This window comes from Bufo gargarizans, chromosome 3 (genome assembly GCF_014858855.1).
Source record: "Bufo gargarizans isolate SCDJY-AF-19 chromosome 3, ASM1485885v1, whole genome shotgun sequence".
NCBI lineage: Eukaryota > Metazoa > Chordata > Amphibia > Anura > Bufonidae > Bufo > Bufo gargarizans.
In genome coordinates, this window is record NC_058082.1 from 451,711,131 (window position 1) to 451,783,219 (window position 72,089).

General features: G+C 45.0%; 1 pseudogene; it reads right to left on the minus strand.

The window, feature by feature from the left end:
- Window positions 1–2,323: 2,323 nt before the first annotated feature.
- On the minus strand, window positions 2,324–45,164 carry LOC122931664 (annotated as a pseudogene).
- Window positions 45,165–72,089: the final 26,925 nt, after the last annotated feature.

Consider the following 72,089-nt stretch of genomic DNA (forward strand, 5'->3'; position numbering starts at 1 on the left):
CTGGTGGTACCCTAGTATTCAACCTTTAATCTCTATACAGGGATGCTGCAGAGAACCAACCAGGCCGCTACCTCATGGAATAGTCCCAATTTAGTTGGCATCTGACCCAAGAGGGTCAGAGACATCAATTGGAATCACCAAGAGATCAGCAATACTCACATTAAAGATTAGGGCTGGTGGAGTTCAAATGTATATTTGAAACAGGTCCGAAGTCTGGTCAGATGGCAATGGGTCACAAAGGATACCATGCTGAGGGCAGGATAAGCAGCAGGGTATCATAGTTGGTGAGCAGATAGAGGTTCAGTACATGGGCAGACAAATTGAGAAGCACACCTTCACTGGTAAACTAGGAACTAGAAAACTTACCTCAAGCACCCTCCCACTGGGGAAGGTGCCTTAAATACTGTGGGACAGCCAGTCAATGACTGGGGAAAAATTTGGGTGGGTGCACTGGCCCTTTAAAAGGTCAGGCCAGGAGGCCTAGCAGCACAGCGCAGACTACTGCCTACAGAAGACGTCTCTGTTCTAGAGCTCTGCTGGCCATTTGAGGAAGGAGACCAGGAGCAGTGGGCAGGAGTGTGAGTAATGCGGAGCCTGTGCCTGCATGGAGAAGCGAGACAGTGGCACACAAGAGATGCCTGTGCAACAGTACCCCTCCCCTTACTCCCCCTCTTCTTAGGACTGGATCTTTACAGGAACTTCTTCAGAAGAACTGGAGCATCAACGTTTTCAAGAGGCTTTCAGGACCTATCTTCAAGGCCAAAACCTTTCCAGTCCGCCAGAAAGAATGTTTTGCCCCCACCTTCTTCATATGCAGGGTGTTCTTCACTTCATACACATTTTCAGAGATGACAGCTGGAAGAGGACATCTGGACTGAAGTTCTGATTAGGTACCAGTGGATTAAGAAGCGACACATGGAAGGCATTAGATATGCATAATGAAAGCGGAAGGCGTAATTTGTAAGATTCAATTCAATTGACTAAGCACCCTTAAAAGGTCCAGTGAAACGAGGTGTCAGCTTGGAAGTCCGATGTTCCTTGAAGAAAGCCAGACTCTCCAGGAGAGATTTAAGGATATATCCTGTGCCTGCGATTATCGGCAATCTGTCTCTAACAGTAAAGCCTTAGTTTCTCTCTAGATCTGAAAAAAATTACTCACAGTAGAGTCGACTGCAGGGACTCTGGAAGAAACAGGTATAGGAAGAAGGGTTCTTATCTGGTGACCATAGACAATAAAAAAAAAAAAGATTTTCCAGACGATTCACTGACATAATATTGTAAAGCAGAGTGGCCCAATCATCGTGTATGGATAAAAAATTATGCAGGTAGTTGACAAGTATTTGGTTCACACACTCCACCAGCCTGTTGGTTAGTGGGTAATAATAATAAGCTGAGAAATCCTGAACGATATCAAGGAGCTTACAGACAGCCCTCCAAAGCTTTGAGGTAAATTGTAACCCCTGCTCGGATACATGTAGGCTACTTTCACACCTGCGTTTAGGTGCGGATCCGTCTGGTATCTGCACAGACGGATCCGCACCTATAATGCAAACGCTTGTATCCATTCAGAACGGATCCGTTTGCATTACCAAGAACAAAAATTTTAAAAAAGTTTTTTTGTTTGTTCATGATAATGCTAACGGATCCGTTTTGACTTACATTGAAAGTCAATGGGAGGCGGATCCATTTTCAATTGCACCATATTGTGTCAGTAAAAACGGATTCGTCCCCATTGACTTACAATGTAAGTCGGGACGGATCCGTTTGGCTCAGTTTCAGCAGACGGACATCAAAACGCTGCAAGCAGTGTTTTGGTGTCCCCCTCCAGAGAGGAACGGAGACTGAATGGAGCCAAACTGATGCATTCTGAACGGATCCTTATCCATTCAGAATACATTGGGGCTAAACTGATCCGTTTTGGGCCGCTTGTGAGAGCCTTGAAACGGATCTCACAGACGGACCCAGAAATGGCAGTGTGAAAGTAGCCTGAGCAGGCAAACCATGTAGGTGGAATATCTGATCAATTAATAACTTAGCCAGAGTGTTAGCAGAGGGCAATCCAGGTAGAAGTATGAAGTGGGCCATTTTCGCCCACTTCCAAAAGGTATGAAGTGGGCCATAACTGCTCCACCACTACCCATTTTACAGTAAATACAGAGGAAGAAGGTAAAGTTGGTGAGGAAGTCCGTGGCTGAGTTTCCATGGTACCTCAATGGAAGAAGAAGGCCAGCAGGATTTTGTCTGGAAACCTTATTTTGGGCAGAAGTAAGATATACAGCAACAAAGTCCCCATATCTTGAGAAACAGATAGCCACCAGTAGTGTTAAAAAATCAATTCAGTAGTTTTAAATAAAGCAGGATGTCTGGCAAGGTTAGAGCGATCCCGCAGATAAGGATCTCTTCTCATGGCTAAACATTTAAGAGTTTTACCAGAAGGAACATTACTCAGCTGGAAAGAGGTAACTGCAACTATGTTAGTTGGATCAATAATGTGTTGTGGACCCTCCCCCTGGTCAGCCAGATCAAAGGACCAAGACAGGGCATTGGCTTTAACATTTGTCAACAGAACACAAATGTTACTAAAAATTTAAGTGGGCAAAAAAAAAAAAAAAAGATGAGATGAGATGACTGGAGATAGGTAATTTTTATGGTCAATGTGTTAGGTTCCATATCCAACACCCTCCCGCTAATCAGTGTGGGGGTGGACGCTGCAACACTTACCATGTCATCCAGCGTCCTAATCGCTGACGTCCTCTCCATGTTGCTGCCTGATGATCCCAAATCGTTCCCCAGCCATTAGCTGAGGGTCCCTGAGTATTCAAGGCACCATGAAGAGACTTCCCATCAACAGGTCTTTAGACGCCGAACAGGAATATGGTACTGGTCCACCAAGGCCTGATGCAGGAATCTACCTGCTGAACCAGGGTCAATGAGAGCCTGCACTGTGAACCAAATACCATCACAGGATAATTCCACAGAAATAGTCAATTTTGGAGCGGATGAGTGATCACCTAAGGTCGTTTCTCCTATGGACCCTAGGTTTGGGAGTTTAACAGATTATTAAGGCAAACACTGGCATGATGTCCCTTGTTTCCACAATATAGGCAAAGGTCATTAGTATGTCTATGCTGACATTCCTCAACAGAGAATCTAACTTCTTCCACCTGCATGGATTCAGGAGCTGATGTCGAGGAGGATGCAGAGGTTTCTGAAATGTAGGCGCCAGATGTGGGGATCTTCTCTCATGTGCCACTTCCATGGCACACTTTCACAAGTGAAGATCTATATGGGACATTAAAAAGACCAACTTAGACCAGTCGGTGGGGAATTGATAGGACAGCAATTAAAAATGCAAATAGACTGTTTATATAATTTGGTAGAGGTGACAGACTAGGACCAAGATTTCCAGCGGAAATGTGGCCTGTAGAGGTGGTACAGATGCGGTGGCTGCTGTTGGTGGCTGTGAAAAGAGAGTTTAGGCAGGCAGAGACATTATACAGATATGACAGTATTTGGTTCTGATGTTACCGCTGCTGGGCCATCTCTTGGAAGAGTTCTCGGAGACGCATAAAGGGTAGGACAGCGGGTTCCATGGCCTGAGCTGTTATGGACAGTGAGTGTGGACCCACTGTGCCAACTAACCAGTTTTGCTGTGGGCTAAACCTAAGGGCGCTGTCCTGGTGGTATCCTGGTAGTTACTGTCTAACTCCCAGGAAACAGGTCACGGTCAGGGCTGTCCGAGTTCGTGCTTATATGTGAAACAGGTCAAAGGGATGGGCAGCTGAGTATCAGAGTCAGTAGGCAGGCAGAGGTTTGGTACATGAGCAGAAAAACTGAGAAGCACACCTTTAAAGAAACACTCCCACAAATAATGTTATTCTCTCACCTGTTAGAAAGGTACATGATGCAAATTGTAGTGAAGGTATTTCTTACTAGTGACTGTATTTGTGAATTATCACTCACAAATACACTCACCAAAGGTAATGTGGTAAATTTCCAGTGGCAGTCCTTCATATTAAAATTCTGAGGGCATGTTCACACGGCAAAGATCCCACTTGAGTTCCGTTTTGGAAAACTGCTGTTTTCCACAGCGTAATCCAAGTTCAAAACATCAACAGCTTCCCATTGACTTCAGAGGGGAAAAAGCCACCATGTGTGTAATGGTCAGCGCGTGTGAACCCGCTGTCCCATGTGACAAACCTCCTCAGAGGGGGATAACTAAGTGTAATCCTCGTTCTTCACAATACCTCTCATGGTGAGGATAGACTTTCCTGAGGGTTACATCAGGCCCTACCTCTGAGGGGGGGGGGTTGTAATACGAGGAAACGAGAACCTGGGTATGGACCCACTGGACTGGCCTCCAGATGGCTGATCAGACGGAGGCAAGGCAAGATCTGGGTACAGGGTCCGAGATCAGGGCAGGCGGCAATATGGCAAAGTCCGTAAACGAGGTCTGAGGTCAGGGCAAACGGCAAGATAGCAAAATCTGTACGACAAGATACAAGGTCAGGGCAGGCGGCAGTAAGGCAATGTTCCTTAAACAAGATACAGGGTCCGGTACACAGTAATGGCATATCATAGTAACACCTTCGCTCACAGGAACTTGGACAAGGAGGTGCCTTTTAAATACATCCTGCAGACCAGCCATAGACTGGAAAAGGTAGAAGGCATGCGCATGCTGCCTCATATAAGGTGGAGAGACATGCCTGCACACACCCTATATGCACACAAGGAACTCTGAGCCAGAGCGCAAGCTCTGCTCAGAAACAGGAGAGGGATGCGGCAGGAGTGCAGACCACAGCAGAGAACCCCACTGCCTGTACCTGTCAGCACGGTGTGCAGCAGCGGGGATGAGTGAGGAAGGCTGGCACCCGTACCTGAGTTCAGGGACACAATCGCAGGCACAGAGAGACGGGTTAATAATTTGCACATGGTGGCTTTTTTTTTATTTCATCGCTGATTTCTGCTACCTCTTCCTAGGCTAGTGATATGTTCATCAGTCACATGGCCTATGTGCTGCTCAGCCCCATCCAAGTGAATGGTCCTGGGCTGCAATACCAAGCACAGCCACTATACAATGTACAGCACTGTTCTCGGTAACATATGAGGAAACTGCAGTGGTCACCAGAGTGCCACGGCCTAGTCAAACAGCTATTCGGCAGCGGTGCCGGGAGTCGTATCCCCCTGATCAGATATTAATGATCTATCCCTAGGATAGGTTAGCAATATTGTACTTCCAGAATGGTATATTAGATATTTAATGAAAATTAACTTGGTAAAATATATTGCATTATCAACATATCACTGTGTAATTCAAATTACACCATACTTCTCAGATGCAGAAATGTTCATGATGGGCTCAGTGCTGAATGGTTGCTTAAAATAAAGTTTATAACATTGGCAACCATGCTAAGGATCCAGAGTGTGCCATGTACTTGAATTTTATGTAAGGGGGTTTTGCAGTCCTAAAATAGCAGTCAAAAGTTGCAAAGCAATATACAAGTACAAGTACTTAGGTAACAGGGAAAACCATGTAGGAACAGAGGGGTAGGGGACCTACAGGGAATAAGGAAGCACAATGAGGATGGAGAGTGAAAAACTGCTACTTAACCACTTCAACCCCGCTAGCTAAAACCCCCTTAATTACCAGGCCACTTTTTACACTTCTGCACTACACTACTTTCACAGTTTATTGCTCGGTCATGCAACTTACCACCCAAATGAATTTTACCTCCTTTTCTTCTCACTAATAGAGCTTTCATTTGGTGGCATTTCATTGCTGCTGCCATTTTTTTATTTTTTGTTATTAATCAAAATGTAATGATTTGTTTGCAAAAAAATGAAATTTTTCACTTTAAGTTGTAAAATTTTGCAAAAAAAACGACATCCATATATACATTTTTCGCTAAATTTATTGTTCTACATGTCTTTGATTAAAAAAAAATGTTTGGGTAAAAAAAAGAAATGGTTTGGGTAAAAGTTATAGCATTTACAAACTATGGTAAAAAAATGTGAATGTCCGCTTTTTGTAACAGCTCTGACTTTCTGAGCACCTGTCATGTTTCCTGAGGTTCTACAATGCCCAGACAGTACAAACACCCCACAAATGACCCCATTTCGGAAAGTAGACACCCTAAGGTATTCACTGATGGGCATAGTGAGTTCATATAACTTTTTATTTTTTGTCACAAGTTAGCGGAAAATGATGATTTATTTTTTATTTTATTTTTTTCTTACAAAGTCTCATATTCCACTAACTTGTGACAAAAAATAAAAAATTCTAGGAACTCGCCATGCCCCTCACGGAATACCCTGAGGTGTCTTCTTTCCAAAATGGGGTCACTTGTGGGGTAGTTATACTGCCCTGGCATTCTAGGGGCCCTAATGTGTGCGAAGTAGTTTGAAATCAAAATCTGTAAAAAATGACCGGTGAAATCCGAAAGGTGCTCTTTGGAATGTGTGCCCCTTTGCCCACCTAGGCTGCAAAAAAGTGTCACACATCTGGTATCGCCGTACTCAGGAGAAGTTGGGGAATGTGTTTTGGGGTGTCATTTTACATATACCCATGCTGGGTGAGATAAATATCTTGGTCAAATGCCAACTTTGTATAAAAAAATTGGAAATGTTGTCTTTTGCCAATATATTTCTCTAACTTGTGACAAAAAATTAAAAATTCTAGGAACTCGCCATGCCCCTCACGGACTACCTTGGGGTGTCTTCTTTCCAAAATGGGGTCACTTGTGGGGTAGTTATACTGCCCTGGCATTCTAGGGGCCCTAATGTGTGGTAAGTAGTTTGAAATCAAAATGTGTAAAAAATTTATACCCATGCTGGGTGAGAGAAATATCTTGGCAAAACACAACTTTTCCCATTTTTTTTATACAAAGTTGGCATTTGACCAAGATATTTATCTCACCCTGCATGGGTATATGTAAAATGACACCCCAAAACACATTCCCCAACTTCTCCTGAGTACAGCGATACCACATGTGTGACACTTTTTTGCAGCCTAGATGCGCAAAGCGGCCCAAATTCCTTTTAGGAGGGCATTTTTAGACATTTGGATCCCAGACTTCTTCTCACGCTTTCGGGCCCCTAAAAATCCAGGGCAGTATAAATACCCCACATGTGACCTCATTTTGGAAAGAAGACACCCCAAGGTATTTAATGAGGGGAATGGCGAATTCATCAAATTTTTTGGCACAAGTTAGCGGAAATTGATATTTTTTTGTATTTTCTCACAAAGTCTCCCTTTCCGCTAACTTGGGACAAAAATTTCAATCTTTCATGGACTCAATATGCCCCTCACAGAATGCCTTGGGGTGTCTTCTTTCCGAAATGGGGTCACATGTGGGGTATTTATACTGCCCTGGCATTTTAGGGGCCCAAAAGCGTGAGAAGAAGTCTGGAATATAAATGTCTAAAAAATGTTATGCATTTGGATTCCGTGAGGGGTATGGTGAGTTCATGTGAGATTTTATTTTTTGACACAAGTTAGTAGAATATGAGACTTAGTAAGAAAAAACAAAAACAAAAAAAAAAACAATTTCCGCTAACTTGGGGCAAAAAAAATGTCTGAATGGAGCCTTACAGGGGGTGATCAATGACAGGGGGGTGATCAGGAAGTCTATATGGGTGATCACCCCCTTGTCATTGATCACCCCCCTGTAAGGCTCCATTCAGACGTCCGTATGTGTTTTGCAGATCCGATCCATGTATCTGTGGATCCGTAAAAATCATACGGACGTCTGAATGGAGCCTTACAGGGGGGTGATCAATGACAGGGGGGTGATCAGGGAATCTATATGGGTGATCACCCCCTTGTCATTGATCACCCCCCTGTAAGGCTCCATTCAGACGTCCGTATGTGTTTTGCGGATCCGATCCATGTATCTGTTGATCCGTAAAAATCATACGGACGTCTGAATGGAGCCTTACAGGGGGGTGATCAATGACAGGGGGGTGGTCAGGAAGTCTATATGGGTGATCACCCCCTTGTCATTGATCACCCCCCTGTAAGGCTCCATTCAGACGTCCGTATGTGTTTTGCGGATCCGATCCATGTATCTGTGGATGCGTAAAAATCATACGGACGTCTGAATGGAGCCTTACAGGGGGGTGATCAATGACAGGGGGGTGATCAATGACAGGGGGGTGATCAGGAAGTCTATATGGGTGATCACCCCCTTGTCATTGATCACCTTCCTGTAAGGCTCCATTCAGACGTCCGTATGTGTTTTGCGGATCCGATCCATGTATCTGTGGATGCGTAAAAATCATACGGACGTCTGAATGGAGCCTTACAGGGGGGTGATCAATGACAGGGGGGTGATCAGGAAGTCTATATGGGTGATCACCTGCCTGTCATTGATCGCCCCCCTGTAAGGCTCCATTCAGACGTCCGTATGTGTTTTGTGGATCCGATCCATGTATCTGTGGATCCGTAAAAATCATACGGACGTCTGAATGGAGCCTTACAGGGGGGTGATCAATGACAGGGGGGTGATCAATGACAGGGGGGTGATCAATGGCAGGGGGGTTATCAATGGCAGGGGGGTTATCAATGATGGGGGGGTGATCAGGGAGTCTATATGAAGTGATCAGGGGTTCATAAGGGGTTAATAAGTGACAGGGGGGGGGGGTGTAGTGTAGTGTAGGTGGTGTTTTGTGGTACTTTACACAGCTACCTGTGTCCTCTGGTGGTCGATCCAAATAAAAGGGACCACCAGAGGACCAGGTAGCAGGTATATTAGACGCTGTTATCAAAACAGCGTCTAAAATACCTGTTAGGGGTTAAAAAAAAATCACATCTCCAGCCTGCCAGCGAGCGATCGCCGCTGGCAGGCTGGAGATCCACTCACTTACCTTCAGTTCCTGTGAACGCGCGCGCCTGTGTGCGCGCGTTCACAGGAAATCTCGGGGACCGCAGATCTGCGTTAGGCGGGCCGGAGGCGGTTAAAGGTTATCCGAGGCTGGAAATGGCCCCCCAAACTGATTCTATTTACCTGGCCCCCCGCTTCCTGCGCTGCTCCTGGTCCCCGCTTTGCCGCAGCTTCTTCTCCCCGTGCGCAGATTAAAACATCCGTGTCCGGTTTCGGGGGGGACAGCCAATGGCAGGCGGTGACGGGCACAAGCCTCCCTAGCATCGCGGGTAACGCTAGGGAGCCTCGTCCCCGTCACCACCTGCCATTGGCTTTCCCCCTACCCCCGACACCGGATGTTTTCATCAGAGCACGTTTTCTGTGGAGGGAGTGTGGGGACCAGAAGAGGCGCAGGGAGTGAGAAGCCAGGTAAGTAGAATCAGTGTGAGGGGCCCAGGCATATGGGGGGGCCTTGGATAACCCTTTTAATGCAAAATAAAAAAGATTGTTAAAATACATGGATTTATGCTATAAAAGACAGATGTATGTTTTGTGATTTTAGCAGCTCTTTTGGGATCCACGTTATCCTCATTATTCATTATGCATACAGGTGCAATCAGCCATCTCTGGAGATGCTGATTAGGTTCTTTAATTGAAAAACAATGTAAAAGTTTGTTCTAAACAGTTACTTTTTTCCATCTAGGATCAAAATGAATGTATGAATTAGTCTCTAGAGGTTTTTTGAATACGTTTTTGATGTTTCAAAACTTTGATTCAAACTTGTGGTACAGTTACAGTCAAAAGGCCTGTTTAGTAGCTAATGGGAAATGCCTGTCAAGTTAGGCTAGGTTCACATCTATGATGGACAAAATACCGATGCATGCAGCTATATTTTTACCTTTTTTGTGCTGGACAGAACCTCAGCCGCAGATGTGAATCTAGCGTAACTAAAGTACATATCTTCATGTATATATATTAAAAGGAGAGCTATAGAACTATAGAGGCAGCATTATATTGTTTGGGCATGGCTATGTATTTTGAGGCACTATAGTGCTGCCCCTACTGTTTGTTTTGAAAAATTGTATGTACTCCTTAACATTAAATCATTTTCACCCGAGCGCTCATTCAACTGACAGCTGTTTCATTTCTCCCAACTACACCCATGCACATGCATGTTCCTCTGAGTCTGCTGCCAGACCCCTCTGGCAGTGGCTTATCTCCCATGGGTACAAAATTTCAGGCATGTTGGAATCATTCCCAATCCTTCTTCTCCCAGCATGTGCCACTGCGGGAGAGTTTGGAAGCTCCTATACACATTAGATCAATGGCTGATCAGTGCGGATAGAGACCTGGGGTGAGGTAATGGAAATGAGGGGGGAATTGAAGGGATGGAATAGAACAGGTCATAAGGAAAGGTGTACGGTAAAAAACATCCAAACTTTTCTAAATTGTATGTATACTAATTAGTGTTGGTCGAGCACCAAAGTGCCCGGGTGCTCGAGTAGAACAACTTGGGATGCACCCAAGCACAATGGAAGGCAATGGGAGAACCCGAGCATTAAACCAGGCATCCACTGCTCTGAAGAGTGGAGGGTGTCTGGTTCACATGAAAAGGTCAGAAATGGAATGAAATTCACATGAAAAGGTCAGAGATGGAAACACCACTGAAATGGTTCGGAAACAGCATGGGGAGGGTGTCTGGATGCATTGTCGACTCCCAGGTCACTGCTTAGAATGATGTAGTCCGAGTAGTACGGCAATTTTAGAGACTGACAATAATACGTACAAAACCGAAGATAAAATCGATTTTAGAGGAAAAATTGTTAGGAAATATTCTTTCCTGTATATTTACTTGTATATAAAGTGCAAGTGCTGCCAAAAATTAAGAGGAAGAGGCACTCCGATACAACCTGTATATCACATAAAGGAGGGCCTCATTCCCATTGTGGTACAATTGTTCAGGTAGTGGGACTCCTACACTCATAAAGCCTATGCACTAAGTGAAAGGGCTGCCAAAAATTACAAGGAACCGACACTACAATACACCCTTTATTACACATAAAGTAGGGCATCATACACAGCCTGCTGGTGACCCTCAAAAACGATTGGAGCAAGGGCCTGCTGATCTGACCATCTAAAACATTAGGGGCGAGGGCCTGCTGCTGATCTGACCATCTAAAACAGGCATCTTCAAACTGCGGCCCTCCCACAATGCCCTGCTGTAGGCTGATACCTGAAGGCTGTTCGGGCATGCTGGGAGTTGTAGTTTTGTAACAGCTGGAGGGCCGTAGTTTGAGGATGTCTGATCTAAAACATTAGGGGCGAGTGCTTGCTGCGGATCTGACCTTCTAAAACATTAGGGGCGAGAGCCTGCTGCTGATCTGACCTTTCAAAACATTAGGGGCGAACGCCTGCTGCTGAGCTGACATCTAAAACATTAGGGGTGAGGGCTTGCTGCTGATCTGACCATCTAAAATATCAGGGGTGAGGGCCTCCTGCTGAGCTGACCCCCTTAGACATTAGGGGTGAGTGCCTGCTGCTGATCTGGCCATCTAAAACATTAGGGGCTAGGGCCTGCTGCTGATCTGACCATCTTCAACATTAGGGGTAAGGGTCTGCTGCTGATGTGAAAATCTAAAACATTAGGGGTGAGGGCTTGCTGCTGATCTGACCATCTAAAATATCAGGGGTGAGGGCCTCCTGCTGAGCTGACCCCCTTAGACATTAGGGGTGAGTGCCTGCTGCTGATCTGGCCATCTAAAACATTAGGGGCTAGGGCCTGCTGCTGAGCTGACCATCTAAAACATTAGGGGTAAGGGTCTGCTGCTGATGTGAAAATCTAAAACATTAGGGGTGAGGGTCTGCTGCTGAGCTGACCCTCTAAAACATTAGGGGCGAGTGCCTGCTGCTGATCTGACCATCTAAAACATTATGGGCGAAGGCCTGCTGCTGACCCTCTAGAACATTAGGGGTGAAAGCCTGCTAGTGATCTGACCATCTAAAACATTAGGGGCGAGGGCCTCCTGCTGATGTGACCATCTAAAATATTAGGGGTGAGGGTCTGCTGCTGAGCTGACCCTCTAAAACATTAGGGGCGAGTGCCTGCTGCTGATCTGACCTTCCAAAACATTAGGGGCGAGGGACTGCTGCTGATGTGACCATCTAAAACATTAGGGGTGAGGGTCTGCTGCTGAGCTAACCCTCTAAAACATTAGGGGTGTGTGCCTGCTGCTGATCTGACCTTCTAAAACATTAGGGGCGAGAGCCTGCTGCTGATCTGACCCTCTAAAACATTAGGGGCGAGGGCATCCTGCTGATTTGACCATCTAAAATATTAGGGTTGAGGGTCTGCTGCTGAGCTGACATCTAAAACATTAGGGGTGAGGGCCTGCTGCTGATCTGGCCATCTAAAACATTAGGGGCTAGGGCCTGCTGCTGATCTGAACATCTTAAACATTAGGTGTGAGGTTCTGCTGCTGAGCTGACCATCTAAAACATTAGGGGTAAGGGTCTGCTGCTGATGTGAAAATCTAAAACATTAGGGGTGAGGGTCTGCTGCTGAGCTGACCCTCTAAAACATTAGGGGCGAGTGCCTGCTGCTGATCTGACCATCTAAAACATTATGGGCGAGGGCCTGATGGTGACTCTTAAAAACATTATGGTTGAGGGCCTGCTGGTGACCCTCAAAAACATTATGGGCGAGGGCCTGTTGGTGACCCTCTAACACATTATGGGTGAAGGCCTGCTTCTGAGCTGACCCTCTAAACATTAGCAGCGAGGACAGCCTAATAAGCATGTTGATAGGAGAGAAGGATGAGAAAAAGGGAGATTGAACCATATACCCTTTTTAGTGGGGGAAGGGGGGCATGGGAATACAGTCTACCCAATATACCATAAAAGACACATTTAGAGTGCCTTTATGTTCAGCCGCTTTCCTCTGGTGGAGTAGAGAAGTCAGGGGCAATCCAGGCCTTGTTTATTTTTATAAGAGTCAACATGGCACATAAAGGAGGGCCTCATTCACATTGTGGTACAAATGTTCAGGTAGTGGGACTCCTACACTCATAAAGCCTATGCACTAAGTGAAAGGGCTGCCAAAAATTACAAGGAACCGACACTACAATACACCCTTTATTACACATAAAGTAGGGCATCATACACACCCTGCTGGTGACCCTCAAAAACTATTGGAGCAAGGGTCTGCTGATCTGACCATCTAAAACATTAGGGGCGAGGGCCTGCTGCTGATCTGACCATCTAAAACAGACATCCTCAAACTGCGGCCCTCCCAGAGCAAGGCGACACATGCTGCACCCTGCACCCGGCAAGGTCTAGTTGGTTCATGATGCAGCAAGAGTACTCATAGGGATGGGGGGGCTCATAAAGGACAGTGTTCTTTCCTCCTACTCTGTAATTTATCTGCCTCCCCCATACTGAGTCCTCTATGAGCCTCTATGAGTCCCCCCCAACCCCTAATGCCCCCCAAAATACCAAGGGGGGGAGTAGGAGGAAAGCACACTGTCCTCTATGAATCCCCCCCGAGTCCTCAATGAGCCCCCCAACCCCTAATTTCCCCCAAAATGCCCAGGGGGGAGGAGTAGGAGGAAAGCACACTGTCCTGAGCATTTTGGGGGGCATTAGGGGTTGGAGGGGCTCATATAGGCTCATAGAGGACTCAGGGGAGGGAGGCTCATAGAGAACAGTGTGCTTTCCCCTACTCCCCCCCCCCCCTCCAGACATTTCGGGGGCATTAGGGGTTGGATAACCCCTCTAACTCTTTGCTGCTGATGCTGAGCGTACACATAGCCACCAATCATATTCCCCCAACCCACCCACCCCCCAAGTGGTCATCAGTCACCTTTGGGGAGGGGGGATATGATTGGTGACGTCTGGCTTTAGCACAGTGGACACAGACAGGAGGAGCAATGTGTATGCATGCTCCTGCCCTGCACTCATTCAACTGTGCTCACATATATATCGCGTCCTGTGTCCACTGTCCTGTGCCCACTCTGCTAAAACCTGACATAGCCCGGCTTCACCAAAGCAGACAGGCAGGAGCAGTGATGTGTGAAGTAATCATATTTATTGTATGTGTGTGTGTGTGTGTCTGTCCCTGTGTCTGTGTTTGTTTCACCATCACCAGGCCCACAGTGTTCCTATGTCTTGACGCAGCTGCATCAGGACGTTCTGTGTGGGGCAAGAGAAAGAAGAAAGAGGAGGCAGCACCGCCAGCATGGAGTCCATGGGAGAGGCACAGGGAAGCACACTAAGGACACAGGTAACACTACCACATGATCTACACTAGTGTTATCTGTGGTTTTACATAGGACTGCAGGTAACACTACCACATCAGCACTAGTGCTATCTGTGGTTTAATTCATAGGACTGCAGGTAACACTACCACATTATCAGCACTAGTGGTATCTGTGGTTTTACATAGGACTGCAGGTAATACTACTACATTTTCGGTAATCAGAGAGAGCCATCACTGTGTTATCTGTATTCAGAGAGCTATCACTGTGTTATTTGTGGTGTTACATAGGACTACAGGTGACATTTACTACATTATCTGTACTCAGAGAGTTATCACTGTGTTATTTGAAATGTTACATAGGACTGCAGATAAAACTTTTATGGAATATCCACAGGAGTCCCATAGATTCAGATACCACAGAGTTTTGTTCCTATGGCATTCCCTTTGCCACAAAACTGACCTGTGCCCTTCATTCTCTGGGTCAGTACGAATACGTACGAACGTACAGTATGTATACATTTCTTTATTGGCAAATGGGGATGTGGCAGGGGAGGAGCCAGGACAGGAGGTGGGATGGGCCAGGGCTGGGTAGTGGGTGAGGTTAGGGGCCCAATTCAGATTCTTGCTATGGGGCCCATTGATTTCTATGTACGCCCCTGCTGTTGACCAGACTCTTGGCTACTGAGACTAGTTTTTGTGGAAGACAGGGTGGTGCTTAATCGACTGGAAGCATTATCTGCTGTAATCCAACCGACCACCTGGTCGCACTGGTCTGACTTCGAGAGTGGTGTCCTGCACCACCCTGCAAACTGGGACATGAAGCTAGGTATCATAGGTAAGTGTGTTTCTTGTGCTCTGGCAGCAGGCACAGTTTCACCGCGCCCAGGGCTACGGCCTCTGCGTGTACCATCAGCAGCACGGCCACTTCCCCGTCCCTTAATGCTCGCCTTGCGCATATTGAATGGTATATATATGCTTGCAACAATGTCAAACGCACAGTAGCGCAGATTTTGTAAGTGTGTGCGCAAAAAAAGTACACAGAATGTCACAGATATTTTTAGGATGCGCACACGTTAAACAGGAGGTATAGCGCAAGTAATGTCGCTGTCACCAGCGGCTAATAAAAAATTACACTGCATTATTGTCACTGATACTTCGGATACGCAAAAGTTATACAGGTGATGTAGCGCAGGTAATGTAATTGTCCGCAGTGGACACTGTCTACGGAAAAAGTTACACAGGAGATGTTACACAGGAGATGTTACACAGGAGATGTAGCACAGATAATGTCGCTGTCTGCAGCGGCCAAACAATTGCAAGCTTTTTAGCGCAGGTTGCGCTAAAAATATATATTGCTGCCATATACAACTATAGTCCTTAAAAGGACTTTTGGGTCTCTAATAAGTTTTAGCAATTTGGCGCAGGTTGCGCTAAAAATATATATTGCTACCACACACAACAATAGTCCTTAAAAAGGACTTTGGAGTCTATAACAAGTATAAAAGCTAAAATATTCCTATTTCACTTCCTACACTATCTCTCCCTTCTGCTCTCTAGCTCTCCCTGACAAAGACTGAGCCGAACACGTGTCATCGGGTGCGATGACGCGTTTCGGCCAGTCAATCACTGTAATGTCAGTAGCCAACATGGCTACGGCATTAAAGTGAATGGCAGTACTTACTCGCACATTTATTGGCTGCGTAGCAGCCAACAAACGTGCGGAGAGGAGACTCTAGCATCGCGCTCGAGCACACGCGGTATTCGGCCGAACACCACAATGTGCCGAGCATCGCGATGCTCGAGTCAAATTAGTGTTCGGCCGAGCATGCTCGCCCAACACTAATACTAATGCCAGAAGCCTGACCAATAAAATTAGTGAACTGGAATCAGTAATGTCAGAGGAGGACTATGACAAAGTGGGATAACTGAGACATGGCTTGATGATTTTTATGACTGGGCAGTTGACTTACCGGGTTACAGGATCGCAAAAACTGGAAAGGAGGAGGGTTTGAATTTATATAAAGTCCTGACTAAACCACAAGTCCTGGGAAGATAAAAGTGAGGGAAATTAACATGTGGCGTCACTGTGGGTAGTCCACAGGAAATCTACTACTAAGGGAAATAGATAAGGTGGCAAATCATAATGAGGTTGTTATTATGGGAACTTCAACTACCCAGTCATGGGATGGGAACCTGAAACCATTGGATCTCATAAAGGAAACAGATCCTTGGCAATAACTAAGGACAACTACCTTTCCCAAATGGTTAAGGATCCTACTATACTGGACTTAGTGTTAGGCCTCATGCACACAACAGTATTTTTTAGCGGTCCGCAAAACGGGGTTCCGTTGTTCCGTGATGCATTTCAGTTTTTGTTTCCGTGTCTTCCTTTATTTTTGGAGGACCACCAGACATAAAGGAATGTAAAAAAAAAGTCTAAGACAGGTTTGCCATGCAAATGATAGGAAAAAAACGGATGCGGATGACAATCTTGTGTGCCTCCGCGTTTTTTAGTGGTCCCATTGACTTGAATGGGGCCGCAAACCGTTTTCCGCAAAAATAATAGGACAGGTTATATTTTTTTGACTGACTGAAACCATGGATCACGGACACGGATGGCATTAGCCGAGTTTTGAACGGACCCATTAAAAATCAACGGGTCCGCAGAAAATCACGAAAAATGGCGCAACGGACACAGAATAAAACAACGGTCGTGTGCATGAGGACCTAACCAATAGACTTGACAGAGCAACAGACACACACCTCCAATTGTCATTCAAATGAGTGTTTCTTCAGAGAGGCACAAAAACCTCAAACTTCCAAAAAGCTAAATTTGACCAGCGTAGAGTGACTAACTGGGACAATGTCCTCAAAAATAAACATACATCCACAAAATAGGATATTTTTAAAAGCAAATAAAAGGGTGAGGAAGAAGAAAAATGTAGATAAATAGAAATGTAAAGGGCGCAATAAATGACAAAAGGAAAGTATTTAAATCACTAAAACATGAAAGAAGCATTGAAAAACCACAATGAAGAAAATATAATATGTAGAAAACAGATAAAGGCAGCCAAGCTATAGACAGGGAGACTCATTGCCAAAGAGAGTAAAACTAACACCAAAATGTTCTTTAATTTATAATTTAAGGGTGAGTGAACCACTTTGGACCAAGCCAGGAGAGGAGTTAGGCTGTGCCTCCTAACAGAACTGCAGCTGCTCCAAACCTTAAAAGCAGCTACCTGCAAAGAAATACTTTTTTCCTCATTTTTATATAAATCTTTTTTTGGGGAGTAGGGGATGGAATAAGAGAAAACTGTACAACATGTGTTCTACCGTCAATCTAGCATATAGAATACTAGTGATAACTTTGTGTCAGGTCATCGCACATATTTAATTTAATTTTTTATTTTGGTTTTAGTTTGAAAAACCATATACACATCATTGATTGAGAATGAAACATTAGGGCTAAATCCATTTATTATCTCCACACACACAGTTGAGTTCCAATTTATTTTTATTTTTTTATTTTTTTTAGGGGGAGGATGTTATTGAATGTAATGAAACCAGCATATAGGTGATCATTACACCAACACACTAGGGTTACAATTTTACTGTGAGTGTTAACACAATATTAATAGTCAGGCCTCAATTGTACGGTTGGAATTATATACTGTATGTATTTTGGAACTTGTTCAATTTAATTAAACAAATTCAATTTAATTTACTAAAGCAAAACATAGGGTAGGGCAGCAATCTACCTGTGAGTGATAATGTGAAATTGAGCGTCAAGCCTCAATTGTCCGTTTATGTGAATTCCTTTTCCACATGGTTGGAATTTAATTTTTGGGGGAATTGTTCAGTTTATTTAAACCAGTATATATACATGATTACTACAGCGAAACACAGGGTAGGACAGCAATCTACCTGTGAGTGTTAACATGAAATTGAGCATCAAGCCTCAATTGTTCATTTCTGTGAATTCCATTTCCAAGCGGTTGGAGATTAATTTTATATGGGATTGTTCAATTTAATGAAACCAGCATATACAGTTGCAAGAAAAAGTATGTGAACCCTTTGGAATGATGTGGATTTCTGCACAAATTGGTCATATAATGTGATCTGATCTTTATCTAAGTCACAACAATAGACAATCACAGTCTGCTTAAACTAATAACAGACAAATAATTAAATCTTACCATGTTTATATTGAACACACCATGTAAACATTCACAGTGCAGGTGGTAAAAGTATGTGAACCCTTAGATTTAATAACTGGTTGAACCTCCTTTGGCAGCAATAACTTCAACTAAATGTTTCCTGTAGTCGCAGATAAGACGTGCACAACGGTCAGGAGAAATTCTTGACCACTCCTCTTTACAGAACTGTTTCAGTTCAGCAATATTCTTGGGATGTCTGGTGTGAATCGTTTTCTTGAGGTCATGCCACAGCATCTCAATCGGGTTGAGGTCAGGACTCTGACTGGGCCACTCCAGAAGGTGTATTTTCTTCAGTTTAAGCTATTCTGTTGTTGATTTACTTCTATGCTTTGGGTCGTTGTCCTGTTGCAACATCTATCTTCTGTTGAGCTTCAGCTAGTGGACAGATGGCCTTAAGTTCTCCTGCAAAATGTCTTGATAAACTTGGGAATTCATTTTTCCTTTGATGATAGCAATTCATCCATGCCCTGACGCAGCAAAGCAGCCCCAAACCATGATGCCCCTACCACCACACTTCAAAGTTGGGATGAGGTATTGATGTTGGTGTGCTGTGCCTCTTTTTCTCCACACACAGTGTTGTGTGTTTCTTCCCAACAACTCAACTTTAGTTTTATCTGTCCAGAGAATATTTTGCCAGTACTGCTTTGGAACGTCCAGGTGCTCTTGTGCAAACTGTAAGCGTGCTGCAATGTTTTTTTTTTTTTTTTACAGCAGTGGCTTCCTCTGTGGTATCCTCCCATTAAATCCATTCTTGTTTAGTGTTTTACGTATCGTAGATTCGCTAACAGGGATGTTAGCATATGCCAGACACTTTTGTAAGTCTTTAACTGACACTCTAGGATTCTTCTTCACCTCATTGAGCAGTCTGCGCTGTGCTCTTGCAGTCATCTTTACAGGACAGCCACTCCGAGGGAGCTTAGCAGCAGTGCTGAACTTTCTCCATTTATAGACAATTTGTCTTACCGTGGAATGATGAACAGCAAGGCTTTTGGAGATACTTTTATAACCCTTTCCAGCTTTATTTAAGTCAACAATTCTTAATTGTAGATCTTCTGAGAGCTCTTTTGTGCGAGACATCATTCACATCAGGCAATGCTTCTTGTGAAAAGCAAACCCAGAACTGGTGTGTGTTTTTTTATAGGGCAGGGCATCTGTAACCAACACCTCCAATCTCATCTCATTGATTGGACTCCAGTTGACTGACACCTCACTCCAATTAGCTCTTGGAGATGTCATTAGTCTAGGGATTCACATACTTTTTCCACCTGCACTGTGAATGCATACATGGTGTGTTCAATAAAAACATGGTAACATTTAATTCTTTGTGTTATTAGTTTAAGCAGACTATGATTGTCTATTGTTGTCACTTAGATGAAGATCAGATCACATTTTATGACCAATTTGTGTAGAAATCCATATCATTCCAAAGGGTTCACATACTTTTTCTTGGAACTGTATACATGATTACTACAGCAAAACACAGGGTTGGACAGCAATCTACCCATGAGTGATAACAAGAAATTGATCGTCCATTTCTGTGAATCATATTTCCAAACGGTTGGAATTTAATTATTTTTTGGGATTGTTCAATTCATTTAAACCAGAATATATACGTGATTACTACAACAATAAACAGGGTAATGCACAACATTATATGAGAGGCCCAAATGTCAGGGCTATGGAAGGGTTCCAAACAAAAGACTCAGAGCCAGAATGTGGGTAGTTGCAGCACCAGTTATCTGGCCAGAAGTAGTGGTAGTAGTAGGCCGCAGTTGTCTTTGTTGACTTCAGAAAGGCGTAACATTATGGTTGAGGAGAAAGAGGATGAGATTGTGAATTGGATGGCTCACTCTTCCTTTCAGACGCAGCAGGATAATGTGGAGGTGACATTGAAGTCCGATATCATTCCTTGGAGTCCGACATCATTCCTTGGAGTTAGGGGTCACAGCGTTCCTCCCGCACCTTCCTTTTTCCTAAGAAGTGGCAAGAAAAAAAAAAACATGCCCAATGGCACATTGTCAAGAGAGTCTCCCTGTTGACGACTTGTGCCAGAGCTGTCACCATTGGCTGCCCTTAGGAGGAGTTTGGGGAGGAGACCGGGGACCCTATGCATACCTTTGTTGATGGTGGTGGTAATAGTGGCACATGTAGCCACGGCATTTGCGATGGGGGCAGCGACAGTGGAAGTCGTGAAAATGCAGGCGGGGAGCTATGGAGCTGACCATGATATCTCAACATCTGATAAAAGCGGCAGGTAAGGGTAAGGACTCCGATGAAGACTGCTGGAAAGGACCTGGGGGCCGGATCGGGGTGCTGAGAAGGAGGCAACATCAGTGAAGGGCAGTGGCGGAAGCGATAAAGAGCAGAGCCTACGTACCTCCCAAAGAATAGCCAGGGTCACGGCTGCTTTGGGATCTGGTGATGCCACTGACACTGTAGGTGGTTTAGGCCCAATAAGACAAAGTCCTTTTGACACCATCCCACCATATGGCTCACAAAGCAGACACTTATCTGCCTCCTCCACCATAGACACGGTCCCGTCCCCAACAGCAGCAGGAAACAGCATTGCTCATACTACCCCTGCTTCCTATCAGATGTGGCAAGTAAAGCATTGCCATGCTGTGTTAAAGTTGATCGGCCTGGACAACAGTAGCTACACCGGTGAGCAGTTTCAGCTAAAGTACATCAAATAGCAAACATTCTGCTGACTGTCACCCTGCTGACTGCAACTGGGCAAGGTAGTCAGCGACAATGGGCGCAACATCCTGGATGCCCTGAACATGGGGGAAGTAACACATGCTCCCTACATGGCCTTTTTTTTAAAATGCACTGGCTTGCGCAAGGTGCTGGCAATGTCCAAGAGACTGTCCTTCTTTTCAGCCATTCTCATGTGGTGAGAAATGTTCTTCTGGACTTACAGCATCAGAAATGTCTGCAGCTACACTGTTTAATTTATGTTCCAACTCGCTGGAATTCAACATTGCATATGCTCAAGCGTCTGTACGAGCAATGGAAAGTCGTGAACAATTTGGTCATGCACCAGACCTGAGCAGGGAGCATATGTTGATTCCAGGTTGGGCAGTGGCAGCTTATGCTGTTCATGTTGCAGTTGTCCTTCATATGTATTTTTGAAAAGACGCTGATGCTCATGCAACAAGTAGAGAAGTAGGAGGAACAACTAACACATCTTGCTGTCCACCCTGTAGCTGTTGGGTAACCACAGTGAGAAACTGTGGGGGAGTGTGCCACTTGAGGAGGGGGAAGAGGATTCAGAGTTGGAGGAGAAAGAGGATGATGATGACAGTGATACCAGCCATGACACCCAATCGTCTCAGTGTGGGGCGGAAGTGGAAAGAATGGTACGCAGGCCATTTAGTGACCTGTATGCTTACTTGATTACGCAGTGACAGGTGGTTCGGTGACATCAAGCAGTCTGATGATTACTGGATAACAATGCTTTTTAGACCCTTGCTACCAAGCCAAATGGGAGAATATTTTTCTCTCACAGAAAGGGAGGAAAAATTAGGTTATTACCCAGAAACATCGTGCACGCAGCTTGCCGCAGTTTACGACAAGCAGCCGCCTGCCGCCAGTGTGTCTGAAAGGGAGGCCCTTCTCCACTCATCGCAGAGTCACCCCCCTCATGGCGCCACAAGCAGCAAAAGCTACAGCAGCCATTTCAGTCTCGCCAACATAATGTAGCAGTTTTTCCACGTGCAGCTCTAGGCTGAGGCCAGTCAGCAAGCTGCCAGCTCCCACCTCATTGCCCAGGTTCAGGCCTACCTAAACTTTGGCCAGTCTCTGGCACATACCCTGTTCCCTGACCCCATGGGTTTCTGAGCAGGCAGACTGGAACAGTGGCTCGAACTAGCACAGCATGCTCCCTTTCGTCATTCTTGCTTAGACTCCAGTGTCATCTCGGAGAGGGTTTTCAGCGTTGCAGGGGTCGTGGTGACACACAAACGGACCAAGGTATCCTCTTCCAGTGTCCAAAACATAAATTTTTAAAAAATGAACCAAGCCTGGATTCAGGAGGATATCCACAATCCTCCAGCTGAGGCTGATGAGTAGATCTGGCCCTGCTTTAGGCAGTGCTCCAGACAAAAAAAAATGACCAGGACCATTGGCTCCTAAACTAAAAAAGTTAGGAGCCAAATTACATTTTTTAGTCGCCAAATTTAAAATGCATATAATTTTAAAAAAAGGACTTTGAGAAGATGAGACGCAGGTCACAGTAGTGAGCCAGCACTACATATAGGAGAAAACAGCACCACATACCTCTCAAATCCAGGGACATCTTCTGGGGGACAAGGTGACTTAAAAATGGCGAATTGTGTGGTTTAGAGTTTATTTTTTTTCTGTTACGGCCTTCACCGAGCGGAAATATTTTTTTATATTTTAATAGCTCACACTTTTTGGGACGTGGCGATATGTAATATGTTAATTCTTTATTGTTTGTAAATTTTATATGTAAAACTGGGAAGGGGGCCATTTAAACTTTTAGTATTTTGGTGTTTTTTTTGTTTAACTTTTTATTTAATAACCATTTCTTCCCTTAGGACTAGAATCTGGATCTTTTCATCCCTTGTGCTATTCACCCTAATAGAGCTCTATCAGGGTGAATAGGATCTCACACATCTCCCTGCTGCCCTGTGCTCTGTGCACACAGCAGCAGGGAGCTGAACATGGCAGCCAGGGCTCCAGTAGCATCCTGGCTGCCATGGTAACGATCTGAGCCCCAGCAGTGTAATCTGCCACTGCCACCAATGGAGGGGATGGGACCCTGTGGCCACCATATAACAATGGGGGGGGGGGGACTTGTGGTCAGTGATAATGGGGGGGGGGCTCTTTGGGAGGGCGCACTGCATCACCAATGAATGTAATTAAAGAGGACCTTTCGTGGGTCCAAAGAATATGAACTTAGTAGCAGGCTACATAGAGCGGCGCCCAGGGATCTAAGTGCACTTACTATTAGTCCTGGGCGCCGCTCAGTTCACCCGCTGTGGCCCCCGGTAATTTCAACATTCAGAGCAAGGAGGAGGAGACGCCAGTGTCTGTCCTTCCCCCTGACAGCAGCGCTGACCAATCACAGCGCAGAGAGAGGAAGAAAAAAACAACTCCCTCTCTCTGCGCTGTGATTGGTCAGCGCTGCTGTCAGGGGGAAGGACAGACACTGACGTCTCCTCCTCCTTGCTCTGAATGTTGAAATTACCGGGGGCCACAGCGGGCGAACGGAGCGGCGCCCAGGACTAATAGTAAGTGCACTTAGATCCCTGGGTGCCGCTCTATGTAGCCTACTACTAATAAGTTAATATTCTTTGTACCCATGAAAGGTCCTCTTTAACTCCTGTCGGCAGCGGTATAACAGACCTGGCACCCGGCCTCAATAACAGGGCATGCGATCTGTGGCACCTGAGGGGTTAATTACCGCAGATCCCATGCCCTGTTATTGAGGCCGGGTGCCGGGTCTGTCATACCGCTGCCTATACTTATGTTTTACATTCATTGGTAGCGCAGTGGCGACAGCTCCTCCCCTCCTCCTCCCTGCTATCTCCCCATTGGTGGTAGTGGCGGCCGCGTCACAGTGGAGAGGGAGGGACTCCTTCCTTCTCCACTGACTGTGCTACGAGAACATAGGCTGCGCAGGATCGCGGCGGTACAGTCGCAAATGGCGACAAGACTGAAAAGTCTTGTCGCCATCTGCAAATTTTAAGGCGCATTGGCGACCGTTTTGGTCGCCATCTGGAGCCCTGTTAGGTGCCCCATCTTGCCACTATCGCTGCCTGCCTCCATCATGTCATTCTGCCATCAAGCCACTGCTGCGGCCTGCCTTCATCATGCCACTGTGGCGACCTGCCTACATTCATGTTCTTTACAACTGCTGCTGTCACCTCCATCTGGTCACTGCTGCGACCTGCCTACATTCATGTTCTGTACGGCTGCTGCTCTCTCCATCATGCCACTACTGCGACTTGCCTACTATCACATTCTGTACGGCTGCTGCCGGCAACGCTCTTATGTCACTGCTGCGACCTGCCTACTATTACATTCTGTACGGCTGCTGCTGCCCTATCCAGCATGCCACTTCAACCATCAGGCCATTGCTACAACGTGCCTACTATCATGTTCTGTATGACTCCTGCTGCCACCTCCATCATGCCACTGCTGCAGCTTGCATACTATCAAGTTCTGTACGGCTGCTACTGCTGCCACAATCATGCCTATGCTGCAACATTGAATAATACAACTTGGTTTGGGTGGCTCACCTGATTGTAACCATGTATCGGGTGCTCAAAATCTGATTCACCCAATCAGCAAGTTTTGAATCTATGATATATTGTATAGACGAGCACTCCTCATCTGGTCTTATGCAGAACTATCTACATTGTATAATAAAATTAAAAAAATATATACAATGTAGATATAAGATTAATATATATAATATTAATATATAAGTATTATGACAAGAGGGTTTCCTTCTGGTGTGCAGTTTCCAAAATGGGTCATTTGTGGATTTCTTTTTCTAATATCTTGGCACCTCAAGGTCTCTATAGAACTGGTGCCTGCAATACATCCTACTAAAAAGGAGGCCCAAAGTTTACAAGGTGAAAACAATTGCTTCAGGTGGACCAAATCTAATTGAAACCACCCAATTGGACATACTCTATATAAACTATCATTCATGCACAGTCCCCTACTCAATTGGTTTGAGGAAGTTTTGGTGACTCACTATCACCTCGACCCGAGTTAGAACTATTATGGATTTTATCGAATTGCAATAACAAAAAAATAATAAAATCGGAGCTCTCCAGCACGAATGTTCACATAATCAGTGATTTGATTGCGTCACTGGCTTTGCCCTTTTTCCGGTTCAACTACATCCCGGTCACGTGTGTAGGATATTTGGTGAGGACAGCGCAAACAAATCGTACCCTCTAATCCAGGCAAAGCGCAATACCAGACTCCACGTGGGATGCAGAGGCCTAGTCCGGGTAAGGCTATAATCGATCTACAACTGAAAGAGCTGCGTAGGGGAGAACAAAAAAAAGAGCTAAGCGATTTTAGGTGCCGAAGAAGTTGCGGGACGCCGCATTAAGGCACAAGCTACCTGAAAATGTTCACCCTGTACATAAGTTCTCTAACAGACTCCTTCTTACACAGTATTAATCGACAAGAGGGTTTTCTGTATTTTTATCAAACATTTTAAACTTTATATCAGTATCTACTAGTGTTTGTGATTGGAACTATAAATTCGGATCAGCTACAACCCGAAAATTTGCTAGCGAATTTCATGTCAATCGAGATTATATCACTTTCTTAAATAAAAGGACTATATGTGCTAGATTGATTTTCTATTTTGTACACTACTTTTTCTGCAAATTATTGGACACCTGGAGCTACTATTTCTTCCTTTTTCTATTTGAGACTGCTTATTATTCATTATTTATATTGTCGTACTAATTATTTGCATATTTTTATCCTGTGATTTTAATAATGATATATCCAATACATTGATAATCCATCATCATCTGTGTCCATTATTATAAGCATTATATGACTCCAAATAAGAGGGTGTCTGCTATTATATTTTTCAAGATTTCTTATTATTGACTGGGTGAGTCACAGCAGCTGCACCTCAAACCACTGTGGTACCCGGTGGAGCCGTCTAATAACCAATTTCACAAGATATAAGATTATGCAAATAAAATGGCGTATACAGTTGCTCATTGGGATTCCCACATGGACACGGACATGTATTCAATACAAACTTAGTTGCAGTTGGTGCAAATGCTAGTGCAATTAGTGCATATGTGCAATAGAAAAATAAGTGGTTAAAAAATTGTAAAATGTAATATAAAATAAATAAGGTAATTTTGAGGCAGTAGTGTCCAGTCTGTTTGGTGGACAAATTGATCCTAGTGAGGTTGTATTGGTTGGTGTAAGTATTCTTGGTGAAAAAAAAAAAAAAAAAAAAAAATGAGTAAAAAATATATATATAAAATATATAAAAATGTAATATAGAAAGTCCAGTGTCTTCTCCTATGGTAGTCTTGTAGTCTCCATTCCTCTGTTGGACAATTATGTCCTTCTATAGTTGTTAGTATTGCCAACAGTAATGGATGACTAAAGATGATATTGCACAATGGATTAGTAGTGGTTAACAGAGTTCAGTCGATCTATTGAATATTGTTAATATAGTTTGATGACAGTAATATTCGCACTTGTTAGGTGGGTAAGTGTAACTTTCAGGCAGTGGGTTGTCAGACCAGCCGTGGCGTCCGACGTGGCCGTCGATAGCAACCTCAACTGCAGTTACCTGTCTGATGTCTTCGCGGCTATCCTGCTTGTGGCCGCTCTTGTGAATCCGGCTCTCCTTCTCTAGTCTCGCTGTGGGGCAGGAGCACGAGTAAGACGTCAGTCTTTCGGCGTCCCACGTGTACAGTGACTATCCTGTTTTGACCAATCCACGGACAGGGTTTGCCGTGATGACTGGAAGCGCTTCCAGGGAGAAACAAAAGGAATTACGAGCGATTATTCATATGTAGAATGTGGGTAGAGTCCTTATTCACACCATACGCATTTCGGAGTCTGAAATAATGCTGCAACATGCCTACTATCACGCTTTGTACAGCTGCTGCTGCCGCCGCCATCATGCCACTACTGAGGCCAGCCGACCATCATCTTCCCTAAGGATTCTGCTGCCTCCATCATGCTCCATACTGTACCCTTCAACATCCACACTACAATGCTGCTGCTCCCAATTTAAAGGGAGAATTGTTTTAGGTTTGTTAAGAACGAGCCACCTTTTCTTCTCACAATCAACACTTGTGCATGTCGTATAGGTGGGCATTTTGACCCTGTCAAGGCAAAATTTTGGGAAACTTGGCCCCCCAAGCCACTTTTTAAAATGTTTTTCACCCAATAACACCATGTGTGTTTAAACATCATCCACCCCCGATAAGAGACAATTTCTGAAAGCTTTAGAATATAAAAAAGCATATGACTTGTGTTGGCGTGGTGTGTTTTTAAACACACTGTATGCTAACACTGTCAAATGTGTTTACCTACAGCTATGTATGTCAGTGTTACCCAGACATCATTTACTATTACTGTCACTGTGTTCCAGAGCTTTGGGAGGAAAAAAAATTCATACAAAAAAATTAACGAAAAGAGATAAGACGTTTTTCTAAAAATTCGGAGTCCTAGGAGGCTAGAGGGGTTATGGACCAACTTTCAGGACAACTGGAGGCACTTTGGTTCAGCCCGAATCGATTTAGGTCTGTACCAAACTTTTTTTTACATTCGGCCAACCAGAACCAAAACAAATCTCGAGTAGTTCGCTCATCTCTAATATAAATGGTGAAAAGTTTAACCTGTAGGGTCCCAGTGCCATACATGTACGGGGCACTGATCAGGTGGGCGCAGGAGCTGCACTTGCTCAATCAGCGGCAGGGGCTCAGCTGTTACTGAGTCGGGCTCCTGCTGTATCCACAAGCTTCAGTGAAAACACTGATGTTGGTGTATTAACCCTTTATATGCCATTGTCAACGCTGACTGTGGCATGTAAGGGGTTTGCAGATGGAGGGGGCTCCCTCTCTAACTCCATCAGATCCCCCATCCCACGCTCTGCGGTGACAGGGGACGGTTGGCTTCTAAGGCAGCCTATTTCCTTACACAAACATTGGAGCCTGCCGGTATTGTAATTCATTGTAGAGGGGGTTAGACCCATAATAGAGAAAACTAAAAAGTAGAATCTTTTTACTACAAAATCCGAATGAGATAAAGTTGTCAATGGAATAAATTGAAATGATATATTGAATATACGCCTATAAGTACAATAGAGCAAATAACATAGGGATAGGCGCTAAAACAAAATAATAATGTCTTTATTAATTGTCTGATTTAAGAAATAAGGGGTATCAACCGTCAGTATAATGTGCAAAACTGACTTTAACAATTGTGAAAACACTGATATATACCAAATAGCACCACCATCTGGATTGCCAGTGTAATCTCACAAGCTACTAGCATAAGGGGCTCATTCAACCACAGGGTTCAAGATGTGTATCCCAGGGTGAAAGGTATCAAGGGGATGTATTGGTATAGGAATTTCACCAAACACCACTCCAAAACAGTGAGAGCCAGCGCGCAGACTCTCACTGCACTAATAATCACAGGTGCTGGACTATGGCAGAGCAATAACAATCACTCCAGGTGGATTAAAGGAGCAATGGTTGCCCTGACATGTCCCTTATTGGCAACAGCTCAACGCTGCGTTTCCATGCATTGGGGATGCATTTCATCAGGAGCTATGTGCACCAGGTTAATACTAGAGCCCAGAGCCTCAGTGTTGTTTTAATGACCGAGGTAATGGACAAACAAACAGTCAGTGATAGAGATCCCTGCCTAGCACCGTTTTCCTCTAGTGTGAGGTACGGAGCTTTACAAACAGTCACTATCCTGCCTGAGCTAGCAACCTCTAGGCTGAGGTGCTGCGTGCTAGTGTGCATGTAATCCGGCACTGTGATGGCCGCAAAGCGGCCCACAGAACGCCGAGCTTTACAGGGTGAAGCCCCGCCCTGTTAGACACGCCTCCGTCAATCAGCCAATCCGGCCAGGAGGCACGGCACAAGGCAAACCAAAGGCTGAGGGGAGGAGGAACACGGTGAGTCACAGGGAAAGCGCAGCAAGCGCCACATAAACAAAACAAGGAATTTACAAAGCGGCTTTATATATTTATCGCAGCATGGACATCTTTATTGTAATTATACAGTAAAGGAGAGTCACTCCAAGAGAAGTGTGTAAAAACGGACAGACACATAGATTCATGTGTGTAGCCACTTGTATCAATGATCACACACATGAATCCACTTCTCATAGTGCATTGTACAGTAACACAAAGAAATCAGCCTGGTCACTAGATGAACGGGACGTATGAGATCGCATCATTGAGGCCGGATGGTTTGATGGTATTCAGAGAAAAAATCCATCTCGCCTCTTTTTGCAACAATATGCGATCATAGTCACCGCCCCTTGGTGACGGCTTCACAGAGTCGATCACTTGAAATTTGACCGATGATGTATCCCCCCTGTGAAGGTCAAGAACATGACGAGCAATTGGCGTATCTTTGAGATTGGTAATATCCAAAATATGCTCCCCAATCCGTCTTCTTAGCTCTCTGATGGTTTTACCCACATATTTGATGCTGCATACACATGTCATTAAATACACAACACCAACTGACTTGCAATTGTGGAAAGACTTAATGAAGAACGTTTTATCCGCAGTGCTGTTAGTGAAGCTTTTGGATTTTTTAATGAACCCACAAAATTTACAGGATCCACAAGGAAACGTACCTGTAAGTGGGTTTCGCAGCCATGACTGGGGACGGGGGCTGATGTACAGACTATGTGTCAACATGTCACGTAAATTATTGTTGCGGCGATAAGTGACTGAAGGGTTGGCTGAAATCATCCCACCAATATCCGGATCGGATTTCAAAATGTCCCAGTGCTCGTTAAGGACATGGCGCACCTCGTCATGGGCGCCGTCAAAAGTCCCAATGATCCTCACAATATTCTCACTATTGTCCCTCTTTTTCGGAGACAACAACCGATCCCTGTTAGTACTCATTGAGTGCTGGTAAGCCTGCTTTAGACACTGCTGAGGATAACCACGACACTGAAACCTCTGCTGGAGATCTTTAGCAGCCACCCTAAAATCACTGAGATGAGAACAATTCCTCCTAACCCTCAAATATTGGCCCTTAGGGATTCCTCTCCTAAGGGCTACAGGGTGCGCACTGTCCCATTTCAAAAGGTTATTGGTAGCTGTGGGCTTTCTGAAAACGTTGGTACTAATATGCCCATCAGCAGACAATGAAATGGACAGATCCAGGAAGGAAATGTTCTTCAAATCCATTTCTGAGGTGAAAAAAAGTCCCACGGTGTTATTGTTGAGGACCGCAACAAATTCACGGAACAATTCACTATCGCCCCCCCACAGGATCAGCACATCGTCGATGTACCTGATCCAGAGGGGGACAACATCCGTGAATCTCTCCATATCTTCACAAAACACTACCTCCCTCTCCCACCAGCCCAGGTAGAGGTTCGCAAAAGTCGGGGCACAGGGACTGCCCATTGCGACCCCCCTGAGCTGGTGGAAGATAGAGCCATCAAACAAAAATACATTGTGTGTGAGTATGAAACTCAACAATTCCATTACAAAGGCATTATGGGCCCTGTATTGTTCACCCCTCTGCTGAAGGAATGTTAGGATCGCTCCACAGCCCAATCCATGAGGGATTGAGCTGTAGAGCGCCTCCACATCCAAACTGGCCAGATAGGTACCACTGTCACATTGGACACCATCCAAGCGTCCCAGCACATCCATAGTATCCCTTACATGTGAGGGCAAGCTGTTAACAAATGGACGCAGGATGGTGTCAACATAAGTACTGATATTGGCTGTCAAACAATTGTTTCCAGACACTATCGGCCTCCCCTTTAGAGGTTCATACCCCTTGTGAACTTTGGGGAGACAATAAAAGGCCGCAGTGACTGGGTGTGAAGGTAACAAAAAGGCCAATTCAGTCTTGTCAATGAGTTTCTTCTCAAGGGCTTGGTTCAAAATACAGGACAATTCCACCTTATAAGTTGGCGTGGGATCAGACGGAAGTAGTTCATATGTAAGCTTGTCCCTGAGCACGCTCATACACATATTACGATATTGTTTGTGCCCAAGGACAACAATATTTCCGCCTTTGTCTGATGATTTAATCACCACTTCTTTGTCCTGTTGCAATAACCACAAGGCCCCTCTTTGTCACCATGATTTTGTAGTAAAAAGGTCACAGAGAGCATTATTAATCATGTTAATGTTCTGTGTCTCTGATGTCCGGAACAGGGCTTGGCTCTCTTTCACGCAGAAGATTACCTGCACGGCATCCGCTCTTGTGAAAGAGCCCTAAGCCACATTCTTATCAGTAAGATAAGAACTGAGCTATAATGAGTCTTTATAATGTCAGAAAGCAGCAATAAGGAGCCCTTCAGATTAGCTGGCTGACGGAGCAGAGAAAAAATTCAGATGCCTCCATTAGAGCATCTCAGACGTGTACAGAAAAAAGGATTCCATATTTGTAATAAAGACCAATTTATAAAATTCTGCTCTCAGGAACAGGGCTTGGCCCTCATTCATGCAGTGGATTCCATCCACAGGATCCGCTCATGTAAAAGAGCCCTTAAAGTGCTTATGACCTCTTAGTAAATTAGAGATAAAGGTTATTAGATGACTAGCACAAAGTGAAAGCAAAAGATACAATTCACATAGCTAGACAAACAGTTAACCCTTTGTGACAAAATGGCTCAATATTTTGAATAGAGACCAATAAAAAAAATTGTAAAATACAATCATAAAAAAGTTGACTTTGAAGAATAAAAAAAATATGGCTCTCAGAAAATGGAGACAAAAGTTAAATTTTTTTGTTAAACATAACAAACATAAAGAAAATAGACACATTAGGTATCGCTACGTCCATAACAGCCTGCTCAATAAAACGATCACATGCTTTACTCCCTCAGGTGAACGCAGTGAATTTTTTTTTATAAAAACTGTGCCAAAACAGTTGCCTCACAAAAAGCATATCATAGAGTGATCAAAACTTCATGTGTATCCCAAAATGGTACCAATGAAAACATCAACTCATGCAGAAAAAAATCGAGCACCCACACAAGACCAAAACAAAATGGGTCTAAGAAAATGGTGTTGCAAAATAATTATTTTGTTTTAAAAAAATATCTGTGTAAAAGTGGTAAAACAAAAAAAACTATATAAAATTGGTATCTCTGTAATCAAACTGAACAGCAGAATAAAGATTACATGTCATATTTCCTGCATGGTGCATGCCACAATAACAAAGCCCAAAAAGGCAGTTTATTGTGCTTCCCAAAAGGTAAATTTCGGACTAAAGTGAAATTTTCTTGAAAAAAATGTAATTTTTCACTTTCACAGCCAAGTGTTTTGAAATTCTATGAAATGCCTGTTGGGCACCCCACCTCACTGCACCTCTAAAAATGTAATGGGGGGAATAGTTTCCAAAATGGGGTTAGGTTTGGGTGGTTTTCACTGTAGGGGTACCTCAGGGTTCCAGCTAAATCTGCCCTCCAAAAACCATATGTGCTCCTTCCCTTTTCAGCCCTGCCATGTGCCCCGAGAGCAGTATACAACCACAGATGGGATGTTTCTGTAAACTTCAGAATCAGGATAATAACTATTGAGGTTTTTGAAATTTCACCTCCACTTTTATTTAATTCTTATGAAATACCTAAAGGTTTAACAAAGTTTTTAAAATCGGTTTTGAATAACTCAAGGAGTGTAGTTTCTAAAATGGGGTCATTTATAAGCCCCTAAAAGTCAATTCATACCTGAATTAATCCTTTAATAAATGGGTTTCGGAAATTTTCTCAAAAATGTTGCTAAAATTGTACGGCCTTGAAACAATTAAATGGCATTTACAAAATGATGCCAACATAAGGTATACATTAGAAATAAGTGAAGTGATCAAGATTCGGTTCCGCTTAGGTTTGCCAATTATATATATTTTTTAAATGGTTTCAGAATCAATTAGGGCCGGACCAAAGAATCTCCAATTGCCTTGAAAATTTGTATATAACCCCCTCTAGCCTCCTAGGACTCCAAATATTTTAGGAAAATTTGTTATCTATTTTTCCCTTCCCCTCTCCTCTCTGGAACGATATAACAGCAATAGTAAATAATGTCTGACTGACACTGACATACACCGCTGTGGGTAATCACATGTTTGACGGCGTTTACATACAGCGTGTTTAAAAACATCCCGTGCCGTCACATGTCCGATGCTTTTTCATATTCCAAAGCTTTCAAAAATTGTCTCTTATAAGGGGCAGATGATGTTTGAACACACATGGTGTTATGGGATAAAAAAAAATGGCTTGGGGGAACCAAGCGTCCACAAATTATGCCTTGACAGAATTCCTGCACAGATGACACGCACAAGTGTTGACTGTCAAAAAAAGTGGCTGGTTGCAAACGAGCCTGAAAAAAATTCTCCCTTTTAATTGGAAGCAGCAGAAATGCAGTGTGGATATGGAAAGTGTACGGTACAGATATAGAGGCCTGCAGCCGCAATAGTAGTGGCAGCAGAAGCAGCATAGCATGGAACATACAAGGCTGTCTATGGGTAATAATAGTAGTAATGGTTAGTAATAGCAGATGCTTTGCATTAACGGTGGTGGCAGTATGAAATTAGCAGTGAGAAGCAGTAGCCACTGAGGCAGCGGTGGCCGCAGCATCCACCATATGGTACATGTTGGCAGGCAGGCAGCAGCAGCCATATGCAAGATGATAGTATTCAGGCTTCAGCAGTGGCATGATGGAAGCAGCGGCAGCAGCTGTACCGAACATAATGGTAGGCAGGTCGCAGCAGTGGCACGATGGAGGCGGCAGCAGCAGCCGTACCGAACGTAAAAGTCCCATTTTGGCTGAAGGTGTGGTGGTCTCTGCTCTTTATCCTGAATTGGAGGCAGAGGTTCAGGTAGCCCAGTCAGAGGCTCCTGATCTTTGTCCTCCTGGGAGGTTGTTTGTGCCTCTCGCTTTAAGACACAAAATGAAGATCCAACTGACTGGATCCAAAACTAAGGAACCAAAGGGATAGCCCTGCAACAGACCTGGCTCTCTCCCTAACTGCTCAGCCTATGCAAAAATCTCAATGGTAGATGATCGCATATCCTCGTTCCTCGACTGCATAACACCTGAACACCCTATAATAGTGAGGGGACACGACCACCGGCTCCCTACACTTGATACGGAGGGAGTCAGGGTCACCTGGGATCCAGCAAACAGGAAAATACAAATGAATGAACAAAACTTATCTGTAGAAGACTCAGTAGTAGCATCCAGCATGCACACACTCCAGGAAGTTGTATAAACCGCAAAGTGATACAGTATGGGAAGGGATTTAAAGGGATGCAATCAGTGCAACTACATGACAGCTGAGAGAGGCTAACGAGATGAGAAAATGAAAGCAAAACAAAAGGAACCTCAAGGAGGAGGTTCTGAAGGACCTCTGTCAGAGCTTCTCAGATGTCTGGTGGTGACACACGTATTGTACCATTATCACTTATTCTGTGAAATCAGCTTCTCCAGCCTTCCTCTCTGGCTGACAGCTTCCCTGCTTGTCCCTACAAACACAGTTCTTCTTCTTCTACTTTGTAATCCTAGCCATTGCCTTTATTCACAGCTGAGCACAGAATGCCACCTCCCTGCCTGCTGCAGCACTGATTGGCTCCTAGGCCAACAGAATGCCTGGATGAGCCAATCAGAGCAAGCCCTCCCCCCACTTACTCTCAGGGTCATGTAAGACCCCTTCTTCTTCCTCTCTAGTGCTTTTTCCCCATCAACATGTGCACTAAAATGTCTCTATGCGCTGTTTTAGTGGATTTGTCCGAAACTAACCTGAAAAGATTTGGGTTTGCCTGCCGTCCCAAAAATAGCAAGTTCGGACCGAACCCAGTTCGGTTCCAACTGGTTTGCTCCTCCTTAGTATACATATGGGAATGTTAAATAATAACTATTTTATAAGGTATCACTATCCATTTTAAAGGCAGAGAAATTCAGATTTAAAAAATTTAGTTTTTTTTCCAAATGTTCTGTAAATTTTGGATTTGTGCATAAATACAGGTAAAACATATTGACTCAAATGAACACTAACATGAAGTAAAAAGTGTCACAAAAAAACAAACAATCTCAGAATTCCAAAGCATTCCAAACATATTACCACATAAAGTGACACGTCAGATTTTCAAAAATTGGCCTGGGCCTTAAGGTGAAAATTGGCTTGGTACTGGAAAGAGTTGGCCCTTTGAGGAGTGATGAGGGAGAAGATGTAGAGGGTGAAGAAGAAAGCTCATTTATAATTTTTTTTTCTCCACTCTATTCATTGAGGAAAATGAACTGCCAGATAAAAGGCAGGCTGTCAAATTAAATTCCCTATTAAATTTGGCCAGTCTGACCAAGGAAGAAGTGCAGTGGCATCTTAAAAAGATTAAAATAGATGAAACACTGGGTCCAGATACCATGCACCCCCGTATCTTAAGATAATTAAGACTCTATAATAACAAGGAGCATTCCACGGAATTGGTGCTTAGCAAATCTGGTGCCAGTATTTAAAAAGGGGTCAAAAAGAGACCCAGAAACTAAAGGCCAGTAAGTCTAACATCTGTTGTAGATAAACTGTTTGAAGGTTGTCTAAAATATGCTATCCCAGAGTATCTCAATGAAAACAAGCTTATAACCTTATAACAACGTATCAGTACGGCATCATGGGGGATCGGTTCTGTCAAACTAACTTAATCACTTTCTATGAGGAGGTAAGTTCTACACTTGACAGCGGCGAATCAATGTATGTCGTATATCTTGATTTTTCCAAAGCATTTGACACTGTACCACATAAAAGGTTAGTATATAAAATGAGAATGCTCGGACTGGAAGAAAACGTCTGTATGTGGGTAAGTAACTGGCTGAGTTATAGAAAACAGAGGGTGGTTATTATCGGTACACACTCAGATTGGGTCACTGTCACTAGTGGGGTACCTCAGGGGTCAGTATTGGGCCCTATTCTCTTCAATATATTTATTAATGATCTTGTATAAGGCTTGCACAGTAAAATATCAATTTCTGCAGATGATAAACTGTATACAGTAATTAACAGTGAAGAGGACAGTATACTACTACAGAGGGATCTGGATAGATTGGAGGCTTATGTAAGGTTATGCACATGGGAAGGAATAATGCAAGTCACTAGTACATACTAAATGCAGTTGTGTCACCAAGGGGGGGCCACGGCACCCTCACATCACGCTGTGCCCCCGCAACTGAGCGGCCGCAGCCGGGCACAGGGAGATGAGCGCTTCCATTGCGCTCATCTCCATAGTCATCTGCCTGTGATAGAGCAGAGGGGGGGCACTAGGCCGGCAGCCTATCAGATGACATCATCTCGCCATCTGAGCCATACAGCGCGGGACACAGGCCGGAAGAGGCCTGCATCACATCACTGACATGGAGGTAAGTATCAGTGTTTTTTGTTTTTTTGTATATGTACAATAGTTTTACAGGCACATTAGGGGGGCTCTTGTTACTGGCACATTGGGGGAGGCTCCAAGCTCGTTACTGGGCTGGCACATGATGGGGGGGTTCTTACTGGCACATGGGGCCTTTATTGGCACATAGGGGGCTCTTGTTACTGGCACATGGGGGAGGGCTCTTGTTACTGGCACATGGGGGAGGGCTCTTGTTACTGGCACATGGGGGAGGGCTCTTGTTACTGGCATATGATGGGGGGCTCTTATTACTGGCACGTAATGGGGGGGGCTCTTATTACTGGCACATGATGGGGGGTTCTTATTACTGGCACATGGGGGGGCTCTTATTACTGGCACATGGGGGGCTCTTGTTACTGGCACATGATGGGGGGCTCTTGTTACTGGCACATGATGGGGGGCTCTTGTTACTGGAACATGATGGGGGGGATTATTACTGGCACATGATGGGGGATTATTACTGGCACATGATGGGGGCTTATTACTGGCACATGATGGGGGCTTATTACTGGCACGTGATGGGGGGCTGGGCTCTTATTACTGGCACATGGGGGGGCTCTTATTAATGGCACGTAATGGGGGGCTCTTATTACTGGCACATTGGGGGGCTCTTATTACTGGCACATTGAGGGGCTCTTGTTACTGGCACATGATGGGGGGGCTCTTGTTACTGACATGTTGGGGGGGCTCTTGCTACTGGCACATGATGGGGGCTCTTGTTACTGGCACATGATGGGGGGCTCTTGTTATTGGCACATGATGGGGGGCTCTTGTTATTTGCACATGATGGGGGGCACTATAGGGGCATCTACTGAAGCCACAAAGAAGGGGTATTTTATATGGGGGGCTCTGTACAGTAGCATTTTATACTGGGACACATTATGGTGGGTACTATGGGGAAGGGGGGAGAGGAGTACTATGGAGTCATCTACGGGGGGCACTAAGAAGTGGTATTTTATACTTGCAAATTATGGGGGACACTAAGGGCATCTACTGGGGCACAATATATGGGACATTTCATACTAGTACATTATGGGGGCGCTAGGAGGGAGAGGAGCACTATGGAGGCATTTACTGGGGCACTATATAGGGGCATTTTACACTAGCACATTATGGGGGCACTATGGGGACATTAGCTCAACTGGAGGCATTACAAGGGGGTATTTTTTGCACTGTCACATTATAAAAAGAATTATTTCTACTGGAGAAGGGGGGGCATTATGGTGGGCTTTATTACTCCCCCATGGTATAACCCCCTAGTAGCAGAACCAGCCTCTCCCTGCTCTGCTATCCCTCTGCCCCTTCTCCAAATCCTTATTATGAAATCTTTCTCATTAGGATAAAACACAACATCAGCTCCGCCGAGCCCCCCAGCCAAGTGTTGAAGTGGTGTCTGAGATCCCCAAGGGCCAAGCCAAGTAATTGTAGGTTTTGATGTGAAATATGTTTGTTATACACATATAGCCTACACTGTGCCCCACAATATACAGTATACCTCTACACTGTGTAGTCTGTTTTATAAGCACCATTGACTTGTGGCGGCAGACAGAAAATAATCTGGAAGTGCCCCTCCCGAGACCAGGCTCTGGATCCGCCACTGGACCGCTCACAGGAGTGTACATTTCTTCTAAACTGTAATCCGTATCCTCTGACCTGCAGAAATCAGCACTCGCTTGGTAACAACTAACAGGCAGTGCCTGTAGGCTGTAGCCTGGCCCTGTTACCGAAGCTAGCCAAGTGGTATAAGGTTAAGGTACTAGTAGAGATGAGCGGTTGCTTAATCCTGATTTAAAGTTAAAGTTACTGCAGGATTTGGATTACAGTATAGAAATGTCAAATGTACACTCCTGTGAGAGGTGGGGAGGGAAATCTGTGGATGACACTGTTATAGGGAATCTGTGGATGACACTGTTATAGGGAGGGGTATCTGTGGATGACACTGCTTTGGGGAGGGGGATCTGTGGATGACACTGTTATAGGGAGGGGGATCTGTGGATGACACTGTTATGGAGGGGGAAATAGGGATGACACGGTCATGGGGTGGATCTGTGGATGACACATATAGCATAAGATGCTATATACGATATGTGTCATCCACAGATCCCCCTCCATAACAGTGTCATCCACAGATTCCCCCCATAGCCGTGTCATCCACAGATCCCCCTCCCTATAAAAGTGTCATCCACAGGCAACTAGGACATGTTGAAATCGGAGTGATTTTTTTTTTTTTTTTTTAAACCACAGACAGCAGGACTTTTCTTCCTTGTTGCAGTTTTAAGTATTGGGTAAAATATCGCAACATTTCTAAGCATACTTGTGTAAATGTTTCGTTGTTATAGCTGCCCCCCCTACTTTTGTCCTGGCCCCCAGTGTGCCCCCCCAAAATTTGAAAGCTAGAGACGCCACTGACTAAATGGTAAAACACTGGGTAACACTGACATGGAAAAGGATTTAGAAATTTTAGTGGACAGCAAACTTAACTGTAGAAACCAGTGTCAGGCAGCTGCTGCCAAGGTCAATTAGATTATGGGTTGCCTTAAAAGGGGCATAGATGCCCGTGATGAGAACATAGTGCCTCCACTTTATAAAGCACTAGTCAGACCACACATGGAGTACTGTGTACAGTTCTGGGCTCCTGTGCACAAGAAAGACATAGCAGAGCTGGAGTGGAGGGGGTTTAGAGGAGGGCAACTAAAGTAATAACTGGAATGAGTGGACTACAGTACCCAGAAAAATTATCAAAATTAGGGTTATTTAGTTTAGAAAAAAATCTATCTATAACTATGTATACACATCAGGGTCAGTACAGAGATCTCTACCATCATCTATTTATCCCCAGGACTGTGACTGTGACGAGGGGACATCCTCTGCGTCTGGAGGAAAGAAGGTTTGTACACAAACATAGAAGATGATTCTTTACGGTAAGAGCGGTGAGACTATGGAACTCTCTGCCTGAGGAGGTGATGATGGTGAGTACAATAAAGGAATTCAAGAGGGGCCTGGATGTATTTCTGGAGTGTAACAATATTACAGGTTATAGTTACTAGAATTCTGGAGAAGGATTGATCCAAGGAGTTATTCTGATTACCTGATTGGAGTCATAAAATGAGGAAAATTGGCTTCTACCTCACAGGTTCTTTTTTGCCTCATATTTTTTTCACCAGGGAATCTGGAGTGCTGCCTCATTTTTTAGATAGATTTTCTTGTAATTGTTCTCTATATATACCTACCTTCAAGTCACAAAATTATATTTCTCATGAAATACATTGTACTGTATTTTTCGGTCTATAATACGCACTTTTTTCCCCAAATGTGAAGGGAAGGGGGAATGACAGTGCTTTTTACGGTGCAAATGCTAATGATCACTTCCATTATGGAAGCAGTCATTATTATGCAGGAAGCAAGAGGGGTGTTGAGTGAAGCACTGCGCTGGCTGTACTCATCACCTCCTGGTCTTCTTCCAGGCACATAGGCTACTTTAACACTCGCGTTTGGTGTGGATCCGTCTTGTATCTGCACAGACGGACCCGCACCAATAATGCAAATGCTTGTACCCGTTCATAATGGATCCGTTTGCATTATTCATAAAAATAAAAAAAAAGTCTAAGTCAAAACAGATCCGTCTAGACTTACATTGAAAGTCAATGGGGGACAGATCCGTTTTCAATTGCACTATATTGTGTCAGTGAAAAACGGATCCATCCCTGTTGACTTACATTGCAAGTCAAGACGGATCCGTTTGGCTCCGCATAGTCAGACGGTTACCAAAACTTGGGTTATCCCGCAAAAAATATTCTACAGTTTTCAAACCAGCACCTGGATCTGAATACTTTTGATATTGCATGTAATTAAAAATTTTGCATAACCACTGAGCTATTTAGTAAAATGTATCTGTATAGCGCCACCTGCTGTTTTTTATTTTTATTTATTTCTTTGTCCTGTTAACTGAGACAGCACATGCTCATTTTTAACCTTTAACTGCCTCTTGATCTGTGATAGGGAGAGAGATTCAGGCAGAATGGACACGCCTCCTGAGCTGCAGAAGAATGGACACACCCCCTGAGCTCCAGCAGAATGGACACGCCTCCTGAGCTGCAGAGGAATGGACACTCCCCTTGAGCTGTCAGCTTGATATAAATCTAGCAGAGTAATGAATGGAGAGATCTCTGGACCCATGGGAGGTACAGGGCTGGTTCTAGCGTTCATAGAAAGAGATGTACTGTATGATGTCTGATTTTCATTTTTTACCTTAATCATGGGATAACCCCTTTAAGGGACATTTACATGGGCTGAGAATTGAAAACATCATAGCTAATGAGCGTTCATAGTAACGCTTGTTAGCAATGATCTGGCAATGTAAATGTATAGCTGATTACCAGATGAACGAGCGAATTGGATCTTTAGTGCAGCACAAAAGATTATGGTTTCCCAGTGGCAGATCGCTCTGTGTAAACACAATCTGCTGCCGGAAAACAACGAGGACGTATGGGGAAGAGAGATGGCATTATTGACGGCTCCTTTCCACACTCAGGGGTAGCTGGAAGAGATCACTGCATGTAAATGCACCGATCTCCTTCACTAGCAATCAGCAGATTGTTGTGAAGAAACGTTTCCTTGCCGGCAATCTGCTTGTAGATTGTCCCGTGCAGGGGTCAAGTCCTGGGAAAAAAAGTGTGGGATCCCCCCCTCCCCCAAAAAAATTTAAGAAAAAATATTCCGTCATTATTCCCTTTTATTCCAGAAGTTGTGTCAACAGTGGCGTTTCTAGAGCTGGTGTCACCCGGTGCAGTAGAAAATGGTGTCTCCCCCTGCCCCCCCCCCCCCCCCCCGAACACAAATTCAACCGGAACAAATAATAAATAAATAATTAAATAACAGAAAATTCAACAGGAACAAATACAAGTGCACTTAAAGAACATCTCAATCAATTGAGAACTTTGCTTTCCTGGCCTTCAAAGCTGCAAAACTGTTAATTACTTAATCGAAATAAATAGTTTGCACTAATTCGCTTTCAACTGACAACAGTGTAAGATCGTAAAGCCTAGACTCTCCCATTATAGATCGTAGATAATTTTTGATAAGCTCCTCTCGCACAAAGCCACAGATACGCAGATTGTGAGAAATATTTTCAGACATGGTGTGGGAGGTGTGGGAGAGATTCAATAAAATCCCATTCAGCTATGAAGGTCAAAACTTGTAAAGCTGCCCAATCTGTGACTTCTTCTAAGGCCGAATGCACACGGCCGTTTTTCACGGCCATGAGCAGTCCGTGGAACCACAGGCTGGATTCCTGCTAAGAGCAGGAGTGCACAGCGTCATTGGTTGCTATGACGCCGTGCGCTCCCTGCTGCCGCCACAGTACAGTAATACACTGGTATAGATTATACCAGTGTAGTACTGTATTCCAGCGGCAGCAGGGAGCGCACGGCATCATATCAAACAATGATGCCGTGCGCTCCTTCTCTCAGCAGGAATCGAGCCTGTGGTTCCACGGACTGCTCACGGCCGTGAAAAACGGCCATGTGCATTCGGCCTAAGTCTAACTTTGCTGCTGTTAGGGGTCTTCTCAACCTTGGTATCTCCAGTAACAGCTCACTTTCGGATACCTCATCGTAGAAATTGGTCAGTTTTGGAATGGACACCTTTAATTCTCCTTCAGTGGTAGATATGAGACTCTTTGCTTGAACAGCCTCAAACATGCCTGCTACTTCCATGATGGCGCTTAATCTGGTCTGGAGTTCCAAATGAAAGCGATCAATGCACTCAAGCATCGCCCTCTTATTTTCTTCTTGGAGACTTGTGCTTCCAGCATCTCTTGCCAGTTCCCCTGCCATCCTCTTCTTGAACCTGGCTATTCTCTCTACTGCAATTCCATATTCATCAGCTTTTAAAAGTGCCTGCTGAATTGCATTTTCGACTAGGTGACTGCGGTTCTCACACAGAAAAAGTCTGTGTCTCAAGCTTTGTCAACACTTTAGCAAGACTTAAGTCCTTAGTCTGCAGGTACTGCTGTGCATCATCAACTTCCCTCAGTACATTAGACCAGAAGTGCAGGTAGCATAGAAAAGTAAAGTCACAGACAGCAGGTAGAAGACCTTGTACTGCTCCTCTTGTGTCCATATTTTCGCAAGGTTCACAAAGAGCTTCAAGTCTGTTACTGGCTTAACTGGCATAATGAGCACTCCAGCGTGTTGTAGATAGTCTTTTTATCGACACTCCAGCATGATCAATTAACACATCCCATCGATGGGTGGAAGGAGCAAAAAAAAAGAAAACATTGCCTGCAGAGTTCCAAAAAAGATCACGCAAGATGCATTTTGAGCAAAAGAGTGCTGACCACACAAGTTAAGGGAATGGTCCACACATCCATTAAAAATAGCCTTCCTGTTTTTTTCCTTTAGAATGGATAGTACACCTCCATGGATTCCAGCCATAGTACCATCATTATCATAACCCTGAAGGAGCAAAAAAAAAAGAAAACATTGCCTGCAGAGTTCCAAAAAAGATCACGCAAGATGCATTTTGAGCAAAAGAGTGCTGACCACACAAGTTAAGGGAATGGTCCACACATCCATTAAAAATAGCCTTCCTGTTTTTTTCCTTTAGAATAGATAGTACACCTCCATGGATTCCAGCCATAGTACCATCATTATCATAACCCTGAGAGTGGCACATCATTATGTCTAGTCCATCACTTTCTATTTTTTTTTTAAATGTTAGAACTGAGGTCAGCCGTTTTTTTCGTCCTTAAAGGGAAAAAAATAATAATAATGTATTTTACCTCAACTTTCCTGTTGGTGATGTGTACATATCTGATCACTTCAGACATCTGATCAGTATGCGATACATCAGGTGTGCTGTCAAACATGATGCCAAAGTACTTTGCAGACTTTATGTCCATTACAAACTTCTCCATCACATGATTTGCCAGGACACTTATAAACTCATTCTGAGTTTGTGGAGACAGATAGGAGACAGACACGTTAAGTTTACAGGTGTGCCGCTTTAACCTATTTAGGTGTTCCTTCAGTACTGGATCATACTTGGAAAGCATCTCAACCATCTCAAGAAAGTTCCCTTTATTTAAAGAAGACTCATCTTCCTTCTGGCCACGAAATGCCAGATTCTGCTTGGGAAGAAACAATGTGATTTCCAACAATCTGTGCAAAATGTCCCTCCACTTTTTCTTTTCAGTCTCCATCCTAGAAATAGTTTGTTATTAAAGAAGGAAATTGCGATGGCACACTCTCATTTGGATATAAATTATTATTTAATGTTTTTAGTTAAATCAAGTTAAATAATGTTTAGTCTATGGTAAAACTTTCTTTCTGTATTAAGATAAAAAATGAAAAAATGAGATAAAAAATAATAATAAAGATAAAAAATAAAAATAAAAATGATTAAAAATAATGAAAGTTCAAAGTCTTATGATGGATTTTTAACGGGTCTCTTCAGTAAATATTGGATGGTTATATCATGTAGGCAAAAAATGAGAACAGTTCACTTTTATGAGTTAACGTTGTTTTTTCAAGGTTATACAATGTGACTGGTGGAAAAATTCAAAATATATGAAAAAAGCGGTGCAAAAGAATGTTAATAAAACATATGTGGTTGGTTAAGATATATATCTTGAGAAAAAGGGGTGCTCATTTAAAATAAATGTTGTGCACAACAAAGGTTAATTGAAGTCCATGTGATGCCTCCAGGCTGGTGAGTACATATAAGTGTCACAGTAATGTTCCCGGGTGTACTCCTGGTTTCCCAATGTTGGGATATTTGCCTTATATAGGAAAATAATATAGCGCTTTTGCTGGTATACTTAGTAGGCTTTAACAGTAATATGTTATTATTGCCGGTAGTGCATATTATCACAATGTAAGGGAACAGTATTGCTGATGTTGTACGTTACCCTTCTTCATCTGTTCCGATGCTGTTTCTCCTTTAGGCAAGGACCTGCGTGGCGTCCCACGTGATCACTAGCCTTACCATGTGATGTACGCACGTGACTATGATGCGGTGTGACGTCACTGGTGTTCGTTTTTGATTGGCCAATCCTTTCCACTGCGGGAAGCTTTGAAAAGATTATCGTGACGGTTGATATTCTTCGTCCGAGTAATTTTCAGTTCCAAACGTCCGGGTTAATTGTAGTCCTCACTAGTTCCTCAGACCAGACGCGTTTCGGGACACTTATGGTCCCTTCCTCAGAAACTAGAAATAGTTTGGCCATCAATGGTTTCATGCAGCCTCAGTCTTGCTGTCAAAGTTTTCCACTTTTCAAGAGAGTATAAGTGCTCTTCGTATGTCTCATGATTATATACTTTTGGGCTCAGTTTCCACCACTTCTGAAACCCAGTGACAAATTTGGATGTTGTATCTGTAGTACAGATGGCAAAGAGTCGGCAACAAAAGCAATATAAATTCTTGCTGACAGGTGAGTAAACCAACCATGTCCTCAGAATTTTCTCTCTGTTTGGCATGACCTTGTAAAACCACACTTTCGAAAGTTGACGCACTTCTCCCTTTGCTGCAGCTTTTGCATCGGGCCTTTTTGTGACACTAAAAAGGACCATCTTGGTTCTGGAAAGAAGCACTTTCTCTTTTCACAATTTCTACCCGAAAATGATCTGGAACCGGTATCTCCCAGAAGGACACATTAGATAAAATGTGAAAATCTTTCTCATTAACTGCACTCATGTCTTACTGGATATAGGGTATAAGGGGGCACAGTACAGGGTATGGTAAGGGGGCACAATGGAGGGTATAACAGGGCACAGTACAGGGTAGGAGGCACATTATAGGGTATAAGGGGGCATAGTAGAGGTTAGGAAGCACAGTACAAGTGTATCCCTTTATACCCTTGTACTGTGCCACCAACAGTGTATGTTTAGGGGGCACAGTCCAGTGTAGGGTGGGGCACAGTCCAGGGTAGGATGGGGCACAGTCCAGGGTATCAGACTTACCAAAGCTGGCAGGGAGTCTGAAGCAGGAGGGTCCTGGCTCTGGCTTGCAGGCAGACAGCAGCGGTTCGCAGAGGTGGGTGGTGGGCGGTAATTCAAAGCTGCAGCTTGGCAGGCTGCGGGCATATTAAATCAGGAAAAACTGCAAAAAAACAACAACACAGGTTTGCAGCAAAGATAGAGTGTTTGTCACATAAACCCATCTCAAGATAACACCAAAGGGGGTCAATGGACCTACTAGCAGGGCACCTAAAGGGGGAGAGTGAGTGGTAAAGATTTACAATAAAGGGGGTCGGCTGCCAATGATGGTTTTAAGTAAACTAGGCTACAGCAAGTAAGTGAAATAAAATGTGGAAGGAAAAGACCATCAGAAACGGCGCCAGAAGCCCTATGTCACAGAACGCCGGCGACGCGCGTCCTCCCCCTTGCGCCGCCGACGTCCTGTTCCTCTCCGGCAGCTGCAGAAGGCGCCCTCCGCACAGAGCAGGGAGCCGCTCGGCGTCTCCACTGCCATGGCAACGGAGGGCGGAGCGCACCCGGCCGCACGTTCCTTCTATGTGCGGCCGGCGTCCTCTGTTGCCAGGATACCTGTGTGGGCTGAACACCGAGCTGGACACTCGGCACTCAGCTATCAGTCCTGGGACAGGTCATGTGGCGCTGGCCACGTCACATGAGCTCAGCCCTTCAGTATATAAGCAGGCAACCTGCTGACCACAGGTTGCCTGTGATATTGTTTATATAGGCTCTTGGAACTTTGCTCCATTGCTCTTGAATTTGACGGACGGCTAGTTATTTGACCACGCTCCTGCTTCTCCCTTGTACTCTGACACGACCTCCAGGTTTGACCTCCGGTTTGTTATTGGTATTGTCTTTGCCTCTCCCTCGTAGTTTGACGTGAACTCTCGTTGTGACCTTGGCTAGTTTGTTGACCCTTCTCAACTGCTGTACGCTCCTGTTGCCGCACGCCACTCGTTGCCTGTCTCTGATTTTCTCTGTCCCTCCCGCACTTAGGGATCGCCGCCCAGTTGCGCTCCATCGCCTAGGACGGGTACGTGCAAGTAGGCAGGGACAAGGGCGTGGGTGGCAGACTAGTGGGTGCACGCTCTCCCTCTCTCCTTTCGGGGGCGGCGTGACACCCCAAGTGAGTACAGTACACAAGTAAATCACTAAATTATTCTAGAAGATGGGGTATAGGCAATAGGTAAATCCAGCAGGGTATATACAGGACTCCCTTGTAAATGTGTGCGACAATTTTTTGTCACAGGTGTTTTGACGCCATTCTTGCCATTTGGGAGTGGCGGGAGCGTGATAGGGCAGGGACATCTGCCCCGACAAATTGTAAATGTTGACAAAAAACAACCTCAGTCTTACACCAGGCCCACAGACTTCCTAAAGTGCGCCTAATTTATGAAGGGACGCATCCTTCAGCAGAAAAGGGGGGGAACTTGTGTAAAACACCCGGTCTTTGTAAATGACCCCCCATGGGGGTCACCTGTGTATACAGCTGGCAATGAACATAGTCATAAGAGGTTCCCAATGCTAGTTCCAGAAAAACTTTCAGTATGCCCTATCCCATGTTGATTCCTGATAAAACCCTTTAATGACTGCCATAGTAGTTGTCACCTGCAGATGTAGCTCTGCCATTCAGGTCTAGGAGAGCTGTATTACTGTGGTCATACCTTCCCAAGACATAGACTTTTAACCCCTTGATAACAGAGAACAATTGAGATGTGCTGTGATTTCAGCAGGTATAAGAAGTCCCACATGTAGTGCGGCCCCAGAGACAGGTGAAAGGCTGTAAGTGACTGGCCGGTCCGGTGGACATTTTACAACAGTCCACAAGTAGTTGACGTTATGGGACCCAATATTTGGAAAGCTGGATGTGAAAGAGTCGGAGAGGTCTGGAAAGGGAGCTGACAAAGATTACCTACATTATTACAAAATATTTAGATGGTACCACCAATTCATAGCATCCACATAAATATAGACCTACATGGTGTGGAATGGTCATTTTTACTAAGGAATATAATTTAACCGTTTATGTGCAAAAAAAAAAAAAAAGAAGTCAGCTCCAATCAGATATCTGCACATAGACCAAGACTGACACTTGGTCAATGCAGATATATGATTGGAGCTGACTTTTTATTTTTTTTTATTTTGCACATAAACGGTTAAACTACAAACCGGATTCCAAAAAAGTTGGGACACTATACAAATCGTGAATAAAAACTGAATGCAATGATGTGAAGGTGCCAACTTCTAATATTTTATTCAGAATAGAACATAAATCACGGAACAAAAGTTTAAACTGAGAAAATGTACCATTTTAAGGGAAAAATATGTTGAATCAGAATTTCATGGTGTCAACAAATCCCCAAAAAGTTGGGACAAGGCCATTTTTACCACAGTGTGGCATCTCCCCTTCTTCTTACAACACTCAACAGACATCTGGGGACCGAGGAGACCAGTTTCTCAAGTTTAGAAATAGGAATGCTCTCCCATTCTTGTCTAATACAGGCCTCTATCGTCTTGGGCCTTCTTTGTTGCACCTTTCTCTTTATGATGTGCGAAATGTTCTCTATAGGTGAAAGATCTGGACTGCAGACTGGCCATTTCAGTACCCGGATCCTTCTCCTACGCAGCCATGATGTTGTGACTGATGCAGAATGTGGTCTGGCATTATCTTGTTGAAAAATGCAGGGTCTCTCTACCAGCCCCCAGTGCCTCTCTACCAGCCCCCAGTGCCTCTCTACCAGCCCCCAGTGCCTCTCTACCAGCCCCCCAGTGCCTCTCTACCAGCCCCCCAGTGCCTCTCCACCAGCCCCCCAGTGCCTCTCCACCAGCCCCCCAGTGCCTCTTATGCCTTTTTAATTCACTGGGAAATTGATCCTTGTAGAGCTTCACTATTTTGCGCCAATTTACATAACAGTGGTTTGGATGTCCTTTGGTGCATGTACCACTGAATTCTATTGTGTGGCTGCATTGTGAAGAGCTTGATAACCCGAGTTACCTCTACCTGACGGACCTCCATTACTGGGCAGCGCGACCACCATTATCGATTTTCCTGAACTTTATGTGAACTTGGCCCAAGCGGTGGATCTGCGGCGCCGATAAGTACCCTACAACATTTGAGAGACTTTATTTTATTGTATTCCCAGTGCCTCTCCCCAGCCCCAGTGCTTTTCCATCAGCCCCTAGTGCCTCTCACCAGCGGCCCCCCAGTGCCTCTCCATCAGCCCCCAGTCAGTGCCTCTCCATCAGCCTCATAATATATAAAATATATTGCCTCTCCTCCTATGCAATCTGCATCCTGCTGTCAGCTGTGCTATGAAGGCTGCGCACAGCGTGATGTCACAGAGCACCTCGGCCCTCAGGCCTGTGCACAGCTGACAGCCGAGGACCAGGAAGCGGTGAGTACAAAGCCTTCACCGCTTCCTGGTCCTTTTGCCCAGCGTTAAAGACGGCCCTGAAAGGGAACGGCGTTCCTGATATGAAAAAAGTGAAGGAAGGCCGTTCCCACACGTTCCTGGAGGACTCAAGCCCTGGCCCCGTGTAAAAGAACCTTTACGGCTCTTTCACTCGAGCAGATCCCATGTGGGTAATCCGCTGTGTGAAAGAGAGCCAGGCCCTGTTCTGGACAGCAGAGACACGGAGCAGTAACATGATTGATAATGCTCCCTGCCTCTCTGTGACCTTTTTACTACAAAATCACAGTGACAACTTTATCTCATTGTGATTTTATAGTAAAAAGGTCACAGAGAGGCACGGAGCATTATCAGTCATGTTAATCCTCCGTGCTTCTGTTGTCCGGAACGGGACTTGGCTCTCATTCACGCAGCGGATTACCCGCGTGGCATCCGCTCGTGTGAAAGAGCCCTTACTCTCTCCAGTACACATAATCTCATTGTCCCTTTAAGAAAATGTTAAGCATACTAGACTCGTCTCATATGAGTCACTCTGACACTAATTCAGCAATTCCCTGGCTGCATCTTAACACTGTATTTACCTGAATAGAAGAATAATATTTCCTAATACACTGTGGAGAAATTAAAAAGCAACACAGCAGAGATGATTTTCCACTATTTTCTAAAAATAGTAATATGGAAAATTTTACTTGATGTGTGATTATTGGACAAGGTGAAATTCACTGTTAATGCAATTATTAACTTTGCCGTTTTAAAAATAAAGGATATTTAATAAAAAAAACAAGTCATTTTGGAAATGAATAAGACTATTAGTAATGCTGTAGTAATATGTAGCAATGCAGCAATAACTAACAGGGGCAAGGGCAGTGTATTTAAACCATGAGATGAGCACTAGGGCAGATTAACTAATCCTATAGATGGTGTAAACGTAGACGGGCTATCTAGACCTGCACAGTGCCTCCGGATGCTAAACTTGGTTCAGGGCTGCACAGGTTTGTCTAACTCAATACCAACTGTTGGTTGGCTTAGGCCCAGGGCCGAACTGGGAACTTTAAAGTGGCCCTGGAAAAAAAAATTCAAAAGTGGCCCCAATGTTCTAGGTGGGTCCAAATTGACAGAAGGCAGGTCAACACAAGTAGAAGCGGCCAATAAAAGTTGGCAGGGTCAGCAATTCCATAGTGCAGCACAGAATTCCATCCTACAGAACCAAATACCACAGTGTAGCACAATACCTCCCCAAAAGCTTGTCTTTCTGTGGTGGCCATCAATAGCTGATACATTCTGTATTCCTCGTCCAGTGGTCTATAATTTAGGTATGGTGCAGGGGCTTAGGAGGTCAGATGTGGGTCACAGCACAAAGCCAGCGCTACCTTCAACTTGCTGCCTGGATTTCCTCTAATAATGACCCCTATAGTGCCCCCAGTAGAATGTACCCAGCCAGTGGCAGTGAGGAGGGCTCAGATGGCCCTGTGGGTATCGGTCCACCAGGAAAATTCCCTGGCCAGGCAACTCCTGCTTAGGCCCTGTTCACACAAACGTGGGACAGCCATGCCCCTGTGGCAGACTATAAACCGCGGGTCTGCAAAACACAGGCACCAGCCATGTGCACTCCACATCACGGTGCAGAACCATTGGCTTCAATGGGTTCGCGATCCACAAGATGCAGCAAAAGATAGGACATGTTTAATCATTTGTGGTGCAGAGTCCTGGAACCAAAAGCACACCAATGGGCTCCCGTGTGTTTCTAGGTCCATGCCTCTGTGGCGCAAAAGACCGAACATGTCCTATCTTTCGCATCTTGCAGATCACGGACCCATTGAACTTAATGGGTCCTCCCAGCAATGCGGAGTGCACATGGCATAGCGGTCCCATGGTTGTGTGAATAGGGCCTTAGTTTAAGCTGTGTTGCAATTCTGCATATTTGGCCATGCCCCTTTCCCTTTAAGCCACGCCTCTTGTCAGACTAGACACAGATAGTTTCTTTAACCCTAGATGTGCCAATTTGCACCACAAATCTAGCTTTACTAACAATAGTAAATATGGGTTGCTGTCTCTTACCCCACATGCTAGATGAAGTGCAGTGTGCACGAAATGGCAGTCGCCTGTTGTATCCATTTGCTATGATCCTGCTTGTTGCCAATAAAAGAAAAGAGATTTTTTTACCGGTTGGTGAATGTCACATATTCAATCATCTATTACAGCTTTTGATTTTGTTCTTTACGTTGAGCACCACAAGATGCCGGTGTGATGAACCTCCTATGTGCACATGTGAGGAGTTATTTGTGCACATCGCTAGCCTGATCTTTATAGTGCTGTTAACCCATGTGCACCTGGCACCATACAGGTATAACAGTGAGGGCAATGATATGCACAACTACAATTACCAGCCTAAAGGAGAAGGCAGCACATTTTCAAAGTAAGGGTACTTTCACACTTGTGTTACTTGATTCCGGCAGGCAGTTCCATTGCCTGAACTGACTGCCTGATCAGGCAAACTGTATGCAAACAAATGTCATTTTTTCTGACTGATCAGGCATTTTTCAGACTGATCAGGATCCTGATCAGTCTAAAAAATGCCTGATCAGTCAGAGAAATGCATTGCAATACCGGATCCGTTTTTCCGGTGTCATCAGGCAAAACGGATCTTTTTTTTTTTCCTTCTCATTTTTAAAGGTCTGCGCATGCGCAGACCGTAAGGACGGGTCCGGCATTCCGGTATTTTGAATCCGGCACTAATACATTCCTATGGAACTAAATTCCGGATCCGGCATTCAGGCAAGTCTTCACTTTTTTTCGCTGGAGATAAAACCGTAGCATGCTACGGTTTTCTCTTTTGCCTGATCAGTCAAAATGACTGAACTGAAGACATCCTGATGCATCCTGAACGGATTGCTCTCCATTCAGAATGCATGGGGATATGCCTGATCAGTTCTTTTCCGGTATAGAGCCCCTGTGACGGAACTCTAGGCCGGAAAAGAAAAACGCTTATGTGAAAGTAGCCTAACTGTGCAGGAGAGGCTGATCCATGATCTGCAGTATTCTGACCACCAGCACCATGATATTCCAAATAGGCAACCTGTGCAACTGGGTCCTATAGGAATGGAGTCTGCCACCAACATAAAGAATAGAGAACAGAGCTCCCTACTATCTGGCAGGTAGCTGACTGTGCTAATTACCTATTACAAATACATTGGCACAGAGAAGGAGCGATTTGTCAAGAACCATGAGGAATTATATACTATACAATAAGCACCTCAGCAAATTAAAGAGGACCTTTCATCAGAAAATAGTATGTTAAATTCTTATACGACCTTATGGGGCTGCTCTCACTGATGTCAGGACACTTTATTATTTATTTTTTTAATGGACCCCCATTCGGCCGCTATCCTCTCCGTTAGTTTCGTTGCCTCATATGGAAATGAGGCGACGAAGTTATAGTAGGCGTTGTTCTCTAAGTTCTGGTGGTCACGGTTATGCTCTCCCTGGCAGCGAGAGCATTCAATCGCAGCGCCCCGCTCTTAGCCAGGGAGAAGGAGCTACAGTTCTCGTGAGATTCGTGAGAACTTGAGCTTCTAGACATCCGGACTGAGTGCCATCTTGGATTCCCCAGCGCAGAGCATCGGAGACGACAAGAGGAGCAGCAGCAGCAGCATCCTGTATGTAAGTGTAAAAATCACCCCTAGGCGAACGAGCATAATGGTTGTATTCACTATTTACCTGCTGCTGCTCCTCTTGTCGTCTCCGATGCTCTGCGCTGGGGAATCCAAGATGGCGCTCGGTCTGGATGTCTAGAAGCTCAAGTTCTCATGAATCTCGCGAGAACTTGAGCTCTTTCTCCCTGGCTAAGAGCGGGGAGCTGCGATTGGATGCACTCACTGCCAGGGAGAGGATAACCGCACCCACCAGAACGTAGAGAACAACGTCTACTATAACTTTGTCGCCAAATTTGCATATGAGGCGACTAAACTAACGGAGAGCATAGCGGCCGAATTGGGGGTCCAATTTAAAACAAAATAAAGTGTCCGGACATCAGTGAGAAAGGTCCTTTTTAAGGAGAAACTCAAAAGGTTGTTCTTCCACAAGAGCTCTCTTCTGTCCATGTCTATGTAAAATCACGATGACTTCTCAACCTGAAACCCTTGATATAGGATTTATAAACCGTGATCATGGATCACTTGACATCCATATAACAATCCTTTATCCAGAATAACAAAATTTGTGCACTGGCAAACAACGGAGGATTAGTCATGTTTTTACTTGACATTTTTGTAATACATACTCAAGTGTCCTTATGCCCTGGCCTACTAGATCTAGCACGATCAAGGCTCTGTTTTGTTGCCTTAGATTAACAATCTGTCTGGGCTTTGACACTGCTCTTAATGGGAAAAAATATATTTCAGACTGCACAGCCAAGGATTACGAGGTGAAATATTACATGAGATGTTGCAGGAAGCTGGTCCTAAGAGGTGATGACCACAACTCCAACCTTCTGTGGCGAGCACATGCCAAGAAGTGGAGAATAGAGAGAACTGCTGGATGACAAGCAATACTACTAAACTAAACCGGAACATTTCCGAGATCTGAGCAAACATTGCAGACAAAACATTAATTCCTTTGGGCCACCATGGGAATTATAACAAGGTATTATTCCCATTAGGCCACCAGGGACACCATAGAGGCAGCATTAAAGGGAACCTGTAATGAGGCTGCATGTTGCAGAGCAGGAGTTACTGAATAGACAGGAATATCGCTTTGTAGGAAAGGATTCAATAGAATTCCTGTCACTGACTAGGACCACACATTGGACCCATAAGCATAGGACGAGCAGGGATTTACATGAATAAATTACAAATTATATTGCATCTTTTGCTAGAAATCCATATACTAATCTGCTCAGCTTCTCCTGCTTCAACACATGCTGCCAGCACCTAAAGCCCTCATTCACGCGTCCATGTCCATGCTCAAATCCGTGAGCAGGTGGTCAGTGATGCATCCGTGTGTCCTTTCTTTGCTGTCCATGTTGCATCCGTGTTGCACTGACACTGAACAGCTGAATTTTTTTTTCCAAAGCATCTCTTTTTAATGATCCGTGAAACACGGATGCAACACAGATGTTTTCACGGACCCATAGACTATAATGGGCGTGAGGGATCGGGGAACATGGACCAAGATAGACCATGCATCCATGCTGAAAACACAGACCCTTGGACTGTGCTAAAACACTGATGTGTGAATACACACATTCAAATGAATGGGGACGTGTGCTGTCCGCGGAGAACACGTACGGCACACGTCCATGAAACACTGACGTGTGAATGAGGCTTAAGATAGCATGTTCAACGTGACAGGTTCTCTACTGGACAACTGTGTCATGGGCAGGAACAAATGACAAGACATGTATGTCAATGGCAGCACTGAACCACATGTCCAGGATATCTTTTACTGAAGCTCATTTGCATCATTATATGTGTGACAGGTATTTAATAATCTTCATTTTGTCTTTGTTGTAATGGAAAACAGCTCCCTTTGCCCTTCTTCTTAAGGCCTAGTTCACACGAACGTTTTTTTTGCGGGTGTACGGGCCGTTTTTTTGTGTTCCGTATACGGTCCGTATACGGAACCATTCATTTCAATGGTTCCGCAAAAAAAACGGAATGTGTTCCGTATGCCTTCCGTTTCCGTTTTTCCGTTCCGTTGAAAGATAGAGCTTGTCCTATATTTGGCCGTAAATCACGGGTCGTGGCTCCATTCAAGTCAATGGATCCGCAAAAAAAACGGAACACATATACGGAAATGCATCCGTATGTCTTCCGTTTCCGTTCCGTTTTTTCTGAACCATCTATTGAAAATGTTATGGCCAGCCCAATTTTTCCTATGTAATTACTGTAAACTGTACATGGCATACGGAAAAAGGGAACGGAACAACGGAATGGAAACGGAAACACAACGGAACTCAAAAACGGAACAACGGATCCGTGAAAAACGGACCGCAAAAAACTAGAAAAGCCATACGATCGTGTGAACTAGGCCTAAGACTGTGGTGGGTTAATGCACATACACTGCAGCCACTCTGAACAAGCAGAAATGACATCTGAAGCATGGCAGAGGTCCAGAGCTTGTGATGAGTCAGGAGGATTTTGACTGCTAATACATAGCCAAGATTAACTGGCTACTTACAATGGAGCAAGTGGTTTATAGGAAGAGGGGAGCCCTAGCTAAATTTGAGAAGCTTTGGGCTCCTTGGATCGATGCCTCTGGATTGGCGTCCAGGGAACTTCAGAGATATGGTGTTATTGGTATAGCAGATGGCACTTTGTACTTATGCCAAGGTTGAGCTTGTGGTTGGCAGCCCTCTAAGTGGCTCTGTGTCTACATTTCTTTTGTTTGGTGGAGGCGAGATGAGCCTGACACCCACCGAAACCATTGCTGTACAATTCTATTGGTAACTTCCTGTGTACTGCAGGGGAGGTGCGGATGGGAGGAACATTTACACCCCTTATCGCTGTGGTGGAAACATTATACCATGGGATTGGGGCAGATGGAGAGCATCTTTTGGACATTGTGAGGGAGAGGGACTGGGGTTATGGGGAGAGGGTTCTGTTTTGTTAATTTATTTAAAAAAGATAGTAGACAATGCAGCTAAGACCAACACTATCAGGTAAGTGTCTCACATCAGTGTCCGTGATGACACCCGTGACAAGATGGCCAGTGGTTCATCTGTGAAGATGTTTGTGGAGGATCTGTGTTTGGTCTGCGTCCATTTTTTGCTCTCCATGTGTCATCCTTACTCCACACTGCACAGCTGAAAATTAGTTTTCAAAGCATCTCCTACCAGTAGTCTGTGAAACTTGGACCCATAGACTTCAAAGGTCATGTTTGGTCTGCAGCATGGATCAAACCGGTGTATGTCTCCATGGGTTTCATGGATGTATCAATGGGTACATGTACTGCTTGTGAAGAATACACCGACGTCTGAATGAGGCCTAACTGGTACAGTATATCAAGAAACAAATTGGGTTTTCAAGCGGCTTCTAGATGTCCTCAAGCAACTCTTGATTTCTATTAATTTTATTTTTTGCTATTTTTTCCTTTATAAATAGGCACCTAATTATTAAGCTGGTGACAGATGTCATTACTAAATTATTAACACAGGAAAAAAAAGTATTCTTTCAGGGAACGCCTGAATACATTTGCAATTAAAGAACGTTCACTCTCAGCGGATTCCCGTCTACTTTTCTTGCCTTATCTGCACACATTTATGCATACTTCTTATAAAGTACACGGTTCTGTGTTTTATCATTTTTGATTACACAGGATGAGCTCATCCTGGATTTATTTTGTGCCTGTACATTTCCCTTGTGATATACCAGCTTACAAAGCAAACACCTGCCACTGCTAGGCTGAAAAGTCAGCTGTGCGGTTTACAAACAGCTCATCTGGAACCATTACGGAGCTGCTAGATACAGCTCCCTCCTCTTTGTCTATGCAAATCCTTGAGCACAATGTAAAGTACTGCAGATGCAAGTGAGTAAAGTCTGTGTTTCTCTTTAGTGGAAAGTATTATGGGGTCATTTATTATTAGATATACACCAATATTTGGAATGTATCTGTCGTAAAGGGGATCTGCAACCAAATTTGCGACTTTTACCTGCTCACGCCAGTTCTATAAAAGGGGCCATGGCATGGGCAGGGAAGGGGCGGCCAGCCTGTCTCATTTATCATTTTCTAGAAAATGATGTAAATGTAAACCAGCAAGGGAACTGGCATAGATTTAGGTCGGTGGTGGATGCGCCTAGGATATGTAGAGGCCAGCCCCTCTACATAACTTAGGTGCATTGTGCCTCAGTGCAAGGAGTATTAAAAGGGTTGTCCCATGAAAAATATTCTATGGTCTTCGAACCAGCTCCTGGATCTGAATACTTTTATAATTGCATGTAATAAAAAATTTAGCATAGCCACTGAGTTATTCAATAACATGTATCTGTATAGCGCCACCTACTGTTTTTTTCTTTTCTTATTTCTTTAACCTGTTCACTGAGAAGGCCGCACATGCTCAGTTTCATCCTTCAATTGCCTCCTGAGCTGTGATAGGTAGAGCATGGACACGCCCCCGGAGCTGCAGCAGAACAGACACTCCCCTTGAGCTGTCAGCTTGATATAAATCTAGCAGAGCAATGAATGTGGAGATCTCTGGATCCATGTGAGGTACAGGGCTGGTTCTTGCTTTGTTAGAAAGAGGTTGTCATGTACTATATATTATCTAGTTTTCATTTTTTTACATTGAGATATCCCCTTTAAGACGGGTGTCTAAAAGGCCGCTCTTAATAAAGGACCGCCATATATTTTAAAACTTTATATTTCTTCAATAAATGTTAGAAGGGCACATTCAGTATGACTGGAGTCTCGTACACCACCAGTCTTTGTGAAAAGCCCATTGGAGTGAGATGCACCAAAGTTATTAAGAAGTACCGTATTTTTTGCCCCATAAGACGCACTTTTTCCCCAAAAAAAAGTGTGGGGGGGAAATGCCCCTGCGTCTTATGGGGCGAATGCTTCCATTTTACATCACAATCTGCGATGTATGAGCCGGGAGAAAGGAGGGGCAGGAGTCCATAACTAAGGGCGGGGCCCGGTGCAGTCACTGTACTCTTACACCGAGCCCCGCCGCTCACTGCAGTATTTATAAACATTAATCCTTGTCCTGTTAATAAGTTTAACTAAAGCTGCGCTCTCCCCTGTTCCCCTGTATCAGTACAGCACTTATGAACAAGCTTCCATAGCAGGCAGAGCGGACGGCAGCAGTAACGTCACTCACTGACGTCGCGCGCCTGCTCCTCCCACTTTATGAATGAAGCAGGCGGAGCAGGTGCGCGACATCAGTGAGTGACGTTACTGCTACCATCCGCTTTGCCTGCTATGGAAGCTTGTTAATAAGTGCTGTACTGATACAGGGGAACAGAGGAGAGCGCAGCTTTAGTTAAACTTATTAACAGGATAAGGATTAATGTTTATAAATACTGCGATGAGCAGAGGGCCGGTGTATTGGGGGAAACTGTTATGAGGGGGATCTGTGAATGACATAGCAGTGTCATCCACAGATCCCCCCCATAACAGTGCCATCCACAGATCCCCCACCCCATAACAATGCCATCCACAGATCCCCCACCCCATAACAATGCCATCCACAGATCCCACCACCCCATAGCAGTACCATCCACAGATGCCCCATAACAGTGCCATCCACAGATCCCCCACCCCATAGCAGTACCATCCAGAGATGCCCCATAACAGTGCCATACACAGATCCCCCATAACAGTGCCATCCACAGATCCCCCACACGACAATGCGTCATCCACAGATCCCCCACATGACAATGCATCATCCACAGATCCCCCATAATAGTGTCATTCTCAGACCACCATAAATTCAAAAACCTAGGTGCGTCTTATAGGGTGAAAAATATGCCTCAGAACAAATTTGCCACTTTTTCTGGCAGTCCGTGCATCAGAAAATGAAATATATGCCAGCTATGTGCTGGCATATTCATTGCCTTGCAAATGTAACCCTCCCCCCACATGAGTTTTTGTCTTTTGTAACATTACAACCTGGAATTAAAATAGATTTAGATTTTATGTAACTGACCTAAAATAGTCCAAGTTATTACAGTGGAATGAAAAAAAATCTTAAAAAAAATAAAAACTGAAAAGATGTGAGTGCATATGTTTTTGCCTCCTTTTCTATGAAACTAGAGCTACACCTAGAGGGAGATTTATCATTCGTGTGTTTGCGACTTTTTACATTATTTTTTTTTTAAATAGTCACAAAGTGGAGCTGCCCTCATCACATTTTCAAAAGGGCCGTGTTCAACAGCTGCGACAAATTTATCTTCATTTATGCCATTTTCTGGCACAAATTAAGCCAGAAAATGTTTGGATGCACGGACTGTGCCCATGAGGAAACCTTGTCATAAATTAGGCGCATACTCCAGGAGCGCACAGGATATTAAGACCAGCGAAGAAAGTTTTAATGGTACCATTTAATATTGCAAACGATAAAGTGGGCAGCTGGAAAAAAATTCCAAATGGGGTGGAATGGGAGAAAATGCAGTTGCGGTACAGTTTATGGGTTTTGTTTTTACAGAGTTCCCTATGCAATAAAACTGACCTATTCCCTTCATTCTGCGGGTCAGTTGATTACAGCGATACTACATTTATATACAGAGGTGTTCAAAAAATAGCAGTGACTTTAAGAAAGTATATAAATTACAAAATCATTATAAAAAACTATTATTTACACGAATGCAAATGCACTGGAAATACTACACATTCGAATCCAAGTCAAAACAATAAATATTTATCAAGTTTGGGTTAATCCTTTACAGAAAGTAGAAAAAAACTGAATATTAGGCAGTGACAGCAAGTTTCTTAAAAAACTCAAAAATTTTATGTATAAAATAAAATACTATTATTTTGTGGCATAACCGTTGTTTCTAAGAACTGCTTGACATCTATGTTGCATGTAGTTGACCAATTGAACCTCTGAACAGGTATTCCAGTCCAGGACAATTACTACTACAGGACTACATTCCACAGTTGTTCTGCATTTTTGGGGTTTTGCCACATTGTTTATGTCTCCCCATAGGTTCCTTATGGGATTGAGGTCAGGGGATCGGGCCACTCCATTACCTCAATCCTGTTTGTTTGTAACCAAGATTTTGTTCACTTACTAAAGGGGCTATTAAGACCGGCATCTAAAACGCTGGTCTTAGTAAATGACCCCCCTAAAGCATGCTGTACTCAGTATATTTAACGGTATGTTGAATTGTATTCTGCTGCTGTACCTTGCTTGTTTATTGTTCAATAAAATTAGTTTTTAAAAAAAAATTGCTTTACTCTACTACATTTACAAGTAAATAATTTGCTATGTAGAAATATCACTTCTACCAAAAACATTTATCAGGTTAATGATGTTGGACTGATATTTTTTGAACGCTACTTTAAACTTTGGGGGAAAAAAAGTTTTTTTTCTTTGTACTGCCATATTCTGATCCACCATAATTTTTTTAAATGATATGGATAGTAGGATAGAGATACGCGGCACTCCCCAGGGTCGAATCTTCAAGAGGGCTTTATTGCTGACTTGCAAAATTGCATCGGCTGCACAGGCTGGGGAGCGAGACCGTTGCAGCCGCGGGTCTAGTAGTTCCGGAATCGAAGGAGGCCTAGGTGATTTTCTATGTGGAGCGGTGCCACTGTTTTCTTCTGCTTTTGTCTCCCCACCACTCATAATTTTTTTTAAGTTATGTCTCTGGAGCTCAGACCCGGTACCTCAGATCAGACTCCCAATGTTAATCAGACCTCATATCAGGCCCCAATGTTAATCAGACCTTAAATCGGACCCCCAATGTTACTCAGACCTTAAATCAGACCCCCAATGTTACTCAGACCTCATATCAGACTCCCAATGTTACTCAGACCTCAGATCAGGCCCCCAATGTTAATCAGACATTAAATCAGACCCCCAATGTTAATCAGACCGCCATTCTCATGTGGCCCCACGAACCTTCATCAGACCTCAGACCAGACAAAAATAAAATAAAACAACTTAACTGTCCTGCTCTGGACAGCGTCGCCACTTGGGAGATCCAGCACACTGTTCCTGCAGTGCTGCACTATGACCTAACCTTGCACAGCGTCAAGTCATAGTGCACACTTACACGCTATACGTGCTGATGCTGTACGCTTACAGGACACAACACCGGCAGAAGACAAGTGTAGTGTCCCACTAGGTAAAGGTGGGCACTACACAAGGGTTAATGTGTTTATTTCATTAATGTGATGTTTAATGTGCATTTCCCTGTATTATCTGGGTGTCAGGCCTGTCATGATGTAGTTTAGCCTCCCAGACGTTAGAGGGAGCTAGAGAGCCCTAGATATATATAGGTAGGCCCAGACAGGGGAGGGTCAGTGTATGCCAGGGGACTCGAAGTGCCACCTAGTCAGCCTGAAGCTCCTGAGGCTAAGCTTAGCTCAGTAGAGACACCGCAGTAGTAGGAGTGGACCTCCTGGGAGAAACCTGCAGCCACCTTTCCAACCCAGCAGAGAAGTAAGCTGAGAGGCAGAGGTACTGTAATATACAGAGCAAGTGTCAATACTGGAGGAAGAATTTGTATACCAAGGATTCAAGCCAGCAATTAGGCATCCAGGCCTTGGGATCCAGCCAGCTAGAATAGCTGAGGGGATAGAGCAGCATTGTACTGCAAAGCATTAACTGTTTACCCTCCAAGTATCTTGCAAGATTTAAACCTGCCGTATTGTAAGGTGAACCTGCTGTGCATTTGTGCTATAAAGGACTGCATCATCATCTACTGTAACTGCCTGTACAAAGTTGGACTGTTTTCCGAAGTAAAGCAACGTTTGGTTTACCATCTGTGCCACCCTGTCTGGAAAAAGGTACCGCCTACCCGAATCCCGGAGCTGCGAGAGGCCGCGCCTACCTGCTGACGCTGTGCGTAGGACTCCCAGCGAACGTAGCCACGCATCTCGTGAGACCTGGAGCGAGCACCGCCGAAGTAAGTACTGACTTTAACCTTTTACTGGCCCCTTCCGATTGCTATACCGGAACGTTCCCGACTTCTGCCACGGTACCGGAGAGGGTCCCCTACTAGCGACAAAAGACTTGACCTGAAAGAAAAACTAACATTGTCGCTCCGCTGACATTTAAAGGGCCATACCCACCTAGTGACACCATGTCCGTACCTGAAGAAACAGGGCAGGTGACTCCAGTCACGCAACCGACCATAGGGCACCTGCCGCCGCGGCACCGTCAAGCCTGATGCCGCTAACCATGCCGTAATATTTTGGGGCCCCCTGGTTCCCACGATATTCAGGGGAAGCCCATAAATTAAAGGACTTTAGGGACCAGATACTGGCCTTGTTCCGGCTTTACCCCATATCTGCTGAACAACAAATGGAGATCCTCCTAGCCCAGTTAGAAGGGGCCGCCCGCAGGGAAGTCATGTCATGGCCCCATTCTGAAAAAGAGTAGCCTGGAGCAGATTTTTGATCGCCTCGGCACCACATTTGAGGCCAGAATGGTGTCCGAAGTTAAAATGCGTTTCTTCAGCAGAAAGAAGCAGCCTGGGGAGTCGCTCCACGATTTTGCCCTGTCCTTGCAAGAGACCCTGAGGGCTGTGGTCCAGGTGGATCCCAAAGAGGTTGAGGACCAGGACAGGACTCTTAGAGAACAGTTCATTGCGGGTATAAGTACTGAGCATTTAAAGGGGTTGTCCGGGTTCAGAGCTGAACCCGGACATACCCTTATTTTCACCCCGGCAGCCCTCCTGAGCCTAGCATCGGAGCATCTCATGCTCCAATGCGCTCCCGTGCCCTGCGCTAGATCGCGCAGAGCACAGGCTCTTGTGTTTTCAATAACACACTGCCGGGCGGTAACTTCCGCCCAGCAGTGTGTTCGGTGACGTCACCGGCTCTGAGGGGCGGGCTTTAGCTCTGCCCTAGCCGTTTTACTGGCTAGGGCAGAGCCAAATCCCGCCCATCAGTGCCGGTGACGTCACCGGGCTGCCTGTCAGCCCCATAGAGAGCCCGGTATGTCACCGGAACTCAGAAAAATGCCTTTGCCCTGCGCGATTTAGCGCAGGGCAAAGGAGAGCATCGGAGCATGAACTGCTCCGATGCTCATGTCAGGGGGGCTGCCAGGGTGAAAATGGAGGGATGTCCAGGTTCAGCTCTGAACCTGGACAACCCCTTTAAAGAGCCAGCTGCGGATGTTGTCAGCTCAGCACCCCCACTGTACATTTTTGGACTTTAAAGAATTGGCCATCAGTATACTAGGCCAGAACCCTGCCGCAGGGCCAGCAGCCTCCCCTGAACCTCAGGCTTGTCAGCCAAAGACTGTCAATGTGGGTCCCTCTGGAGTCAGTTAGGCAACTCAGGCTCCAGTCACAGATGTAGTGGCAGCACTAAGCTTAGAGAAAGTATGCAAGAAAATAGAGGAGTGGGAGAGACCATTGTTACTGGAAGATGAAGGTCCTTTTCCTCCAAGACTCCCACCTGCATATAGTTATGTATATCCAAAAGAACCTGATGGGCGACCGAGTTACCGGTCCAGAAGTAGAAAGCAGCCTGTCTGTCATTATTGTAAAAAATATGGACATACTGAATCAATGTGCTGGCAGTTACAACGGGCAACCCCTGAGGCAGAGGACCGCCCCTCGGGAGGTAGAACAGTAGGTCCAAAGGATCCAAGCTGGATGCCTAAATATGTAGGATCCCGTCCAAAAATTAAAATATGTATCAACGGGATACCCTTTGAAGCCCTGCTGGATTCAACGACCTGCCTTTGACAAGTTCTGGGATCCAAGTCTCCTCACCCAGCCACCAGAGTCCTGGCTAGATATCATTGCCAGCAACGGTAAGCCAGTGAAAGTCCGTGGGTATTGGGAACCTACTCTTCAAGTGGGAGAAGCCACCTTACCACAGCAAGGCGTGATTGTGGTACAAGCAGGAGATAAAGGAGGACACCCTGTGATCCTAGGGACTAATGTCCTTAAAAATTGTTACTCCGAAGTACTTGAAGCATTGAATCAAACTATATCTTCAGCCTCGCCTGCTTCCAGAAGAGTCATTCAAAAGACTATCAGTGTGCTGTGTGCTCAACAAAGGTTCGCCAACAAAAGAGGAGAAATCTGTACTGTCCGGATCCGGGATATCCGGCCGGTAATTCTGCCTCCAAATTCCCAGATCATCCTGTGGTGCCGTGCTGTGTTAGGGATCCAGGGCCAGGACTATCAAGCCCTAGTGGAACCTATTCAAATTGAGAATCATCCCTTCATGCGAACAGCCAAGAGTCTGGTGACCGTGTCTTAAGGTAAACTGCCTGTCCGTTTAATTAAATTTTGGTGATCACCCCGTTACTCTTTTTAAGCACTGCCCCGTTGCTCAGCTTTTCCAAGTGTCTTTCCAGGATGTGATCCGTCTGCCTGCCATGGAGACGTTCCAGACCACACAGAGCAGCAGCACCACCGCCAGCACCCCTACAACATCCTGGTGGGAAGAACTTCATGTGGGGAACGAATCCACCCCGAAGGAGCAAATAGAGGGAGTTCTAAATCTGGTGAAAGAGCATCACAAGGCCTTCAGCAAGCACTCCACAGACTACGGAGAGGTCAGTGTAATTAAACACACCATACCTACTGGCTCTCATCCTCCTATTAAGGAGAGACACAGGCCCATACCGCTTACTACCTATCAGTCTGTGAAAGAGATGATACAAGAGATGAAAGACTCTAATATAATCCGGGACAGTCATAGTCCCTGGGCTGCGCCCCTAGTTCTTGTCCGAAAAAAAGATGGCAGCATTAGGTTCTGCGTGGATTATAGAAAAATCTATCAAATCCCCCACAAAGATGAATATCCATTGCCACGCATTGAGGAGTCCTTGACTGCCCTGGGGTCATCAGCCTATTTCTCTACCCTGGACTTAACCAGTGGGTACTGGCAAGTACCCATGGCCCCAGAAGATCGAGAAAAGACTGCTTTCACTACACCTATGGGCCTGTTTGAATTCAATTATATGCCGTTTGGACTGTGTAACGCTCCAGGGACGTTCCAGCGGCTGATGGAACGTTGTTTAGGCCATAGAAATTTTGAGACTGTGCTACTATACCTGGATGACGTCATTATATACTCCAAGACGTATGAGGACCATTTAAAACACCTGGCTGAAGTGTTTCAAGTTCTTACTAAATATGGCCTCAAAATCAAGCCATCCAAGTGCCACCTGCTGAAACTAGCGGTAAAATACCTAGGGCACGTTGTCAGTGCCGAAGGAGTACAGCCTGATCCTGATAAACTTGCTGCTGTCCGCAATTGGCCTACTCCTACCACCGTGAAAGAGGTGAGAAGTTTTTTCAGTTTTGCAGGGTATTACAGGCATTTCATCCCGCATTTCGCACAAATTTCGGATCCAATCCAGGAACTCCTGAGGGGGCATCCAAAGAAGAGCCCAAAAAGTCCTATTCCTGTTGAATGGAATGAAGAACGGGAAATTGCCTTTCAGGTCCTAAAAAAGAAGCTGACCGAACCCCCTGTTCTGGGTTACCCAGATTATCAGCAGCCGTTCCACCTCTACACCGATGCCAGTAAAAGAGGCCTGGGGGCTGTGTTGGCTCAAGTGCAAGATAACAAAGAGAGGGTAATTGCCTACGCCAGCAGATCCCTGAAGGAAGCTGAGACGAACGACCAGAACTACAGTTCCTTCAAGCTGGAGTTTCTTGCCTTAGTGTGGGCTGTGATCGAAAAGTTCAAAGACTATCTCGCTGCCACACCATTTGTTGCCTTCACGGACAATAACCCCCTGGCGCATCTGAATACAGCCAAATTAGGGGCACTGGAGCAAAGATGGGCCTCCCGCCTTGCCAACTATGACTTCACTGTGAAATATCGGGCAGGCCGCTCCAACGATAACGCTGATGCCCTGTCGCAGCTTCCCACTACAGAAGCCCCAGATGAACCAAAGGATGCCTGGGAAGAAGTGGAAATGCCAGCATTCTACAATAAATTTGCCCAGCAGGATAATCTCCGCACTGAAAACCTCCCTGCTGCTGATCCTCCCTCATCAGATGTTCCTGAGTCCAGAGGTGACCAAGAAAGGTGGATTAAGCTCCAGTCCAAAAGTAGAGTCCTCGGTGAACTGCTCGACTTCCTTACCAATGGGAAAACCCCTGAGAGAATCCGCAGGAAGAGTGCAGACCCAGAACTAGCGAGACTGTGGAGACATCGCCACCAACTATTCCTTCAAAGAGGCCTGTTGCTCAGAAGGAGTCTGGATCCAGTGTCCTGTGATAGTATATATCAAATCCTCATACCACGTCGAGACGCCAGTCTGGTGTTAGAAATGTATCACAACCAGTCCGGACACTTCGGCGTGCAGAAGACTGAGGCCAATATTCGCAGAAGATTCTATTGGATTGAGATGAGAGAAGATATTGAGAAATGGTGCCGAGAATGCACTGCCTGTGCTGTGGGGCGAACTGAACACCATGACCAGAGGGCGCCTCTCCATCCTATCGTAAGTAAAACTCCTTTAGAACTTGTTACTATTGATCATGTGAAGTTGGAGCAGAGTCGCTCAGGGTATACTTATGCCATGACTATTATTGATCACTTCACTAAGTTTGTTGTAGCAGTGCCTGTGAAAGACCTGACAGCTAAGACTACAGCAGAGGCGTTCTGGAAGCATTTCCTTCTGCCCTACGGCTGCCCAGAGAGAATCCTCACTGACCAAGGGTCTGCGTTTGAGTCACAGCTGTTTCAAGAAATGTGCCTGCTGCATAACTGCCAGAAAGTCCGGACCACCGCCTATCATCCGCAAGGTAACGGACTCTGTGAAAAGATGAATCAAACTCTCATTGAGATGCTGAGAGCAGTACCCCCTGAGACAAGGGGTGATTGGCCTACTCTGTTGCCACAGCTCATGTATACCTATAACAACACGATTCATTGTTCCACCGGTTACACACCTTTCTATTTGATGTTTGGCCGACAAGGGAGGTTGCCTGCAGATCACTCCCTAGACGTGCAAGTGCCGGATGTGATTAACCCACTACCAAAGACTGATTTGGTAGTGGAGCACCAAAGACGTCTCCTCAATGCCAAGGAGATCGTCCAAGAACGCATGGAGAATGCTCGGGAACGACAACAAAGAGACTATGACCAGGCTGCCCATGCGGAACCCCTAGCTCTAGGAGACAAGGTGTGGTTGAAGAACAACCACCGAACCAGCAAATTGGACAGTAAATGGGAAAGGATTCCCTATGTCATTTCTGCCATTCCTAATGCTGGAGCTCATATTTACCAAATCTCCAGAGAAGGTAAAGGTTCTCAAGTTGTACATAGAAATCGTTTAAAGCCTTGTATAGAAGGAGAACCGACAGCAGAGGACATTGAGCCAGAGTCTCCCGAACCGGAATTGCCAGCTCCACCTGTTGACCCTATGCAGGCTGTTGAGAACTTACTCTATGACAAAGAACCGCTCCATTGGTTTCTCACACCCTGGTTGAACTTGATGGTACCAGCTCCAGTTCCTGCTAGTCCTCAACCTCAGGACACCTTGTCCCAGAGAGCTCCTGAAGTAGCTCCAGAGGCGGTGAGCTCCTCTGACCTTCCTGAGTCTAGGCAGGGAGAACCTCTGCCAGTAAGGAGGTCCACACGGTCTACAAAGGGGCACCCACCTGTGAGATTTGGAGACTACATTATGGGCCCAGGTAGCCCCTCACGGAAAACCCCTGTTTAACTCTTTACAAGCCTGGGTACGGACTCATATTATTCTTTGAGCCTCCAAGGACTTATATTTGTTTTGCATTTCCCTATGGACTACTACTGTTTTATTATGGACAATTTGCACTTAAAATATTATGGACTATCCTGGTATTATTGATACGCTGCACCAGGTCAGTGCCCCTTGTTCCCTTACATTATCCTGAGAGAAGAGAACGATGCCCCTTTTCACCACACCTTTCAGTGACACTGTTTGTTATATTTATATTGCTAATGTGGTGATTGCTGTGTATGCCTGTTCTGCATTTTGTTTTTCAGGCTGCAGTTTCCAGTTGGGCGGACCCCTTTATGTTGCGCCGAGGACGGGCAACGTCATAGCGTGGAGGGGTATGTAGTGTCCCACTAGGTAAAGGTGGGCACTACACAAGGGTTAATGTGTTTATTGCATTAATGTGCATTTCCCTGTATTATCTGGGTGTCAGGCCTGTCAGGATGTAGTTTAGCCTCCCAGACGTTAGAGGGAGCTAGAGAGCCCTAGATATATATAGGTAGGCCCAGACAGGGGAGGGTCAGTGTATGCCAGGGGACTCAAAGTGCCACCTAGTCAGCCTGAAGCTCCTGAGACTAAGCTTATGTTCAGTAGAGACACCCCAGTAGTAGGAGTGGACCTCCTGGGAGAAACCTGCAGCCACCTTCCAACCCAGCAGAGAAGTAAGCTGAGAGGCAGAGGTACTGTAATATATAAAGAAAGTGTTAATACTGGTGGAAGAATTTGTATGCCAAGGATTCAAGCCAGCAATTAGGCATCCGGGCCTTGGGATCCAGCCAGCTAGAATAGCTGAAGGGATAGAGCAGCATTGTACTGCAAAGCATTAACTGTTTACCCTCCAAGTATCTTGCAAGATTTAAACCTGCCGTATTGTAAAGTGAACCTGCTGTGCATTTGTGCTATAAAGGACTGCATCATCGTCTACTGTAACTGCCTGTACAAAGTTGGACTGTTTTCCGAAGTAAAGAAACGTTTGGTTTACCATCTGTGTACTCTATTAATACTCCTACAAATCGGTGTGCCACCGTTACAGGCACTGGCGTCACGATTCTTAAAGGGACCTTACCTCAGGCACTCAAAATACTTGCAACATCCAGGGCACCTCATCCACCATCAGGCCTGGTCCCTATTTACTGAGTGTGCCCCAGAGGAACTAGTGTCTACCTCTCCTTCACTGTCGCATGCCTGCTCAGGGTTCCCCTCTAAAAAGTGAGTAACCCTCAATTGCCCATAACCGTGACCTCACTATCGCTATACCCTGCAGGTCTGGCGTGCCGCACAAGGGAGACATGAGTAATACTAGCACTAGCAGCGCTACACTCACAGCTCCCCGAACCTCCTGTGTACTAATGAGCGCTTACATAATAAAAGCGCTCGTTAGTATTCGTTTTATAAGACACACTGCCATTTTCCTCCCACTTTTTCAGGGGAAAAAGTGTGTCTTCTAGAGTGAAAAATACGGTATTTTTTTATTCAATTTTTTGGGAGGAAGGTGAAGCGATGAAAAAACAGCGATATCAGCCATTTCCATAACAGCGTTCACTGCACAAAATAAATTCTAATAGTATGGGCATTTTGGGAAGCGACCATGTCTATGAACTTTATTTTTTTATTGTTTTTGGGAAGGGATGACTTAAATTACTACACTTTAACATGTGACTGGAACAACTGGCCAACTGGGTCTACCTAAAATCATCAAAATATGGGAACGTTGCAGTAAATATAGAAATTTCGAAGAGACTCTCATCCAACCATTAAATGTGTTAATTAATAGTGTTGGGCGAGCATGCTCGGCCGTACACCATTTTGACTCGAGAATCGCGATGCTCAGCACATCGCGGTGTTCGGCTAATATGTGTCACGGACGGTGTACAGAAAACAAGACAAAGCAACATGCATATATGACTTACTGGATCCAAAGCTAAGGAACCAAAAGGGAGACCCCTGCACAAAACCTGGCACTTTCCCTGGCTGCTCAGCCTATGCAAAGATCCCAAAGGTGGATGGTTGCATATCCACGTACCTCGACTATATAACCCCTGAACACCCTACAATAGTGAGGGGACACGACCACCGGCTCCCTACACCAGACACGGAGGGAGTCAGGGTCACCTGGGATCCAGCAAACAGAAAATAACAGATAAATGTACAGCACTTAACTTTGTAGCAGACTGGGAAACAGGATCATTATGCACACACACTCCAGGAAGAAGTATAAGCCGCCCAGTAATGCATTATGGGGCGGAATTTAAAGGGATGCAATCAGTCCAACTACATGACAGCTGAGAGAGGCTAACGAGATGAGGAACTGAACATCACAACAAAGAAAACTCAAGGAGGAGGTTCTGAAAGGCTTCTGTCAGAGCTTCTCAGCTGTCTGGTTGTGACAATATGGGTCCCATATTTGAGGACGCAAAAGTTTTTCTTTAGACTGTGTGCTCTCAGCAGCTGTAACTCCAGCAGAAACTTCATCTGCGGTTCCCTGGTGACTTTCTGTGGCAGAACTTGGAACTGCAGCTTCACCCTCTTCTGAAGGATCCTCTGTACGCCTTGGCCTTTTCCTTGCCGGTGACAGGTTCTCTGGACAGCAATAAAGGACGGCCCCCTGGTCTTTTATAGCAAGGTTCTCCGGATTCGGTGGTAGCTCTGGAGTGCGTAAAGCAGTATCAGTGGACTCCACACTGGTGGGTAGGTCACTTTCAGTGGCTGCCGGATCTGATAGTCATATAGGGTGTGCTGTCTTCAGCAGAGGCTGAGAAGAGGACTTGGAGGCTTCATACAAGTCCCTTTCTCTGTGTTCTTTTTCCTTCACAATTTCTTTATATGTATTTATGCGTTTTCTTCTTTCTGACAAGTCATCTTCTCCACTAAACATCCTCTCTATAGTTTTCCGTTATTCTGCTCTCATTAGCAAGTCCTGTAATATACTCCACCTGCGGGCTTTCCATCGGGCAAGGTCATCCTGCCAGGTGACCTCCTCATCACTGCTAGAACTGTTGAGGAACACAAGAGGGAGCTCCTACATCTTGTAGTTTAGGCTGGCTGCTGTGATGGAGCTCCACTGACCTCTTGTGGCGGTTCCTGGTACTGTCTGGGCAGTGAGGCTGGTCAAAGCTACGGTGAGCTGCTGTACATCGGGAACTCCTCCTGGCTGTAGTGGCTCTGTCAAAGTTATCGCCAGTGGTGGTGACGGCAGGGAAGGAGCTCTTTCTCTGGGCAGCGGAGTGGGAGCTCCTGCCATCTCCACTGTGCCAACCGGCGTGATAAGTGATACCTTACGGACCTCCCTGGGTAGGACGTATCCCTGTACTCTGGGACTGAAAGTCAGTACTAAGTTATTAATTTGCCCCACCTGTAGAGTTGAGGCCGCAGGGAGTTCAGGGATCACTATGGGGACTTCCCGGGGTCTAGTGACCTGTTCCGGGACCACCGGGCGTGGTGTAGGGGCAGCTGTGGGCTGGACCGGGGCCTTAGAGAACAGGTTGGTTACTACTTGAGGGTGCCGCCTGTTCCAGTGCCTCGTCCTGCTGTGCTGCTGTCATTGTGGACACGGTCGTGGCTTGATCCGTCGCTGTCGCGCTGGTCCCTGGGCCAGGCGGTGAAGGCTTAAGTATAGCTGTCCCCTCTGGGGCCTTCTCAGTCGGAGCCTCCGCGGAAGTGGGCTTGAGTGCGGCGGCCATGTTGGTTTACAGGGTGGCGGCGGCCATATTTCTTGCTTCCTCTGTCATGATGGATGCAGGAAGTAAGGGTGAAGGCTGAGAGGAGGAGTCTTCACTCCCTGGGCTTGCAGTGCAAAGTTCTTGGTGGGCAGGATTTAGGTTTCCCGCTTCTATAGGGGCGTAGTCAGCATTTTCGTGCTCCTGAGAGGGCGTTCCTGTGTTTTCCCACTTCCAAAGGGCATGAAGAAGCAGCACCATTACAAAAACATGGCAAATTAACCCCTGGAGTGCTGGTGCACACGTTGTAGCGGTTTGGCATTGCAATAAAGTCAGTTTTCAGGGTTTTCACAGTTTCTAGGCCTTGTAGCAATGGTAGACACACAATTCGATCCCGTTGTAGCAGGGATAGGCACACAATCCGATCCTGTTCGTAGGATGCCAAAAATGCAGTGACCAGGAACGGGTACGCTGACGCCATTTATGCAGTGGGCCAGGATACGGGTGGATAATAGTCTGTATTTGTTTGTGACACCAATTGCAGCGTGTGCAGGGTACTACCCAAAGGCCCTTCCAAGGTGTTATAACGCACGCTCTAGATTAGGAATGCCAGAGTGGTGTAATGGCCTATAATGTCTCTATAGGGTGAAGATAATTGTGTCATTGATGTCTCCTACCTGGGTACGGCTGGACTCCTGGCTCACTTGCAATAAATTTGAGTGTAGTGAAAGTAGGAGTAATAGCAGCAGAAATGATGTCCAGACCTTTAGATAAAGTTCAAACATTTCTTTACTGAAGATAACTTGTATACAAGCAGTATACAGCTTTGGTCTCTGGTCCCAGCAGGTTTTGGCAATCATTGGCAGGAATAAATGCTTCTGCTTGATATGTGGGGAGCTTGCAGGATAGGACGTCTGCTTGGTAGCTCTGTAATTCTGTCAGGAACTAATCTTCTGCACTTTTCTGTAGCTTTTGCTTTGTGGGGACAGACTAGCTGAGGAGGAATGGCTTCTTCTAGGTCTCTGGACTTAACTCACAGATGATTTCTCAGGGGATGTTTTCTTCCTGGAACTCTGGAGGTTGTCTGTGGCTTTCTGCTTCTTTTCATCCAGTTGAGGCTGAAGAGCTCAGACTGGGAATTTGATTGTCTCAGATCGAGACTTGGTCCTTGCTGTCTTCCTTATGCAGGGGCAAACTCAACTCGTTCTGTTTTTTTTCTCCCTTACTGCAGGAAG